The following is a 72,089-nucleotide window of genomic DNA, read 5'->3' on the forward strand; positions in this document are numbered from 1 at the left end:
TCCTTCTGCTATCTAAAGCCCAAACTAGAAATGTGTGTTTGCCCACATGACGGATGACCATCCAACCTCTACTTACAAAAACCTTCCATGAAGTATAGTCCACCACCTTTCATGGGAATATGTTCCATTGTCAAACAGTTATTACTGTCAGAAAGTACTCCTGATGTTGAGTCAGAATTTCCTTTCTTGTAACTTGTAGCCATTAGTCTGGGTCCTACCCTCCAGAGCAGGAGGAAACAAATTTTATCAATCTTCCACATGACAGACCTTTAGTTATTTGAAGATGGCTATCGTATCGTCTTTCAATCTCATCTTTTCCAGGCTAAACATACCCAGCTCCCTCAACCGTTCCTCATAAGGCTTTACTGTTTACTGTTATTTATCAGGGTTTTTTAATTAGAAGAAGAGAAGTGTTTCGGATTTGATATCCTGCTTTATCACTACCCGAAGGAGTCTCAAAGCGGCTAACATTCTCCTTTCCCTTCCTTCCCTGCAACAAACACTCTGTGAGGTGAGTGGGACTGAGAGACTTCAGAGAAGTGTGACTAGCCCAAGGTCACCCAGCAGCTGCATGTGAAGGAGCAGAGACACGAACCCGGTTCCCCAGATTATGAGTCTACCACTCTTAACCACTACACCACACTGGCTCTCTTAATGTGCTTTTCTTTGTTTTTAAATACAGTGTGGATTTCATAATGATATGCTGCTGGAAGCCACCTTGGGAAGCTTTGACCCTAAAAGGCGACTTATAAACATTCTTAATAAAATTAAGAAATAAATAATCATGGAAGGTATATGGGCTCCCATCAGTGGTGCAATGGGCAAGAGCAGGTGCTAAGAAAAAACCCCATTACTGTCCCCACCAGAAGTGATCAGTAGCTCTGTGTTGGCTGTGGGGAAAGACTGGACATCAAAGCTGTGGAAAAGCTTTAGATGGGGTATGGAAGATGCAAACAAAAGAGCATTGCTTCACATGAACCCTGCTTCCATGTCCTATAACCTGCACACATTTCATAGAATCATAGAATCATAGAGTTGGAAGAGACCACAAGGGCCATCGAGTCCAACCCCCTGCCAAGCAGGAAACACCACCAGAGCACTCCTGACATATGGTTGTCAAGCCTCTGCTTAAAGACCTCCATAGAAGGAGGCTCCACCACACTCCTTGGCAGCAAATTCCACTGTCGAACAGCTCTTACTGTCAGGAAGTTCTTCCTAATGTTTAGGTGGAATCTTCTTTCTTGTAGTTTGGATCCATTGCTCCGTGTCCGCTTCTCTGGAGCAGCAGAAAACAACCTTTCTCCCTTCTCTATGTGACATCCTTTTATATATTGGAACATGGCTATCATATCACCCCTTAACCTCCTCTTCTCCAGGCTAAACATGCCCAGCTCCCTTAGCCGATCCTTATAAGGCATCGTTTCCAGGCCTTTGACCATTTTGGTTGCTCTTCTCTGGACATGTTCCACTTTGGCAGTGTCCTTCTTGAACTTGAAATTCAGTGTCCTCCTTGAATTTGCCATGGCAAATTGGCATAATAAACAGTCTTCAAGGGATCTGTATGCTGCCCATCTTGTTTTGAATAAGACCTTCACCGCTGATGCATAAATTTCTCTCTTTCAACTGCAGCGGTTAGAGTTTGGCAGTCACTATATGCACTTCGCCTCAAGCATGCATGCATATCCCCAACTACCCCACATAGGATCATGTACACAAAGGCATTATGTTCACAGATTCCTGCTTCCCCATTGTGAGTGGTCTTTTGTTAAAGTAGGCCTAGATGGTCAGAGTTAAGATGCAATCACTCAATGTGATGGAGATGCCCTGTTATGCCTAACTTTTTTTTTTTTTTTAACATTTAATATTTTTCCATTTCATGGGCTTAATGGTCTTAAGTTTATTTTTATTTTTTTGTAATCAAGGACAAAAACAAAACGGCACTTATTGTTTGAGACAAAATGTCAGATTTGATTTAATCCCATTTTGGAAGCCACATTTAATTAACTGCACAGATTATTTCAGCAAATGCTAAAGTCATGGTCTCAGCAAGCAATATAAGCTTCCAAGAAGGGCACGTAGTTTTGTGGTTGCCTGTGAACTACATAAATGTCAAATGTAGCATCACTTTAATGCTATATTTTCACACTTTTATTTTGGAAATTAAACATCTGTGCATTTCCAAAATTCTTTTCTGGCATTTGCTTATTCACCATACATTTTGGTACAGGTTGCTAAATGCCAGGTATCTTATGCTTCAGGCTATTCCAGAAAAATGGAAATGGACATAGACTTTTATTGATTTTGTACTGTCTAGAGGGCATGGTTTAGCATGGAAAAGTGGGCATAAACTGAGAGCTAATATCAACAACCTATAGCTCTGGAATAGAATCTAAATACAGTGGATTTTTCTGGTCATATTAAATTCATGTTAAATCGCTTTGTAATTGCCCCTCTGTTGCAAAATAAGGAAATGGTCTCTGCCAACCTGTGGCCAATATTTTATATGAAGGGATGAGGTTAAGCAGGTTGTATTCACATAGCCAAGCCACATTGCAGTAGGTACTGTGCTCTAAACCATTTTTAGCCTAGTGGTTCTGCCCTGACTTCTTGATAGCAGCAATGCATATTCATGAGTCACATGTCTGTGTTCTGATTTCATAAAACACAAAGTCATTTGAAGGCAAGATGTCTCAGTTTCAACGATATCAGTCACCTATCGGCATGTTGCTATTTGCAGTATTTTCTGTAGAGCCTTATTTATTTTTGTTTTCTTCCCATTTGTCAAATGGTTGCCTGGACTCCCCTATCTCTCCGCTCTTTGCAAGGACTCAAACATTTAATCAGCAAACACTACAAACAATATCTGCAAGATACTCATTTGATCAACTGCATCCTAAATAGTCCCTGCCCTTGAAAACACTGCAGAGGGCTTGGGCAGTGTTAGTGGTTCATGTTTGTCTTTTGATGCTGTCAAGGGCTTATCAGTACCCAATATATCAGCAGAAGAGCTGCTCTTTCCAAGTTCATAAACTCCTCTGATCACGAGAATAGGAAGTAAAGATCAGCGTGACTTTTTAAGTATAAAGTAGGACTTGAGTCAGTTCCACATGAAACTCTGGTTGGCTACTGTGGGACAAAGCGTGTTCTCCAATAAATGAGAGCACGTGTTGCGGTGTGGGCCACCGGGCCAGGCCTCTTGTTGCCAGGCTGGTTAATAGTTATTGCCTGGCATTTGTGATTGGAAACCCGGGTTGCTGGGGCAAATTATATGTTGCAAATTGGGTGGGTGGGACCATAGTCTTTAAATATTGGTGCACTCTGGTTTCTCTTTCTCTTTGCAGAGTGCATCGGATCAGGAGCAATCTTCTCATTGTCTGGTTACATTTCTTTATTCTCCCCCTTCTTTTTAATCCTCTCTAGTCCCTTAATTAATTTAATTCCCCTCTCTAGTCCCTTAATTAATTTAATTCTCCTTTTTTCCTGTTTGATTTCTCACCCCACCCCTTTCCCTGCCCTTTGGGAAGATTCTCCCTGTACCTGTGAGCGCTGCCTGTGCATAATCCTCCTGGGCTTGCCTTTCCCAATAGGGAGAGAGCCCCCATTAGGGGCTTTCTTTTGCAAAGAGGTTTCCCCCATTTTTGCCTGTTTAATTGTGGGGCTAGTCAGGGCTGTTCCCAGCCTAGCTAGAATCACTTCGTTTATAGTATCCCCAAAGGTTGGCTTTATTTTGGTTGCATGCAGTGCTGTTGGCCAAGTTTTAATTTAGCCTTGGGCAGGAGCACTATATTGAGTTCCTTTAATATTGCAATGAGACAAAAAAGGCAGAGAGCAGAAGCTGGGAGGCCTTCACGGCCTTCTCGGCCTGCACATATCATTTAAGCCTAAGCCTGCTACAGTTAGCAGTACAGCAATTGTTAAGTCTCTGTGGCATGTGACTCACTTTCTCTATAAGAATTTATCTGTTTGCAGGCTCACTTTTTGCTAATGTATATCTTAGGCAGACAGAGTGGAACCAGAGGCTCTCTGTGCCTCCAGTGAGCACTCTGTGTATGCTCTTTAACTATCCTGTTTATTTTCTTCAAGTTTGTTTGCCCTGATAGTGGCAACTGCCATTTTAGAGATGAGCCATTGTGGCTTAGTGGCTAGAGCGCAGGACTAGGACCTGGGAGACAGGGTTCATATCCCCCACTTAGCCATTGTTATCACATAACAAAACAAGCTGCTCCTTTTGGACTATTCTGTTGCTTGGTAGTTCGGCCCACTTGTGATATTGCTCCTAAAAAGAACTTTGGGTTTCTTGAGGGCGTGCTTCCCTCTAAAGGGCAAACAGGTGTACCTGGACAGGTGGTGGGCTGCCTCGAGTTTGTTAAGTCATTGGAAACATTTATGTCTGGCCTAGCAGGTGATCTTAAGGCTTGGCCCGCTTGGCCCTAGAATTTGATGGCCTCTGGCAGCGTTTCCGGCCTGAATAGCTTCCCCATGTGGTGCACAAAGCATTGGTTTCACCAGTTCCTCTCATTTAGTTTTTTGCAGACTATGACAGAGCCTTTGCAGATGCCTCCAGAGATTGCTTCTCCTGCAGAGGTTGACTTGCTGATGGCCTAGGTGCCTTATTCCAGAAGGAAGCATCTTCAGAGATGGCGATCCAGGAGCAGGGAAAAGGGGAGCAGGGATGATGCTTACACCTCCTTGCAGGTACGTCAACATCAGATGTCTACTACCAGACTTTTAGAAGACGTCTAAGGCAGCCCTGTTTAGGGAAGCCTTTAATGTTTGCTGCATTACTGTATTTTAATCTGTTGTTGGAAGCTGCCCAGAGTGGCTGAGCAAGCCCAGCCAGATGGGCGGGGTACAAATACATCACCATCATCATCATTATTATTATTATTATTATTATTATTATTATTATTATTATTATTATTATATTGTGGGAGAGTGGACTAGATCATCCTCAGGGTCCCTTCCACCCCACTATTCTTTAAGTTGCAGTTCACTATGGGAATGTTAGATGCAGGGCTGCCATTATCCCCTCAGCTTGCTAGGATCACAGGGACGGGGACATGTGGACCACTTGTGCAGCTCCACATTTCAAATGGAAATTCCCTGAGCAATAGAATCTTAAGCTGTATGCAGGAAGCTGGCCCGGCAGCAGCTTTGTTGGGACTTTTTAGGGTTTCTGGCCGGCGTAGGCCCTGTAAATTTACACATCATGGTGGCAACTCAAGGCAGGGCATTCTGCCCAAGTGGGGGCTGGGGACTAGCAAGCAATAACTCAATACCTCTCACCCATATTTCCATAAAAATATCTTCCTTGAAAACCTGGCTAAAAGGTTATCTAGATGGGTCAGTGGTTTTGTGCTTGTGAGAAGGGTTTTTCCCAAGGTTTGGGATTCCTCTGGCTTTTCAGCCAGTGGCTCAGAACACAGCAACTCAAAGCCAGTCAGAGAGCTACCTGTGGTAGCAAGTAAGAAGGTTAGGAAGCAGCTTTCATTGGGACGTATGGAGGTATCCCCTTGATTCTCCTGCTATTCCTATTTTCATTTATCCCCTTTGGGGATCGTCCCTAAGAAAGCCACATATAATCCCCCTTATAATTTATCGCATCCCATAGGCACCTCAGTGAATGACTCTCTGGAATTGTTCCGTGAAATATGCATCTTTGGATCAGGCAGTTGAGCTTACCAACAAATTGGATGAGGGCCTGGTTGGCATTATGCGATATTGAATTGGCTGTTAGGCTGCTGCCGGTTCACCCTCTAGATTATATGCAGTTGGGCTTTAATTGGATGGTCCTTGCATTTATAAGGCGATGCCAATGGGTTGCACTATAGGCTGTGCAGCACTCGAGTCCTTTAGCATCTTTCTGGATTGAACATTGCGAGTCAAGACTCGTTTAACTGGGGGTACCATTATTTGGATTATCTTACTGGCTGGTTCATGTGACATCAGCCTCTGCTAAGGCTTACTGTACGCCCCTTTTATTCCCTGAGGAGCTGGGTGTTCCCAGTGGTTAGGACAGTGGCTCCACTGCCCCTTTAACGTATTTGGGGGCTAGCTGGATACCGTTGCTCATACCTCTGCTTGCCTGTGGAAAAACTGTTTGCCGTGAAGGACGTTATTCTTGTAATACTTCCTCTGATAGCAAATGTTGCTTTGTCAGATTCTATCATTGCTAGGTCAGTTTTAAAAAATAAAATAAAATACAAATGGCATGCAGGGTGGTTGTTCCAGGCTGCCCCTTCCATTCCTGCTTGGCCAGGTGGTCTCATGGCCCTGGGTCCCTTCATCATCCTGTATAGTGGCCTTGAGCCTGGCAGGGCAAGGCAATCACATGTGACCTAACTTTTCTTGAGTTTTCCCCATTGTAGTGTCAGCGCACATCTGGACTGAGGAGTGCAGGGACCGTCGGGTCTGTCTTGGTCTGATAACCAGTCAGTGTGAGGGTCCTGGCAAAATGGTCCTCATGCTTCGGCAGTCTCCGCCCCCCTTTTATGTGCTTTCCAGCTGCACTGCTTAAGGTTTAATATTGCGTTTCTGCTCGCTTTATTACGGGATCATCTATTGTTTTCGCTGTCACTATATCCCGTTTTCAGTTGGAGAGCTTCAGATCCTGGGCTCTGGACGCCCAGCTATAGCCGGATTTTCTGGAGCTCCTGTGGCGCTTTGGCAACAATTGATAATTAAGAGGAGGAGTAGCTTACATTTCCCCTTCTGCTTTCAGGTCTTATGAGAAGGCCTGGACTGATTTCTTAGCGTTTAGCTGGCAGTCCTCGGCCATTCAGAGGAACTTGCCTCCATTCTCTGAGCAGGACCTGCAGTAATTCGCCCACCTGCTGCAGATCGGATGCACTGTTAAAACTATCAGAATTCAGTCCGCTGCAATGTCTGCTGGAGTAAAGCTTTAATTTTTCAGAGACCCTTCTAAAAGTGTGTCGTGCGCAGGGTCTCGGAAAGTTGGTAAAGGCTCCAGCCTTCACAGGACTGCAGGCAGGAAGCCGGTCAATCTTGACCTATGCAGTATCCGCAACAAGTTAATACTTGTCTCCTAGTTCTAGTTCTAGACGAGACTTCTTTCAGTATTCCATTGTAATTTTGGTGTACTGAGGGTTGGGGAAATTGTGTTGGAGCCAGCACGGGGCTGAGAGTTTGGAGGCTTATTGCCTCTGGATGTTTCCTTATCTGCTTTGGAGCTTGTCATAAGTGTCTGGAGCTCTAAGTCAGACCTAGTGGGCAGGGTTGCCATCATCGGGCTTCCAGTCACAGGTAAGGTGGGCCCTTGCCCTGTTATTGTATTCTAGAAATATTTGGCTTTTCGTTCCCCTGGGGGCTGGCCCGATTCTAGAAGTTGCTGGTTCTCGTGAGTTGCTGCTTCGGGATATATGTGTTTCCCTTTTGGAGTTGAGACTTGTAGTGCACAACTCCAAAAACTGACCAGCTGGGTCGGGGGGAGGTTGTCCGCCTCCCAGTGACTGGGGAGGTGGGCCCGTTCCCGGTCAAGGATGTAAGGAAGTACTTGGCCTTGAGACCTCCTGGGGACAGCCCCCTACTCATGCAATAAAATGGTCACCCTTTGGCACGACACCAGTTCACATAAGTCATACGTAAGGCCATCTCTGCTTGGGGATCTCGGCCTCTGGTTTCGCTCCTCATTCCTTTCGCATAGGTGCAGCGACTATGGCAGCCCATTGGGGCTTCTCAGCCGCCAGGATATAGGATTTGGGGAGATGGAAATCGTATGCTTTCAAGGGTTATGTGCGAAACAAAATGCTGAGTTTGGTACTAATGCTTGTTGTTTCAACCCTTGTAGATCCCACGCTGGTCCGCGTCTGGATAGTGGGACACAGCATCGTTCATTGGGCTGGCAGCAGAGCGAGGCAGTCTGCAAGGGGAGCGTGTCTCAGCCTCCCACAGCACGTGCAAGTGTCATGTTTTTCCAGACGCGGAATGTCATGGGGAGAGTTTATGCCGCTGATTGGTCACCGGCTGCTTTCGTCCAATCCCTGTCATGGGACCAGGGCCGCCCAATCCCTGTCATGGGAATCCTTGTCATAGGACCGGGCAATCCTTGTCATAGGAAGGCCATAGTGGTGCAGCTGGGAAAAAATGATGTGGCAACTATTGATTGCCTTGCTTTGCGCACCTCAATCCAAGGGATTTGGAGGCATTGGCAGCCTTATTACCTTCAGTGAGAATAATTTGGTCTCACCGGTTGCAGAGGCAAACCTGGCGCGGTGTTCCCGCCCGGAGGCCGCTGTAAGGGCCAGGAAGCGCATTAACTCTGCTGTTTGAGTGAAGGTATTGGAGCTGGGTGGTTTGGTGATTTCGCACCCAGACATTAATTTTAAGGCTGAGGCCCTTTACCGGGCAGATGGAGTGCACCTCTCCAATTTGGGGAATGATGTTTGGCTGGATGTGGTGGCTAGTAAATTGGGTTCATGGTTGGGTTTGTGAGTGGTTGGCGGCGAGCGTTAGAGCTCGTGTGGCGGTTAGGCATTGGTTATAATCTGCTGGTGGTGGAGGGGTCTGAACAGGCGGTGCCTGCCCCTCCTACTGCGCTGAAGGGAATTCTGTTAAAGGAATCCTGGGGCTTGCCATGTTTTCGTCCAATCCCTGTCATGGGACCAGGGCCGCCCAATCCCTGTCATGGGAATCCTTGTCATAGGACCGGGCAATCCTTGTCATAGGATTATGGCAAGCTTTCGGGGAGCTGCTGGGGAGAGCGGCGTGGGTCCGACGCTTAGCTCAGGTGACCCCCCAGTTTGACTTTCTCTTCTACTGGCTACCGATCGGACCTCGGGATGCCAGTTCTGTCCCAGGCGGGGGGGACAGATAGTCATAACCAATGTCTAAACAACCACTCACTGATTTTGTATTTTAATAAAGTTGTGGCCAAAATAGTGCCCAAAAACCAAAACTAAATTACGTGTTATGTGTGAAGTTATTTGAGGGGTGGCCTGGGGACCTACACGCGCAAAGCGTGTTCTCCAATAAATGAGAGCACGTGTTGCGGTGTGGGCCACCGGGCCAGGCCTCTTGTTGCCAGGCTGGTTAATAGTTATTGCCTGGCATTTGTGATTGGAAACCCGGGTTGCTGGGGCAAATTATATGTTGCAAATTGGGTGGGTGGGACCATAGTCTTTAAATATTGGTGCACTCTGGTTTCTCTTTCTCTTTGCAGAGTGCATCGGATCACCCGCCCACCCGCCCTCTTTTCCGGTTGACCTTGCTTTGCCTGTCATGGGGGTCGTCTGCCTTGGCGCAGGGGCCTAGTAGGAATTTTGCCATTTGGTGATTGGCTGTGCCATTTGGTTTTTGCCTACTACTCTGCAATTCGTCACAACTTGTAAGGTTGCGGTTAGGCATTGGTTATAATCTGCTGGTGGTGGAGGGGTCTGAACAGGCGGTGCCTGCCCCTCCTACTGCGCTGAAGGGAATTCTGTTAAAGGAATCCTGGGGCTTGCCATGTTTTCGTCCAATCCCTGTCATGGGACCAGGGCCGCCCAATCCCTGTCATGGGAATCCTTGTCATAGGACCGGGCAATCCTTGTCATAGGATTATGGCAAGCTTTCGGGGAGCTGCTGGGGAGAGCGGCGTGGGTCCGACGCTTAGCTCAGGTGACCCCCCAGTTTGACTTTCTCTTCTACTGGCTACCGATCGGACCTCGGGATGCCAGTTCTGTCCCAGGCGGGGGGGACAGATAGTCATAACCAATGTCTAAACAACCACTCACTGATTTTGTATTTTAATAAAGTTGTGGCCAAAATAGTGCCCAAAAACCAAAACTAAATTACGTGTTATGTGTGAAGTTATTTGAGGGGTGGCCTGGGGACCTACACGCGCAAATCACCATCTCTCAGTCTCGGTTTCCCAACTGGTAAAAATCAGAATTTCACTGAGAATTTCCTTATTCAACTCTCAGGGCAGGGTTGGCCCTCCCATATTGAATACAGAATACAGTGGTGCCTCGGGTTAAGAACTTAATTCGTTCTGGAGGTCCGTTCTTAACCTGAAACTGTTCTTAACCTGAGGTACCACTTTAGCTAATGGGGCCTCCCGCTGCTGCTGCACCGCCGCCGTGTGATTTCTGTTCCCATCCTGAAGTAAAGTTCTTAACCTGAGGTACTATTTCTGGGTTAGCGGAGTCTGTAACCTGAAACATCTGTAACCTGAGGTACCACTGTAAATGCTTAACTCCTGTAGTAAATAACATTGAACACAATGAGGCTTACATCTGAGCAGTGAACATGCATAGGACTGCATTGTCTACCACTTATTTTGAATGCAGGCTGTATACACTTTTGCTAGGATGTTTATGGGCTTAGCTGAACTGTGCAGTTTCTTAGGTGTGTGTCTGTGAGTGTGTGCATGGAGGAGTTAAAGACAGCAAAAAACAACAACAACCTCCTATAATTTCTATATTTCTCTACTGCATTGCATTATGCAAGTTCCAGAACTAACAGCTTCCCTTTCCCAATCTGTCATAAGTACATGGCTGAAGATTAAAGATCCCTAATAATGGAGTGGTTTTTTTATTTTTTTACTGACCTCATTACACCTCCTGCCCCAGAGAAACACCATGATGTAAATAATTGGGAAGTTCTAAAAATAGCATGTTAGTTTCAGAAGTCATTAAGAAGATCTGTTGCTAAGTTAAAAGCACCAAGAAGTTGAAGAACTCTCTGTGCCATTAAAAAAAAGGAGGGGGATGACATATCTTGGCCAATGTATACTTGACTTTGCTTTTGAGTCAGACCAATAGTCCCAGTCACTAGACTGCTCATTTGAGAAATGGAGAGTGCACAGATCAACTGAGGAAAGGGCCTATGTATATCTTGTGCATATTTGCATGCCAGGGTATGAAATGGCCACACCTACTGTTGGCATGTAGCCCCCAAAGGACTGACCAAGGAGTCTTTCCCAGCAACACTGTCATGATCAGCAATCCAGATTCAGATTCCTGCAATGCCCTATCCCACACTCTTCAGATAATTCACCAAACTTTCTGGATAGACTTTTGGAGATCACATAGGGTAGAAAGTTCAGGTATCTCCCTTCCTCAGGCCCCAGGTAGTCCCCAAGCTTGGAGATGCAGGCACGTGTGTGTGTGACATCATGTGCACAACACGGATTGTGTGAAGTCACACACGTCTTCCAGTGCCATACAGGCTTGACTGTCACAGCCTAGCAGACAGCTGCCTTGACCTGCGCAGTTTCAGGAGATGCAGTGTAAGCTGGTGCCATCTTGCTCAGTGGTTGGGCCTCCTCTGCCCTCTCAATATTCAGGGGGCTGAGCCCCCTGCTAATGAATATTGAGGGGACTGACAACACCTCTGGCCACTACAGGTGGTGTGCCTGCTCCTTCCACTTCCTTTCCTCAAAATCAAAGTCAGAAAAAAGCTTTGTTCATTTGATGAGGAGAGACCAGGTCAAGGTGCCATTTCTGGCCCTGCCACCTCCATCACATCCTTATGCCTTGTTCAGCCACCCTTCATGTGCTGGAGGGTGAATATCTACAGTGGGGGGATTGCTGTAATTCCACAGGTTCTCTGAATGGCACAGGTTAGAACCCTGATCAGGGGTGGGGGTTCTAAATGGTACTACAGGACTCCCCACTGCAGACCTTCTTCTCCAGCGCATGGAGGACACCAGGGCCTGCTGCTGAGCAAACAACGGAGGGTTTCTGGGGAGTTAGCTCATTGTGTGATGGACCTGGTGACTGAATTGGGGCACTTGTTATGCCAGCACTTGCTCTTCATTTAGAAAGCTCCTAGTGGCGTTCATCAGCTCCCTGTGGCTTCTCGTTTCCAGGTGCTTTTCATGTCCAGAGATCTTAATTACCCTGTTAAACTGCTGAGTGGGAGGCAACGACAATCTGTGACCAGCAAGGGCAGGTCTTTGGGCAATTTTTGTAGTGGGTAAAAAAATTCTGATCCCACAGCAGATAACAGAAGAAGAAAGGAAAATGAAAAGAGGGTGCACATTTTCAATAACTGTGGCATCTTATGGACTCCACTCTGCCCTTCCTAATAAAAGTATGTATTGCTCAGTAGGCATCTCAATTAACCGCCAGTTTCATGATGCTCATTCCATCCTGCAGCCTTGCCTCCCTGGGGCCAAGCACTCTAACACGCCTCCTTGGCTTCTGCTCTTTCTTAGTCCTTTGCGAGCTCAAAAAGAAAAACATTTTTTTTAAAAAAGCAACGATTTCTCTACCTCCACCATCAATTAATTATCCTTGCCATATTTTAAAATCCCGACAGACTTTTCTGGCGATCTTTTGCTCTTTCTGTAATAGGAGAAAATCACACTACTTATGAAGCTTTCTGCAATTTTTGTTATTCTGGCTACGTATTCTTATGATCACCATGTCCTTGCTCAAATTCATTCTGTAATAAAATAGTCTAGGAGCCGGACCTTGCATACTCTGCATGTGGTACTCTGAGTTATTCTTAAGCCCTTGTCATTCTCCCCATAAGCGGTTAATCATTGCTTCATGACTGGTACTTCCACTCTCATGTTCTTCAAGAATATATCCTGCTAGAATCTAGGGGCGGGGGGAGTTTTTGCTGGCTGAAATCAAATATGATAAATTAAGGGAGAGGGTGGAGGAAGGTATGCCTTGTTTAAGTGAGATCAAAGTCAAATTTTATTTATTGCCTAATTCCCTCTGGTACACCTTGTGCAGGGAAGCGGTTGTGTGTTGTGTCAACAAATGTGCTGATTAATTGATTCCTTGGAATAAATATGTCCCTGCTTAGTTCAAGCAGACTGAAATCTTCTTTATCAAACTCTTCATGGGTTCAGAGACTGGATTTAACTACATTAATAATCCGAACACACCCAAATTCCTTGTATTTTTGTTGCTGTTGTTCTGCTGTGCCAGGGCTATGGGGCCATACATGGTATACTGTGCTCTATCAGGTGCTTCATTTAGCAGCATTACATAGGGTTGCCATATTTCAAAAATGAAAAATCCAGACAGAAAAGTGGTTGAGCTTTTTTGGACAAAATTGCAAAAACCAACCCACCATTTTTTGAGCTTTTTTTAAGGAGGGGGGCAAAAATGGCAGTTCTAACAAGGGTTGCCATACGTCTGGATTTTCCCAGACAATTCCACCAATTTCCACACGGTCAATACTTGTGAGTGCAGTATTCCAAATATGTCTGGGAAATTCCAGATACATGGCAACCCTAGCATTAGGTAAAGGTAAAGGGACCCCTGACCATTAGGTCCAGTCATGGCCGACTCTGGGGTTGCAGCACTCATCTCGCTTTATTGGCCGAGGGAGCCAGCGTACAGCTTCCAGGTCATGCTTCTGGCAAACCAGAGCAGCGCACAAAAACGCCATTTACCTTCCCACCAGAGCGGTACCTATTTATCTACTTTCACTTTGACGTGCTTTCAAACTGCTTGGTTGGCAGGAGCAGGGACCGAGCAACGGGAGCTCACCCCTTCACGGGGATTCAAACCACTGACCTTCTGATCAGCAAGTCCTAGCCCACAGCGTCACCCGCGTCCCAACCCTAGCATTACAGGCTTCTAAAATATATCTGGTAGGTTGCAATGCATGGCTATCAGACCGTGAGGTGACAAATTCAATGGGCCTCCCTTAGAAAAGGCAAACTGTCATTTTATTGGTATATTGGGTAGCACATATGAATATTGACTCTCATTTTTCTGTTACTATCTTCGGAGAGCACAGATTATGGCCAGAAAGCACATGAGGCCACCCCCTTGCTAATGCTAAGAAGTTGTGGGTCTCCTCCTCGGGAAGGAAGGCTTCCAAGAAATCAAATAATAGTAATTTATTTTGGTACTCTGCCCATCTGACTGGGTTGCCCCACACACTCCAAGCAGCTTCCAACAGAATGTATAAAAACACAACAGAATGTGCCACCTTAGGTTTCATGATGGAAGAAAGGTGAGGTATACATGTAAGAAAACCAAATTGAGGACCAGAAGCAACATGAATTGAATATGATTCACTGGGAAACCACAGCAGGATGGTGAAATTGCTTTGGGCTTACCATAGGTTGGGCACTATAGAAAACTGGGTGCTGGAGTAGATCATTTGATCCAGCAGACCTTTCCTGATGCTGATGTTACTGTGCAGGATTAATTTAGCAATAGCTCTATAACCATATCAATAGTACTGTACTGCCAAGTTCTAAAACATGAATGGTTGATCAGAAGACAACAGAAGTATAGGGATATCGCGGAGCAGGGAGTGGGGTCTGGAGGCAGCACACTCCCCACCAGCAGGCAGCCACAGTCTGCCTGCACGCGTAACCCTGGGGTGCAGGAAAAACTCCCCCTCAGACAAGTCATGGCTGCCTGGAACATCGTCCCCTGTGTCTGACCTTTTGCGGTCTCAGCAGTCAGCAGTGTCCTGTCTGTGAACTTTTTCCCTGAGACCTTTTGTCTCCATTCGTCATACACTGTGCAAGGGGAAAATGGCGCTGTGGAACAGGTGCCAAAATAGCTTTGTACCACCCCACGATATCGGGACGGAAGATGTGTAAAGGTCACAGCCCAAAATGTACCTGCCTAGCTTGCATATTGTCTCAATAAAAGGAGGCTCCACAGGAATGGCAGTAGCTCGCTTCAGACCACCTGTGCGCAGCTCACATGATGATCAACACCTGTCTTGGGCCTTCACTTCACAGAAGAGTACACCTACAGGGATTAAGTCAAACCATTGAAGAGTTACAGCACCTGCTATGAGAAGGTTGTAGAAGGAGTGTCAACTTGAACAAAATATTGGGGGGGGTAAGCCCTACCCCATACAATTCATCACATGATACAGTGTATGCACACCAGCTGAATGGAAATGACCATCAACCTTGGGGGGGGGGGCTGGCCCCCTCAAATATTCTATTGGGGGCAAAGGCCCCCTTGGCCCTTAGGAGTTGGCTCCTATTGGCTGTAGAGGCTGATACAGGAGAGACATATTTTGTTGTAGCTGGGAAGATGAAAGAATGAACATCAGTCATTTTAAGCAGCCTGGAAGATCTTTCACACATGCACACACACACACACACACACACACACACACACACAGCCCCCCGGAATCCACGCTTTTGTTTAAATAAAGATGGACATTTCAAGTAAGACTATGATTTAGATCATAGCAGTCCATTGGACACCTATCCCTAAACACCAAGAATGGATGAATATGTCTCTCATTTAAAACCAAATTCAGGTAAAATGATAGTAATGGCAAAAGCAAGGAAGGAAAAAAAATGGGTATACACATTAAAGGAAAAATATTTGCTAAACGTTGCTAAACCTTACATTCAAAATTTGGACGAAGACAGGTTTTCTCCTTTTTCTGCCTTCGCTTTCAGAATAACCATTCATGATAAATGGCAGTGGGATAAAAGCTCTGTAGTGCCCATCTGACTGAATTATGTCAGTTCCCACCCATTGTGCTCCTGCAGAATGAAGCAAGCAAGCGCGGCTTTAATGGTGCAGTCAGTAAATTGTGAAACATGTTATAGCGGTCCAGCATGAATGCTTATCTGAGATCAAGGATTCTTTAACTGAAATGGCTCATTCTTCTCTATCAGAACCATACCTTGGTGATATATCAGATTACAAGGTACAGTATTCAAGCCAAATGTGTTTTTTAAAAAGCCCTCTGTGTTCCCTTGTCTGAGTGCACCCAATCTAAATGTATTATGGAAACTGAATGCAATTTACAATTGCCTGCTTCTTCTTCTTTGCACATGCTGGACTGGGATGGAGGGGGTAGAATTAAAAGGTTCAATAATGATATCTGAAGTTTCATCTGCAATGTATTTCTTTCACTATTGGTTACAGGAGCTGACAGTTTTATTGATCTTTCAGCATGATGATTTCTAGAAAGAACTGCTATTTTAAAATGCTTGGTGACCTATCTTCCACTTTCCTTAAAGCACATGAAATTGAGATACTGCCGCTTTATACATTTCTAGAATTTCCATTTAGTTGGTAGGCAGGACAAACAACAGATGTGTGGAAAAATTAAATGTCTGCAAGGCACAGTCCATAGAGATCCATTTGAAACAAACTTATCAACAAAGATCTACAACCTCTTACAGGCCTTGGACAATCCCCAAACCTAAAACAGCTTCTCACCAGCAACAACAGGGCACATCACAAAGACCAGTCCCAGTGACTGAACCAGATACCAACTCTGTCCCCTTTTAACAAAACTGTTATAGGACAAAATAATAACATCAATGACATTTGGGCTTCATTCACTTTCTCAGCTTTCACAATCATCTGCCAGCAATGCTCTTTTGCATTCCATGTAAGATAGACAGACCAGTATCTATGCAGAAGAGTAATTGTCTATAAATTCAGCATCAGAAATGGCAATATTTAAAGAACAGTGGATGAATGTTGAAACCTCCCAGAATACTCTGTAAGAATACCCTGGGTGAGTTAAGAGATTTCCACTGCGTGTGAAGACAGGCTCCAGGAGATTGAGTGGATGAGACCAATAGTGGGTCCAATAGTTGAGAATGCAGTTTCTGCACATGCTGTAGAGGGAACTGAGTGGTACATGGGCCTCGTTAACCTGGGAAGGTAGCCCATGTAGTAGCCCTTCTCGGTAGTGGCGCCCGCCCTGTGGAATGCCCTCCCATCAGATGTCTAAGAAATAAACAATTATCTGATGTTTAGAAGACACCTGAAGGCAGTCCTGTTTAGAGAAGTTTTAATGACTGATGTTTTAATGTATTTTTAATCTTTTGTTGGAAGCCGCCCAGAATGGCTGGGGAAACCCAGCCAGATGGGCAGGGTATAAATTATTATTATTATTATTGAAGGAAAACTGATCCTAAACCTCTGCGGCCTTGTGACTCTACTCATTGGTGAGAGAAAGGCTTCAGGAGAAAACCCTGAAGAAAGATCTGAACCTGCTGCCTTCTGGGACATCTTTAGAAGAGGAAAAGGCTAAGGAGTAAACCCTATAGAAATCAGAGTGTAGCCCCTAAGATGGTTGGGTGGTGTCTTGTAAGCCTCCTTTCAGCATCTCTTGCAGCCAAGCTGGTGCAAAACATATTGCTCTGCTTCGGCATGTAGGCAACTCTCCGCAAGCCGCGGGAGCCCGGCGCAGGCTTGCGGAGATCTGCGCGAAGCCTGGAGAGCGAGAGGGGTCGGTGCACACTGACCCCTCTCGCTCTCCACACTTCAGCGAATGCCTGCATTCGCCCCATAGGACGCACACACATTTCCCCTTCATTTTTGGAGGGGGAAAAGTGTGTCCTATGGGGCGAAAAATACAGTAATTTCTATTATTCAATTTAAAAAATGCTTGACTATGCTGCGTACCAGCAGTGGGGAAGCTTGGGCACTCCAGATGTTCCATTATTCCCAACCTGCATGGTCAGTGGTTAGGGATGATGCGAGTTGTAGTCCAGCAACATCTGGGGTGTTGGACTAGATGTCTGATGGGGTCCCTTCCAACTCTACAATTCTATGATTCTGTGATCAGGATGCCACAGGTTCCCCACCCTTCTGTATGCAGAGAAGCCACTTACAGCGGACTTTCTTATACTTGCAAGAATGTACAGCATGGGAAAAAACTGTAGCACATTCTATAAGTTCATGGAGAACTCTATTTTCCTTTTAATTCATGAAAGCAAGGAGTGCCATATGCTTCATTACATCATTGAAGAATGGCTTAACAAAAGAGTTTCTTCCCCAAGGAGTATGATTATTTTGAGACATCTGATACCTAGAAGCATCAACTCATCTATCATCCTAAAGCAACCAGTCGGTTGCATTTTTGCTTAAAATAACTCTCACTTTATTAGGCACCAGACTCTGTTCAGAAATATGGCTTTATGCCCTACAGATATTTAGTAGTTCAACCGCAACTGATTGGGCTTATAAATAGGAGTTTTAAATATGTTATGATTTTGTTTGAAGATCACAAGCAGTAGGGAATGGATTTAATTGGATTGTGAATTGATGGGGGCTTGCTGGTATCTGAGATGTAATAAAACTGTTTAAAAGCACCTAAAACTAGGAGAATTCATTTGTCTTTGGAAATAGCACTGCAGTTGCACAAGCCAAATCCCTGTGGTGGCAACAGTGGAAGCTTTATTTTTAATTGGAAGTGAGTCATGCTGAGAGTAGGGTAAAGTCAGCCACATCAGGACCCGAATGATATCGTGTAAGAGAGGTTAAATTGACTGCTCCTTTGTGTCCTAATGAGAACCAGCAGATCTCGGAATTTTCCATTCACCATTTGACTTCACAATATATCTCCAACACACAGGATAAATGCTTTTCAGTTCACAAATGGCCAATGCTCCTTTCTGGCTTGTTCAACCACGTGCCTTAATGTCTCAGCAGAAAATGTTTGTTTATTACATTTATATCCCTGTATATTTATATACTTCCAAATTGATCAGGGCAATATATATGCTGCCACCCTGACATTTCCCCTTTATATTAACCCTGTGAGGTAGGTCAGGCTGAGAGCTGGTGATTGACCCAAGGTCATCTAGTGAGCTTTATGACTGAGTAGGTGATTGAACCATGGGTCTCCCTAATCTAGACCAATACTCTAAACTGGATAAGAGAGGACATAAATGAATTAGTGCAAAACAACAAGCCATTATATCAGGAGCAGTCAACATGGCGTTGGTTGGGAGTTGTAAGTCACCAACATCTGGACCATGTTCGCTGAATTATACAGTGGCGATGCTGCAGAGGTATTTGGCCCATAGCACAGGTATGTATCTTGGCACACTTGCTGAGAACCAACATGCCCAGCTCATACAGGTGGCACACACACACACACACACACCACTAAGTGTGACCTATTTTTCATTCCATGCAAGCATAAATCATAAAACCTAGACTATAAAGCCTCATTAAATCTAATACTATTGTTGAACTTTAGTGAGTTTACAAGACTCTCGTGACATTCTGCACTAATGAATTGACATTTTGAGATGCTGTTTATCTCTGCCTCAGTTAGCTTGTGTGTTGTATTATCATACTGAAGACTAAATGTATATTTGCAATGAATATATTAAAGATCTGTTTGTTTTCTCATTTAAAGTGATTGACCATTTGGTGAATGTCTGATCTTTTTTTACAGTCTGCTACCTGAAGACCAGCATCCAAAAACTTCTTTAAAAATTCATTGTTTTCCACATGAAATAGCGCCCACAAATAATTCCTGTGCCTACATTTATGTGAAAAGATTAGACAGGAATCCTTATTCTGTTCTGGGCAAGTTTATGCAGGTGCTTGATAGGTTATGAATATGTCCTAGTCTCCTACATTAAATATTTTCTGTTGCTTGCTTTCATTGTGCTGCAATTTACTGTGTAGATTTCTGCTATAGAATTCTATACATAGACTGTATGGACTTACTGTATTTACTGTAAAGACTTCTGCTATATGTGGCAAAAAAGCAGGAAATTTATTTTAGATAGATGAGATAGATAGATAGATAGATAGATAGATATAGATAGATAGATAGATGATAGATAGATAGATATAGATAGATGATAGATAGACAGATAGATAGAGATAGATAGATAGATATAGATAGATAGATGATAGATAGATAGATAGATAGATAGATAGATGATGATAGATAGATAGATAGATAGATAGATAGATAGATGATAGATAGATATAGATAGATGATAGATAGCATTGGCTCTTATTAGATAGTTCTGTTGCCTGTTCTACCCTGCTTTGGGTATTCTCTTAATAAAAAGATTATTTTTACATATATATATATATATATATATATATATATATATATATATATGGTATCTATGGATATGTTTGCATCTACACACACACACACACACACACACACACACACACAGTGTGCACAAGCCACACACTTCCACCTGGAATCTAATTTAGTGCTTTATAACAGAGCAATATTTGGTCCGAAGTGTTTCAGAATCAGTCTAAATCGACACAGACTCCAATTATGCTTCAGGATTATTCCCAGGGGAACTAAAACAACAACAATAAAAATGACTATAACTTTGTTTTATCAGAAAGGATAAAATTTGCAAGTATACTAGCACCCCCAGAATGGATTCAGCTGGCCAAATCACACACACACGTGTTCAGGGTGTGTGTGTTTGTGTGCAGAATGCCTGCCAAAGTTCAGAAAGATATGGTTATTCCTACAGGAAATGCCTACACAGTTTTGAGGTGAATAAAAAAGGAATCCTTTAATCTCCCCCAATGTCTTGTAGGCGGTTGATCTGAAAATTGCAGACAAGAGGGAGATGATGGGTTATAAACCTGGGGCATATATGCAATGGGCATATATGCAAAAGCCATTTTCAAGTGTTTTGTTTTGTTTTGTTTTGCTTTGTTTGGGTGAGGAGACCTAAATGGGATCCATTTCCCTGTGGTAACTTTATGTTAGTATTTATTCAATGGTCCTGCAAGGCACTGAGCAAAATGGGTGCAATAAGATTTCCAAATATAAAGGGCTATAGATATATATGCACCAATATAATATTCACCAAGGCCACAGCAGGCAGGAAAGAGTTAAACTCCCCCTCCACACCCCCGAGGTGCTGCTTCTGCTCAGCCCCCACCTCCTTAAGGTGCCAAGGTGATTTAGTGGTTAAAGTGTCAGACTAGGACCAGGGAGGCCAGAGTTCAAATCCTCCCTCAGCCTCCATGAAGTTCTCTGGGTGCCCTTGGGATGGTGAACATATCACTCACAGGGTTGTCTTAAGGATAACATGGGGAAGGAAGAGAACCACGTTGGCCACCTTGAGCTCCTTGGGGAAAAGGTGGGATACAATAGTAGATATTTACATTCTAATGTAGAATCTAATGTCATGTCTAGTTTGTCTCTCAACATGTGTGTTTGTAAAAAGCTTAGGCCCAAACCTCATTTATCATCATTAATTAATCATCTGGGTTATTTTCTAAAAAGAGTTTGGGGTATAGAGCTGGTCCTGCATATATATAAAAAACTAAAATAGCAGACAATGATTGTCTACAATTGAACATTTCCAAAGAACCACAGGAAAACTTCATACAACAGGAAAACCTGTTCAACAACAAACTCATTATATTCTGCAATCTGAAATCTATTTTAACAAAGGTGAAATATCTCATCACTGGGTAATTAGAGCTACAGAAGAAATGCTAAACTCTAATGAAATCTATGAGGCTGTGTTGATTTATTTTATGGCATATATTCAATGCATGAATTACTGCTGCATTAGAAAACCTGAGAGTTTAACAAGGAGAATGCTGTTATCTTGCATTTAGAATTACACCTATTGGGAAAATAAAGTATTATTTCCAGGAAACTTTAAATACTACAACTGGCGGGGAAACTTACCCTATACATTCAGAAGCACATCTATATTTATTTTAATTTATATGACAAAACGTATTACTTAGCAGAAAGCCTCTAATTGGTTGACAAACTACAACCGATGCTTTAAAGGTACTGATAAAAACAATAAGAACTAATTGAAACAAAATTTGGTCCACATATAAATAAAACCAGCCATTTAAAAATAATTATGCAGAGTAAAATGATATGTTAGAAATGACATGCTAATATGACATGCCTGGGTAGGCTTGCGGAAAGAAAAAATTGTTTTAGCGGGTGCTGAAACAATTACAGGGAATGTACCGGCCTAATATCAATGGGCAGGAGTTCCAAGGTTTAGGCGCTGCTATGCGGAAGGAACGATTTCTTGCAAGTGTGGAATGACCATTATGTGGCATTTGCAAAAGTGCCAGTACCACAGTACAAAGTGGTCAAGGAGGCAGACATGGGGCAAAGTGATCCCTCAAGTAAATTGCCCCCAAACCGTTGAGGACTTTTGTAACAATAACAGCATGAACCTGGCCCAGTAACAAATTAGCAGGTGGTGCAGATCTTAAAGCAGAGGTGTAATACACTGACAAGGTGTCACTCCTGCCAGCAACCATGCTGCAAGATTCTGTGCTAACTGCTTATATTCTGTGCTAACCATATATATTACAAACTGCAAGGGGAGCCCCACACAGAGTTTGTAATCCAGTCTTGAAGTTATCAATCAAGGACTATTTGATCTTTCTTCCAGCATTCTCCTCTTTTGTGATCAAAATCATGTGAAGGGGAGAGTGGGGCTGCCATCACTGAGTCTACTCTCTCTATTGAACCCTCTAGCGCCATCTACATTAGGGGAAAACAGGGGAGGTAGGAAGTCTGCACTATATGCATAGGATGCTTATACGATTCAAAACTGTGTTTCCATGTGTAGATTGGGCTCCCCACTTCAAACATTGATTGGATGCATGGGCAACAGGTGGGTTGGGTCATAGATGATGTGAGAACAGTGGTGACCATGAGCCCACTCTCCCCTTGTGTGTGACTGTAAATTGAGAGGCGAATACCCGAAAATGAGTTTTTTTTATTTTGAAAAAAATGTACCTAACAGCCTGATTACTACCCTCCTTCTTCACCTGTAGACATGCAAATAGATGCCATGCTAAAGACCTCTAGAATGAACAGGTGGGAAACAGTAATAAAGCAAGGGTTAATAAAACAGGTTAATAAAACCAGGTTAATAAAACAGGGGGCATAGCTATTCCTTACCGAGACACCATGAATTGGGTAAATTTATAAGATCTGCACACAGCTTGCCTTAGATTTTGTCTAGGTTTTCCTCATCACTACACAATATAGCTAAATATTTTTTATTAATGTGAATACAGTTTCGCCTGTATTTTGATGGATGCATTCCAGACTACATCAGTAATATTGCTGCATGCACCTATGATATAATCTGACATAATCATCCTATATGAATAAGAACAAAGTGCAATTTTCTAGCGAAGAATATAAAAGCAGAAGGATTGTCATGTTGAGTAAAACTGTTGGCTACATCTGCAGCTTACATTTAAAGCACTATGTTGCCACTTTAACACTCATGGCTTCCCTCAAAGAATTATGGGAACTGTAGCTTGTCAAGAGTGCTGAGTGAGAATTGCTAGAAGACCTCAATTTCCCTCACAGAGATACATTTTGCAGTGATTTAACAACCAGTCCTTCTTTCCAGGAAACTGGAAATTGTAGCTCTGTGGAAGGGAATTGGGGTCTCCAAACAATTCTCACACCCTTATAAAACTAAAGTTCCCAGGATTTCCAGGACTGTTAAAGTGATATAATAGTGTTCTAAATTTATGGTGCAGATGCAGGAGTCAGTGTGGTGTGGTGGTTAAGAGCAGTGGACTCGTAATCTGGTGAACTGGGTTCGCATCCCTGCTCCTCCACATGCAGCTGCTGGGTGACCTTGGGCTAGTCACACTTCTTTGAAGTCTCTCAGCCTCACTCACCTCACAGAGTGTTTGTTGTGAGGGAGGAAGGGAAAGGAGAATGTTAGCCGCTTTGAGACTCCTTCGGGTAGTGATAAAACGGGATATCAAATCCAAACTCTTCTTCTTCTTGAAATGTTTTTTCAAAGATTGCTCATCTTCAGCATTGGATACTCAGTGGTGCAGTGTTCCCAAAAATGATCATTATGCTTTTGGCGATCATGGCAAGTAGCCACCAATAGAATTTATCTTCCACATATTCATTTAAGCATTAAAAAAAACCCCAACAAGAACCTATTCTGACATTGCAGTGGTGAATCAGAAGCTGTCCTCAACTCACTTCACCCCACAAAGTTTTGGTTCAAAGCTTTGTAACTTTGGGAGAATTATTGCTTTCCTCCCACCCCTGAGCTCAGAGTGGGGATATTAGGGATTGCTTTTCCAAATCATCACTGGGATGATTGAAAAGTCTTTTTAGTGACATCTTAAGTTTCATGACCCAAAAACACTGAAGCAGAGCAGTAAGATAATAATTGTCTCAAGAAAGATAATATGCAAATGGCAAGACATTTACTGAACCAATTGATTAGGAAATTGCAATCAGTATTCTCACAATCTACTAGAAATAATTAGCCCAGCATGCTTCTGCTCTGCTGTTGATTAAAGGTATTTGCTTAATATGCTTGACATCATAATGTAAGATTACAAGGCTCTATCAGGCTTTCTATTGTGGCAAATGTTCTTCATGGGAGTGTGCCACATCCAAGCTTTTAATCACTCTTCAAATTAGTATTAATATTTTCATTAGTGTGAAGTATGGCTCTCTCTTTCTGGACAAAGTTCAACTATCTTGTTATCGTGTATTAGGGCCAGCACTACAACGTGCAAAATGTGGCAGCATTGCTAAAGTTTATGTCTGGTTTTGGCTGGTGTTTCGATGAAAGACTGTCTAGGAGCCTTGCCCATGCTACCTTGACTACCAAGAAGAAAAGTGGTGGAAAATTTACTTAAATAAAAAAATTAGTATATGTATATGAATATGTCAGTCACCTTGCACCACAGCTACTAGGAACTGAACATTCAAAACAAGTATTAGTAAGTTAGAAGAAAACAAATGCCTAACATGCATATTTCAGTTGACTTTTCAAACAAACTGGGATGTCAGGGATTATGAAGAGATGAGCAAGGCACCAGTATTTATTTAGGAGTGGGGAACCTGTGGGCATTCAGGTATTGTTGGACTCCAACTCCCATCAGCCACAGCCAGTGTACCTAATTGTCAGGGCCAATGGGAATTGTATTCCCACAACATTTAAGGGCCATGGGTTCCCTGCCACTGGTTTAAACAATGCAACATTGGAAGGAATCCATCTGGTATCCTACCAATGGAAGGCATCCATCAGCAGAATGGTGAGGGAGGCAAATTTTGATGATTTCTCCACACATAGACACACAGCCCACAGACTCCTCTGCTCACCCAAAATCTTCTCCAGGGGACAGAAGCATACCTAGCCTCCCTTGCACATATGGCAAGGAAATGTACTTATGCCTCCCTGTCCCTGGTACCCTTGGCAAGGAGCTGTATCAGTGCCTCCCTCCTGGATCCCTTGTGTTCCTCTACTGAGGTGCCCAGAAGAGCCTGCATGCCTTCCCTGGTCACCCAGAGCAGTGGGTGAGCAGCCCAGGGAGTGCATGGATGGGTAGCAGACTCCTAGATGCTCTGAGTCAGAGTGGAAAGGTGTGATATCCCCCCCCCCAACAGTCTGCACCCTTGGCAGGGCCCAACCTGGCCAGTCCCTAGGTAGGTCCCTGCCAGAGGACCTTCCACCTCCCATGAATCATTTTGGAGACTACAGGGCAGCAGAGGGGAGAAATAATTGCCGGAAATCATACCACTCCCCATCCACAAGTGTCTGCCTTTTGTTGGCAGGATAACTTTGGGATACCACAAACTGGAAGAAAATTCTGAGTTTCAGAATGGCTCTGGACAAAATAAAGCAGCCCCATTTCTACAGGACAATTTATCCATAGAGCTGATTCACATGAATGGCGGCCCCTACAGGAATACCTCCAACCTGTGATTTGTGCAATCGTGGAGCTTTTTTCTATTTGCTGCATTGATGATGATGATGATGATGATGATTTATTATTTATACCCCGCCCATCTGGCTGGGCTTCCCCAGCCACTCTGGGTGGCTTCCAACAAAATATTAAAATACAGTAATGCATCAAACATTAAAAGCTTCCCGAAACACAAATCCTAGGAGACAAGAGTACTGCATAGGCCCTATGTAGAGGCAGTTGTTCTCGCAAACAGCACCTCTAACCTGCAAGTGCCCCCCCCACCATATGTTCCTCATGTGCTCCCAACAGCTTCTTCTGCATATGATGACATTTTAACTTAGCTTTGCATCCATTTGAATTCATGGGCTGAACATTTCAATCTCCCAAATAATTCTACTGCTGACTTCAAAATCGTTTCCACTACAGGGGTTACAATAACGTAGCAGAGCTAAAAAGATAATATTATTACCAGTGACTGCTACCATGAGTGGGTCACTCTCTTTTTATCTTGTAAACATTTGTTACAGACTTACTGCTATATTTTGCATTTCAGAGCCTTTTGACACCTCTGCTTAGAATCCTCCACTTTGTACCCTCTGTTTGTTTGTTTGTGTGGGTGTAACTACATATTTGAAAATAAGTTCAATTATTTCTACTGCATAATGATTGAATGCCCTGAGATTGTCACGCAACTCTACCGCAGTTATATGTGACCCACACATATGGGTTTGCCTGCAAAGCAAACTGATTTAATGAGGGGAGCAACACTAGTTTTTCAGCAATGTTTTGCTATTCTATATAATATGAACATTATAGTTGGAATGATGAAAATTATGTCTTCATTTGCACTAACTAGACAATTAGATTCAACTTTGCCTGCCTGAATTTTTCATTATAAAAAGTTTAAAAAGCACTCAACAACTATCATTGTGCTAATTCTGCAGATAACTTCACTCTCTTAAAAGTCGTAAGCCATCTAAGGACTAGCATAAAGATGTGATGCTAAGCACAAAACTCAGATTTCTTCCATTCAAGAACTGTATAGTAGCTAGAACAAAGCCAAAAGGTGACAGTGCCTTTTACAAACATTTAGCAGCACAGGGAAGTGACCTTTCAGCAATTGCATAAAAAGATGATGATTGCACTCATTCTGCGTATACTGCTCATGCAGAACAGGAGCAATGGGCAAAGCAATTGGCTGGGATGATTCAAGAGACCATTTTAGAAAGTACTGGCCTCACTTTCAATCTGCTTGGTTTACCCTTGTTGATGTTACCACCTAGCCAAATCTCATTGGCTACATTGGAGTAATCAATGTCAGTGCCCTCCAGACACTGTTGAACTGCCACTCCCATCAGCCACCAGCCAGTTGGCCAATGCTCGAGGCTGATGGAAACAGGAGTCTGGAGAACACTATGTTGGCTACCTTTGGTCTGCATAGTGCCATGGTGTACCTGGAAGCCACATGTATTCTTCCATGGGTTCCTTGATGGATAAAATGTAAGAAGGTGGGGTGGAAGTGTAAGATGTAAGTGTAAGAAAATTAATTCATAGGTAACCATGCTCCTTGATTGCCTAAAATCACTCTAGGAAGGAAAAAAGAAGTCCTAACTGGGAAAAGAAAAAGCCACAAGAGCAGGGAATAAAGAGAAATGGTCCTCACCCTTGCAACATAGTCTTTGGGTTGGAGAGCTACTTTCATAGGGTAGAAGAGATAGTGCAGCTAAGTTTGTTCCCGCATAGTTAGTAATGCCACTGAAACTCAGAATTAGGCAGTTTGTAAGTTGACTCTAAAATGCTCGGTTTTTTATTTTAAAAATCCAAATATTTTCATAATTCAAACAGAGTTTGATGTTTATTCAACTTGGCCACTGTAGTCCATGCATTGGTAACCTCAGTACTGGATTACTGCAATGTGGGACTGCCCTTAATCATGGTCCAGAAGCTCCAGCTTCTTCAAAGTGTGGCAGCCAGACTGCTGATGAGGACAAATGGGTGACAGCATGTGACAGCTCTGTTGAAACATCTGCACTGATTGCCTGTATGCTATCAGGCCATGTTCAAGGCTCTCGTGTTGATCTACAAAACCCTGAAGATCTTGAGTCCAAGATAATTTACAGACTGCCTGAGCCCTCGTATCCCAGCTTGATCTTGGAGACAATCCAGAGGAGTGCCCTCCTGTGTTACAGAGGCCCAACTGGCTTCCACCTGAAGTTAGGCATTTAATGTCACTGGTCCCATGCTGTGGAACACTCTTCCAGAAGAGAACCAGCAGCCGTCTCAGAAGACCTTTTTTAAGGGTTGTTCTGTACTACAGTGGTACCTTGGGTTAAGAACTTAATTCGTTCTGGAGGTCCATTCTTTACCTGAAACTGTTCTTAGCCTAAGGTACCACTTTAGCTAATGGGGCCTCCTGCTGCTGCCGCACCACCGTTGCACGATTTCTGTTCTCATCCTGAAGCAAAGTTCTTAACCCGAGGTACTACTTCCGGGTTAGCGGAGTTTGTAACCTGAAGCGTCTGTAACCTGAAGTGTCTGTAACCTGAGGTACCAGTGTAATTTAATTTTTTATGCTTCTATATTGCTGTACACTCCTCTGATGTTTTGTGAGAGGGTGGTATATAAATACGTCTACCAATAAAGAAAGAAAGAAAGAAAGAGAAAGAAAGAAAGAAACTCTCTACAGCTTAAATAGCTATGGAGAACACATGTATGTGTCTGTTCAGAGGTAAGTCCCATGGAGCTCAGTGGGCCTTATGTTCAGGTAAGTGGGTGTAGAAATATAGCCTTCCTGTGTACATTTCAGAACACTGACATATAAGCAAAATAGCTGGAAGGAAATCTTTGCCAGGCAACCTCTGCTTGCCCCTCAATAGATTTTCTATTTCAAATTCATTCTAGCTGCTAATGTCAAAATATTACATTATAAACATTATTTACTGGGGCATTCTGAACTGGAAGATACTGTACTTATTTTTGCTAAAGCATAATTCAATAAGTGAAGTTAGCAATGCAATTCTTCGTTGGGATTTCCAGTCTGTGTGGCTTTGCTGAAGAAGGAGAATAGTGAGTCAATGTGGTAATCTATAATGTTGGATCAGGAGGCTCAACCTGTTAAAAGACATTTATGGCTTTAAATGCATTCCCATAGCAATTTATGGGGTTTGCAAGTATGAATAACCAATAAATTTAAGTTCATACTGTTTACATTGATATAAGGTTATAGGGATGTTGAACGCATTTAGCAAAGAATGAAGCAAAAGGAAATCAATTCCATAAAATATTACAAGAAATCTGGTCTTGTGTGTATAATGAGCTTCACTAGGAAATTACCAGAGGAAATACATTGAACACAGGAGGTAGGTTTTTATATATGACACTTTCTTATTCAAGAATGGATTACAACTTTGCTTTCAATTATGTAGTATATTCATGAAATTCATATCTATGTATAGGCTTCTGTGCCTTTTGACTTGTTGTATAAGAAATCAAATCAAATCACTGCACATCTGATGCAATTCCTTTTTTGGCACAATGCTTATGCATCAGTGAAATATGCCCCATTGATTTCATGCTGAAGAAATATTAGTCAATTTAGAGGTAACATCCAACATTTTTAATGTGAATCTTGCCACACTGGTTTTTCAGATATGTGTTGTGACCCCCAAAATATTTTCAGATTGTGGTTATTATCCCATGTAGTTAGTATTCTACTGCTTCTAAATATACCTTAAAATGAGAATTTGTTCTAGGTAGGGAACATAGCTCCATGATAGCATTCATGCTTTTTGCATGTATAAAGCATAGAACCCGGTGGTAGCATGCACACTTCTCGTGTATAAAGTTAAAGGCTTAGTCTCCAGCTTTTCCAGTTAACGGGATCTGAGGTAGCAGGTAGGGAAAAGTCTAAATATATGGGAAGCTACTGCTGGCCCATGACACGCTTTCCAGCAGGAGTGAGCAACCTCCAACCCTCAGCATAATTTTATGTGTTATTTGGCTTAATTTCTAAACTCCTCTGTGATTGACTAGGTGTCAGGCAAATGCAGCTAGCTGTACAAGGAGAGAGACAGACAGACAGACAGACAGACAGACAGAGGGAGAAGCGAGTGTCAGAGAGAGAGAGATGTGACTCCACCCACTTTGACTCTAGCCCCACCCATTTCTTGGTTCAGTCCTGCCCACAGCTAGCACACTGTCCTGGGCATACTGCCCCCAGGGGAATGTGGCCCTCAATGGGGAGGGAAGCTTACTCAGATGTAACAGGAGTCCTCCAGATACTGTAGGACTCCGCCTTCCATCATGCCTATTGGCTATGCTGTGTAGAACTAATGAGAGTTTGAGTCCAAAAGCATTTGGAGAACCAAAGATTCCTCATCCCTGCACTAGGGCTCAGTCCTGAGAAATGTGTCAATAGCGGTACAATGCAACATGCAAAGTAATCAAGAGGGACACTTGAACACACAACCATTATCTGGATTTAGTAGTCTGTTCACTAAAATAGTTTCAGGCTCTGTATGTCTGTTTATAGGCAAGTCAAAAATCTCAATAGGATTTTTGCTTATGCTGCTTTGTAGATATCTCCCTAACTGACACAATTTCATTGCATCAGTAAAAACAGCAAATTTATAATTTAAGTATCCTTTTGTAAGTTACACTTCAGTAATCAGCACACTGGTCTTCTCTATCTATCTATCATCTATCTACTATCTATTTGTACCCTGCTTTTTTCCATGACAGGAACTCAAGGCAACTTACAAATTAAATAAGAACAGCTAATATTGCCTCTACTTTAAAAAAATGAGATTTTTGTTGCCTTGCATGTTATTTGCTCTGAACAGTGGTTTAATACTTGCCCTTTCAAAGAATTGTGCTGGATTGTTTTTGACTGTTTCTGCAATATTTAATCGCTGCTGCCCCTAGATTACACCTCAATGAGTAGGGTAAAGAAATGTTCTCCTTGCAGAAATCCTCTGTATGTGGCTGGAGCCAGCAACAACCACATCCTCCTACACAAGTCATTTCTTCCTTCTCTAAGCTAAATATATGTTCAGTTCCTTATGTGGTTTGTCTCCTGGACCTTTCATCCTCAGCCCTCCTCTGAATAGCACCAAGGTGTCTCTTATTGCACTGTTAAAACAGCAATAACTGAAAGCATGCAGTAGTCAGAGAGCATTTGCTTAAGAAAGGGAGTGTCTATAAGGTAGAAGCATAAAGCAAATGTAGGAAATGTCAAGGTGACAAGAGCTTTATGTATCACAATAACCACAGGGGGGGGGGGGACATATTGTCTTAGTGTATCTGTCTTTCCCCTTACAGCAGATATTTCTATAGAACATTGACCGTATACCAAGTAAAGGAACAGGGCTGTGTCACTTATTTGAAATTCTGGTTATATATGGAAATGACATAGGATCAGAAAGAGCGATGGGTGTGCTATCAAATCATCAAATAAAAGCTATCTGTTTCTTCTCATCAGTCAAAGCTGGCTGGAAAATAGCTTAACAGGAGACGACTCCAAAGCTGTCTTTTCCATCCCTCTGAGAAATCAATTACATCTGTTCATTATGCAAACTGTGCTATATTTTAAGATTCCCTCACCAGAACAGACGCCACTTTGCTACTTGTTTTCCATGACTTAAAATGTAAGAGAGGAAGCAAAATAGCGAAAGGCCACTTTGCTTATCAGTGCAACCAAACAGTTCTAAAAGGTCAGACACCTCTCTCTCTCCCCCTCTGCCTCTCTCACAATGTACCCTATATGGCACAAAGTAATTTCAGATTTAGAAGAAGGAAAAACACCGCTAAGCAGCGTGCTCAGTGCTTATATTTAATAACATCAAATTTAGCATTTACACCTGGGAGCCTTGTTATCTTGAAAAACTAGCCTCCCAGTAAGCCATTATCCATATCCATCATGGAGCGTCTGTGTATTTCGCAAGATATTTTGCTACATTTCTCCCCATCACTAATGCATTCAGTGTGATTACCTTCCAAATGTTAGTATGAGATACAGTTCATGGAAAGCAGCCAATAGGACAAAACAATAACAATGCCTATGCTTTTACAAGCAAATATCCTTCCATTAAACAGTGAACTACAGAGAGAGATAGGAAGACAGATGGGAAGATGGTTGTGTGGTCCTCACTGCCTGGGAGGTACACCATGCTCATTTTACAAATTTCATGCAAACTCCACCAAAACAACTGGCAATATATCAAGCCAGCTCCCTGCAGAGAAAAGCTGGCACAGTGCCCTCTCATATATCTCCTCTTCCACTTTAATTTATCATGGTGCCCTTTATTATGTATTGTTATGTTGGGGGGGGGGGGGTGTTGCAGGGAATTTGACAATTCACACCCACCACTGCCACTGCCAGGCAAACTCACAATAGAGGCCCAGGTTGTTGATGTGCTTTGCCAAGGCACTGGGACTTTGCCCTAGGGTGCCTGGTCTAATGTCACAGACTAGCTGTACGCAGAGGAATGGTGGGAGGAACTAACTGGGGAACCACCAAGGGAAGAAGGCTCAGAGCCCAAGGGATTGGTGGTGGGACAATCATGAATGGTCAGAAGTAAAAGAGGGAGAAGACTGGAAGGAGGTATCAGAAGCTGGAGAGGTAACAGGCCACAGTGAGCGAGGGGAGTCTGTGGCAGAGAACAGTCCAGAATCAGAGGTAGAAGCTGAAGCAGGAGAGGAGGGAGGCCAAGAGGCAAGAGATGAGTTCTGCTAGTGAAGAGGCATGGGTGTCTCCCCCTCCTGCTGTGGGCATGGACAGAGGCAAAAGCAGGCAGAGTAGTAGACCCTACCTGTCCCCAGACTGTCTCAGCAGAGTGGTGCATGCTCTAGTTATCTCTTGCTTGGACTACTGCAATGCTCTCTATGTGGGGCTACCTTTGAAGGTGACCTGGAAACTAACAACTAATCCGGAATGCGGCAGCTAGACTGGTAACTGGGAGTGGCCACCGAGACCACATAACACCAGTCTTGAAAGACCTACATTGGTTCCCAGTATGTTTCTGAGCACAATTCAAAGTGTTGGTGTTGACCTTTGAAGCCCTAAATGGCCTTGGCCCAGTATACCTGAAGGAGCGTCTCCACCCCCATCATTCTGCCCGGATGCTGAGGTCCACGCCAAGGGCCTTCTGGCGGTTCCCTCACTGCGAGAAGCAAAGCTACAGGGAACCAGGCAGAGGGCCTTCTTGGTAGTGGTGCCCGCCCAGTGGAATGCCCTCCCATCAGATGTCAAAGAGATAAACAACTACCTGACATTTAGAAGACATCTGAGGGCATCAGGGAAGTCTTTAATGTGTGACATTTTTATATATATACTCACATGCCCTGTTGTGTCCTTCATCCACCCAAGCAAGAGACATTATCAGAGTTAGAGTTCAAGGTCACATTACAGATAGGGTAAAACATTCAATGGGGGTGCAAAGCAGAGTTGGTGTGGGCTGCAGCTCAGGAGCAGGGGTGGTCTGGGGAGAGTCCCAAGGCCCCATAGAGAGACCTGGAGGGCTGCATTTGACCCCCGGGGCCTGATGTTCCCCACCCCTGAGGGTACACTTCCTTGCCTCACTACATAAACTAAATGTTCCCATATATACATTACATTGAAATGCCCACAAGTCTCAATCTCAGTTTCTTGAGAAAGTTCACAAAATTACTCGGGAGCAAGAAACTTCCCCGTATCAAATTCAGTGCTGATGTACACAGGCTTAACTCCATTGATTTTTAAGGGGTTTGAGTCTTCTTTATTTGCCCAAGAATTTGGCTCAGGAGCCTCATAGAGCCACTAAAAGTATAAAAGATAACGCTTAATGTCTTGGTGTTATCATTTAGTTTTAATTAAGAAGAGGGGTTTATAACTCTTCCCTGGTGTGGCACATTAAACAGCTATTTCGTAGATGGCCGCATCTTAGTTCAATTTTTTTATGACCCTTTATTCTACTCTTTCATTTTAAAAAGTACTAAAGTAATGGAATGGGTGCAAGATGGATCATCAGTCACCCAGAGCATCTATTTATATTACTCTAATTTATGAAGCAGGACATGTTTAATATTAGCTCCACAGTTCTTCTATCACACACATTTTTACAACTACCACTGTCTTCATTTTTCTCCCTGTGCTCTCACCACCAAGAAAAAATAAATATATTCTTATCTAGACATTGTTATCTTAATGCAGGGGTGGCAAATGAGATGCCCTCCAGATGTTGTTGGACTACAACTCCCACTGTCCATTGTGGCCAGGGTTCTTCATGCATATGGCGCGTAGGGAATTTTGAGCAGAACTGTGGATTTAACACAATATGTTGTCATATTTCTGAAGCAAGCAAAGAGCTTGACTGCTATTCCTGGATAATTTTGTGGCTTCCCTGCCCTCGCCCCCAGGAATATTTAGAAAAGTGCTACTTCCCCTAATTTTCTAACCACAAATGGGATGGATAATATTTCACCCACCAGTCTGCCTTCAAATGAGAAGAATGTCACTACTATTTAATGCCAAGTTATTATTTTAGGTGTTGAAACATTTTGTGGTCTGAAACTGGAATAATTCTACCTTTCTCTGCTGAGAATTGTTGTTGTTGTTGTTTAGTCATTTAGTCATGTCCGACTCTCCGTGACCCCATGGACCAGAGCACGCCAGGCACTCCTGTCTTCACCTGGAGCAGGAACCGGCAAGCCACTCCAGTATCCCTGCCAAGAAAACTCCATGGACAAAGGCAACAGGCTGAGAATTAGAATCCACCAAAATCTGCACTCCGATTCAGTGCATTTACTATGCCACTCTAACTACAACTCCTAATGGCAATCGGCCACAAAAGTGGTTCTCATTTTACTCTGGGACACTTGCTCATTGCACATGTAAAAAAGATGGATTTGGGTGAATCCCAGATGGGACTAATTCATGTCTTTCGTTTCCCTGCATTCACTGGCAACTGAACGATGAATAAAATATGGAGCAAGCACATTCAGTGAACTGCTCAGTTGCTTGTCTAGTTTGGAGTGGAAGGAGACTGGGATATGAAAGCATCATTTGTTTTATTCATTTATTTGTGGTCCTAAATATATGAAGCATGGGTCAGTTAAGATAATGACTTTCTTATCACATCCTCTTTTTCTGTGTATTTACTTTGTTGCATGAAGGGTTTTTTGTTTTTGGTCATGAATTTGGCAGCAGCAAAAGGATAAATTACCACTTTAAAGTTCACATTTAAATAATTAACTTCCTACGGCATTTGGGCAAGTGATGATTAAATTAATACAAACAATAATCTTCTCTCTGGAATCAATGCATTATTATTTCCTATTATGGCTCCATCTTCTTCTCCCCCTTTCATAGCAAGAGCATTTGCATCACAATTGCTCCAAGTCTCTTTGGCTATGCAGCTGAGAACCGAATCCTGTTAGCTGGATGATATCAATGGCAACCCTCTCAGGTTGAAAGTGCTTTTGTGTCTTCATAGCTAATGGTTCTGTAATGTGCCATGATCAGGCAAGCTGAAAAGATGGGTATGGAAATATTGTCTTTTGTAGTTTGCCCCCATTTGGGCCTGCCTAATAACTCACGCTTCAAAATATCAGCTGAAACAAGAGAGAGTCAGCAGACTGAAGACTCACTGCTCTGGATATTATGAACATGTCTGCGTGAAGATATGCATAGCAAAGCTTTCTCTTGGTAGCACATTATTGAAATGCCACAAGATGAAACAGGCAGCTAAGATAAACCCATTGCTGCATATAATAATGTTCCATCTGCCAACACTGACAGCCTTTATCTGCGCTTTCCCTGGCACAAGGACTCTTCGGCAACATTAATAGCATTATTATTCTACCCAGGATGCAGCTTTCGTACACAATTATTAATAGCCATATTTTTAACAAGAAAGGCACGAGCATCACAGCTTCATTTATTGTACTGTTGTGGGATTCGTTTGCATTAGATGGGTCTTAATAAGGAAGCCATCCATATTAGCTTCTAAGAAACAGGACAGGGACCTAAGCGAACTCTCCAGACAATCACACCATCACCAAAATGCCTAGGGACTCATTAACAATTATTGTGCTTTCTATGTATTTTATTTTAGGAATAAGAATATGTGTAACTAGCAAATAGTGGCTTGTTTATTCCAGCACTATAAAGGATTTTGTGAGTATTATTTGCACACATCAGGGTGTGCGGATAGCTGAGGAAGCAGCCGTGGTTCCATGGAACAGCATACACTTTGTAAATGAGGGAGACAGTGTAGCCTAGTGGTCAGAGGGGCAGGCGGTTTACACACCAGAACTTTAAAGCACATTCAAAGCACCTTCTTTCCCGCAAATAATTCTGAGCACTGTAGTTGGATAAGGGCTGCTGAAAGTTATAACTCTGTAGGGATAAACTACAGTGCCCAAAATTCCTTGAACATGGGGGTTGTGGGATAGTGACCATGTGTGTCTACTGCTACCCATAGGATGGACACATCCACACTACATTCTGGCTGCATATTCAGCATCTGTGTGAAGTGGTCTTATGCAAGTACTGGCATTTACGTGTAGAGTCAGGATTCCTTGCTCATGTGTGTGCACTGCATTCTTCTACCAGCATCACTTGGCTGGTACAATAATTCCCTCTTGCCATTGCAAAATTCATAGTAGTATGGATCACAAAGAATTCTTGTGTTGATTTGGTTTGTGTATTATTTTGAAAAGGGCAAATTAGGTACATTTGCCTCAAAATGTGAACTGAATCAAACTTCTCCCCCTCAATATCCACATACCCACGGCTTCCTGAAACATAAAATAATATTATCTTTAAAATGAATTTCTTTCTATTAATAGTTAAATAGATTCAAGTCAATCACATGATACAAATACCTTCTGCAAGTTTTTTTTTAAAAAAAATAAAATAAATGTAAACATTGATTCTCCCCATGCTGCCCTCCAAAATGGTTTCCAAATTATGCATGGATATGCATTTGATGGTTATTTATAATTCTAAAACATAACTCATTCGACTTTATACCGGTAGTTAGAGGGAGAATATTTTGCAGGCCCAGGCACAGCGAACCCAAAGCCACTGGGGGCTGGGAGCAGCAAAGAAAGTCATGATTACATTTTCTGAGCAGAATGGCCACAACTTTACTGATTACAGGTGTCAGTAGGCTTTGACATAGCCATTGAGTATGTATCCTAAATCAACCAACCCAATTGCTGGGTGGTTATTTTCAGGATCAAACCTGGGTTAAGAATCACCCTATGATGCACATCAAATATGGGCAATCCATTCAGGATGCCAATTGAGGAATGCGGGTGGCGCTGTGGGATAAACCACAGAGCCAAGAACTTGCTGATCAGAATGTCAGCGGTTCAAATCCCCGCGACAGGGTGAGCTCCTGTTGCTCGGTCCCAGCTCCTGCCAACCTAGCAGCTCAAAAGCACGTCAAAGTGCAAGTAGATAAATAGGTACCGCTCTGGCGGGAAGGTAAACAGTGTTTCCATGCACTGCTCTGGTTCGCCAGAAGCGGCTTAGTCATGCTGGCCACATGACCCGGAAGCTGTACGCCAGCTCCCTCGGCCAATAAAGCAAGATGAGCGCCGCAACCCCAGAGTCGGTCATGACTGGACCTAATGGTCAGGGGCCCCTTTACCCTTTACCTATAGCTCATTAACCCCCCATCTGAGCATTTGGATAGAATTCTTCCCCCTGGACCCCTTTACCGGAGGACGGGGTTATTTAGGCTAAGGATCCAACCCAGTGCCTTTTCCCAAGTTGTGGCAGTTGCTGTGGGGCAGGCAAAACCTCCAGAGAAGCCCAATTTGTCTGCAGGCAAATTTCTCCCGGCCCCAAATTCAGCGACCAAGTATCTGCAGGATGAGATGTCTGATGCCGACCACACTGCTAAGTGCAAGCGTAGCCAGATTAAATAAGTTGTAGGTGGGCCTGAGTGAAGCCAGGCAAAGGTAGGTTTCACTAAGATCAGTCTCTGAAGCCCCTGCCCCTTAGCTCACCACAATGGGCTCATTCAAAATTTAAAATTGCAGGCAGTCCCAACATCCTGAGGTAGATGATGGCATTCCCGGCTGCTTGGGAAACAAATTTTCACCCCTCCACCCTGGTTTGCCCATGCTTGCGCAACTGCCACTGCCATCGATTACACTGCCTGCCACAAAACAAAAGTACTTGAGATTTCCTAATCATCTTAATTTATGATTTAGCAAAAGAGCTGAATGCCTCTCAAATGAAAGCTGCAGCTTTCTTGAGAAAGCTAATTGGTCCCCAGGTCTGCACATTGTTGTCAGCTCGTCAACAAGAAATTGCATGCAGACTGCAAAAATAGTTGCATGCATATTTTAGTACTCACCATGTGCCGTCCAACATTGGGTGTAATCAGCAGAAATAGTTTTCTTCACCCAGGTGCTGAAATTATGGGGGGGGGGGAGTATAATGGGTAAAGACTATAAGACCCGGCTGGGGGAAAAAACAGCAGCAGCAGCTGGCATCACCAAAATCTCTGGAAAGCCCACAGTCACCATTTCAGTTATAAATTGTTCTTATTGATCTTACATAAGCTATTCTTGGAGGATTGCTGGCTAAAAGGTGGAGTACAAATCTTAAACAATGCACAAATGGATTCATAGGACAGGGAATCCCACAATGAGTCTATAAGTCGCAGCACCTGATCACACATTAATTTTAGCCAGGCAATACTCTACTGCCTGAATAGCTGAAGTGGGCATTACAAAACTTGGTCCCTTCTTTGCCTTCCCCTCTAATCAGAGCGTTGTATATGCTCATATTCCAAGATCCAGCAAATTCCAGAGGTTGTGAGTCAGAGAAATGGTAGCAGCTTCCTCCCTATTCCACAGAAAAGGCTAATTATTAAAAATGCATAAACTCATATGAGCACTTCAGTCTGAGCTTTCCAGAACATTTTGAGAATGTCCAGTGGTGCCTGATTGCTGTCTCAGTAGCACACAATGTGGTGTCATTCAGATGTTGACGGACTAAACTCTAAGCGCCCCCAGTCAGTACAACCAATGGTCAGAAATTATGGAAGTGTTGGTTCAACAGCAACTGAAGGACACCACACAGGGACGGAGGAAGGGGGTGCGGTGGGAGCAGGCCGTCCCGGGTGTTACCACTGAGGGGGGGGTGACAAAATGCTGGGCGGCACTCATTGTGGGGCCTGCAGTGCGCCTGAGCCACGCATCTCTCCTGGGAGTGACGCGGTGGCTTGGGCGCCTGAAAGCTCCACACTGCTCAAACAGTCCGCCCTCTGTCTCCCCCCACCCCAGCTATAGGGCGGCTGAGTGGGAGGAGGCAGGCAAGCTCCTCGGAGGACCCGCCAAGTGTCCTGCCCCGGCTGGTCCTGTCCCTGGGTGCAGGGCACCCCCTCCACCCCAAACGCCTGATCGGATTGCTCCGCTGCTGACACCACATTGGGGAACCCTGTGCCAGTGTTTCTACTGTATCTTGGGTATTGTAGTATATCCACTTTGCATATAGTTGGGTATAGACCCATGGAAGTCAGTGATGAGGCACCAGAAACACTTCATGAATTAATGGTGACTGTTACACAGAGAATAGTAAGAAGGGAAAATAAACACCCAAACCAATGGATATGTGGTTCTGTTATCTTTGAGATGCAAGAAACCTATCTTTTAATTTTAAAAAATGGGGGGAAATGGTTCCCCCCCCCTTCTGCAAAGATATAATATATACAAATCAAATCAAATTGGTTTCTGATAAGTTTGTTATTTCTTGTTTGTAGATAAATTAAATTTATAACACAGTAGTAATCCACAGTACAAAATATATGTCTTGGTTCTCCTCCTCAGAACTCAAATCACTACCACTATTGGAAGATTTGAATTTTTTATTTAGGATGTCAGTACAGCAGCCGAACATGGGTTGAAGAAGCATGGCAGGCTACTACAACATTAGGATTAGCTAAGGCATTGCTCCAACACTTTACATGCCTCCTGTACTCTCCTTTTAAAGAACAGAGTTGAGACCCTGAACCTTGGGACTGGGCAAGCAAACAGGAACTTCTCCGTAAAGGTTGGGTGCTCATACTTTGCTTGTTCCACTGCTGCTGCCTCCATGTCCTTGCAGATGGAGGCAAAGTCCATGAAGTCAGTTTGCTGTCAGACTTATTCCTGAGCCCCTCCCCAGAAGAGGAAGGCTCTTCACTGATAGGCAATGTGCCAGGGTCAGCTCAATGGCCTGTGACATAGTGCATGGGGTTTCTGATGTCACAGGACCATCCTGCTCTCCTGTCAGCCCACTCAGAACTTCCCCTGAATCCAGATCTCCACCTCCCAAGCTGCTGGGACCCTCTCCTGGGTCAAAGTTCCCCTTGAGTCCCAGATTCACATCCTTCAGCCCTCTCCAAGACATCTCCATAGGACTCATGGCAATATGTAATGAATATTACATTTGTGGTATGTTAAGCACAGGTGGCGGCGCTGTGGGTTAAACCACAGAGCCTAGGGCTTGCCGATCAGAAGGTCAGCGGTTCGAATCCCTGTGACGGGGTGAGCTCTTGTTGCTCAGTCTCTGCTCCTGCCAACCTAGCAGTTTGAAAGCACAAAGTGCAAATAGATAAATAGGTACCGCTCAGGCGGGAAGGTAAACGGCGTTTCCATGTGCTGTTCTGGTTCGCCAGAAGTAGCTTAGTCATGCTGGCCACATGACCCGGAAGATGTACGCTGGCTCCCTTGGCCAGTAATGCGAGATGAGCACCGCAACCCCAGAGTCCTCTGCGACTGGACTTAATAGTTAGGAGTCCCTTTACCTTTACCTTTATGTGCAGAAAAACAAATGTCTTGATTTCAACATTCTCAAGCTAAGTATTCCTTCAGTTTCTTCTTCTTGTTGTTGTTGTTTAGTCGTTTAGTCGTGTCCAACTCTTCATGGCCCCATGGACCAGTTTCTTAGATATGATAAATAATAGTATACTCAATGTTTGGTTCATAATTGACCTATATGAATCCATTATTTAAAATGAGTCAGATCCTGAAGTGTTTTTTTATATTTGCACCAAAGAATTTTCAGTGGCATACTCAAAATTTACATACACACACACACACACACACACACACACACATCCTTTATGTATTATGAAGAACTGGATACAGAAATTAACTATTGTTTTGTTTGTGTAACAGAGGACAGGTTTCAGGGACAAAGTTAAGCTGATAAAATCTTTTATTTTCAGTATCAGCTGAGGTTTTCCACCTACCCTACTTTTTAAATACAATTTCTTTCTTCTACAAAAATTGATAGCAATCACACAGCTGAAAGTGGGAGACCTTTAAATGCTCTAAGAGTACAAGAAAAAGAAGAAAAAGCTTAACTAAACTACAGATTTATGGATCAACCTAGAAATGAAATCAAGTGTCCTTCAAGAATACATGGCCATGTGAGTAATATATTTGTGATGAAAACAATTGACCTCTCAGACTTGGTGCTTAAGAAGTTAATCCATTTTTGTTATATACCCTGGTGCTTTGCTAGTTGCCAGACCCAATTCCAACTGCTGGTTTTGATTCATAAAACCTCTCTGGCTGAGAAAAATGATAGGACCACCTGTCACAATATGTGCCCACCTGTATGTTTAGACCTTCAGTAGAGGACCTTCTGTGGGCGCCACTACTAATGCAGAGGTGGAGAAACTTTTCCAGCCAATGGTTGTATTCATTCATAGAAACCAAGTGTGGGCAGTGCTAGAGCAATAGTGAGTGGGGCAACACATAACGACTCCTACAACTGTACAGTAGACTACATTCATTTCTAAGGTAAGGCAGGTGGGTCCTATGAAGAAAACTTTCTCAGTCACAAGTGTGGAGAGCCAGTGTGGTGTAGTGGTTAAGAGCAGTAGTCTCATAATCTGGGGAACCGGGTTTGCATCTCCACTCCTCCACATGCAGCTGCTGGGTGACCTTGGGCCAGTCAAACTTCTTTGAAGTCTCTCAGCCCCACTCACCTCACAGAGTGTTTGTTGTGGGGGAGGAAGGGAAAGGAGAATGTTAGCCGCTTTGAGACTCCTTAAAAGGGAGTGAAAGGCGGGATATCAAATCCAAACTCTTCTACTCTTCTTCTACAAGACCCCACTCACTTTGGAAATACTCTCCCAAGGGAAGTCCACCCAGCTGTGTGTGGTCTAATTCAAGTCCAATTAGAATTAAGGAGGACTGGAATGCAGAGCAGAGCAAATCAGAGAAACAATACAGTAGCTATGGAGAATCTAGGCACTGCAGGGGGTTGGACTAGATGACCCGGGAGGTCGCTTCCAACTTAACAATTCTATGATTCTTCGAACCTTTGGCCCTCCAGATGTTGCTGAACTACAACTCTTACCAGTCCCAGCATCTCAGCAACATCTGGAGGAGCGAAGGTTCCCCACGGCTGCTATGAAAGAATGGAACAGGATAAATTCTTTCATCTCTAATTTTGATGTGATTTCATGAATATATATATATATATATATATATAAAATGTTTTCCCATATTGGCTAAATTTTCTAGTTGACCACCACCATCCCAACCCCCAAAAAGTCTGGAAGCATATTATGTAGTTATGCTACCTCACCTAAAGAGGTTTAGCTCTGAGCGCTGCCTGAATGGGAGGCTGCCTGTGAATCATAGGTAAGGTGCTCTGAGCTCTTTCAAAGAGAATTGCCTATAGAGGTTATAATAATAAAGTCTGGCCTTTTAGTAGTCATACAATTGTCTGTATATTTCTTCTGGCTGTTCCTAAAATTATTGAAAGCTAGATTGTTTCAATGTCTGCCTTCTGATAGTAAGTTATACATACTGAGAGGATCTTTGCTTATAGTTCTATACACAAGCAGAGCATTTATTTCCTCTCTTCCACTGCATACCCCATTCTATATCTTTCAAATTACTGCAAACAGATCAGAGGCTAAATACATAAGCTCCAGCATTACAGGAGGTACAGAAGGATTATTCTTGCAGACAGTAAATCCAAACCTGGAGGTCTTGATAAAGGGAAGAGAAGAATGCTTTCTATGAATAGCTCCAAACAAATGTCAAATGATACTGTAGATATTTTTTTAGAGTGTCCTTATGTGGGATTAAATTGATTGGTGGCTGTGTGGTGCTCATGTGCAATCCTTCTCCTTTTTATATAATGACTATTCATCAAAGATCTATGGATTAGTGCGGGCCAAATTGAACTGTCAGAATAAATCAGAATAAATATGCATAATGAGTAATAATAGATATAATGGATGAGGTAGGTTTTTGCTACTGTGTACCTGTGAATTGTATTTGATTCTATTATAGTCATTTATTTAAAGGATTATTTAGTTGAGCCAATGAAAGGAATGGAAACATAGAAAGATTCTTCTATCCTCGGCTTTTTGAAGTAGCTGCAGACACGGAACTAACTCATTAGGGGAGAACTTAGGGTGTCCTTTAAATGGACCAATAAGAGGATCTCTGGATTTGGCCCTGCCTAAGTGTCATAACTGTGAAAAAAGGGGCAACAGGGGTGCTACAGGGCACTGAAGTGGAGGAGACACTGCCGTCATACCACCAAGCCCACTGGGACCTGACTGGATTGAACTTAGAGTGCTGGCAACAGTGATCTTGGAAGAAAATCCCAACCTGGAAAAAGGCATGGATGGTAGAAACACTTCTTCTCATTCTGATATCTGGTGTGGATTTCAGGGCTGCATTATCTGGAGAAGGCCCTACGAAGTCCAGAGTTACTGCACTCATGTTTATCTAGTTAGCAACTGGGGCTCATGTTTGGCCATATTGTCCACAGAACCCATGGATCATGGGCCATTCAGTGTGGGTCTACAGGGGACACCCTTGGGGGGGGGGAAGCATTAGAACATGAATGGGGAGAGGTGGTTTGATGGGGGGGATGCAGTTTGACTTTTCCAAACATCTACTAGAGTTACAGTAATGCAAATGAGTTCAGAATGTGACCTGTCATATTGGTGTTCTTTAATAAAATGTATTATCTTCAGTAGTTCACAGCTCACTAGCCACACACTAAAATCAATTCAGATCCCTTCATGTGATAAATATTTGGAATTACAATAATACCCCCCAAAAGTCAAAGAATAGAGTTTCCTGCAAGTTATTGCCTTTTATTTTCAAATTGGATTCAGTTTGACACTGCAGGAAGTGAGAATAGCTAGTGTGAGCCATTACCTAACTGATACAGCTGTTGGTTTCTATATATATCTATAATGTTTGACGTTTTACTGTGTTTGACATTTTAATTTGTTGGAAGCCACCCAGAGTGGCTGGGGCTGCAAGGTATTATTATTATTATTATTATTATTATTATTATTATTATTATTATTATTATTATTTCCTGACTGGCAATTTTTTTATTTAACTTGTTTGAAGTTTCACATAAGAACTACAGATGCTATCAAAGTTGCAACTGTGTTGAGTATGATAAGTATTTCAGACTATGCAGAAACCATTTTGGAGACAAAAATTCCACTTTGACAGCTAGCAATAAAGACTTTCACTTTGTAATGAATGTGCTTTGCCATGCTTATTGTCTTCTCCTTATGTGGCCTACTCAGTTTCATAGCTATGTCACTACTGGACACTCTGAAATCCATGGAGTCTTGTGTAGAGCACAGGTAACCTCTTTCCCTTCCTTGCTGAACCATTATTTTTCATATTAAAACACCTTGACAACCATGAAAGGTATGGTCTTACTTTGATAGCACTCTTACACATGGGTCTCTAATTGGTCTCAAGTGAAGGTTCTTCTTGGCACCACAAGCTGCTTTTATGTCAATGTTAATCCCAATGTATACCTAACATGTCCTGATCTGAGATAACTGATATGTCACTCATTCTCAGCTTAACCTACCTCTCAGGAATGGTATGAGGATAAAATGTGGTGCAGTATTTATGCTGTCTCCGGGTTTTTGGAGGAAAAGTGGGGCATAAATCACAAACAATAAATCACAAACAAACAATCAAGAAAGCAAACCTCCATTTCCATCTGCTTTTAGTATTGTTGCCAATCCCCTATTCCTTTTCCCCGCCATTTCCTGCTATTTTAAGACTGCAATGCAATCTGCAGATAATTGATGTTTTCGCTGCTCTTTGTTTTATTCCAGAACTGGAAGCCATCTTGAGAAGTCCAAATGGAACTTGACAGGGAGGTTATTAAATTTCATAACTAAAATAAAATTTAACAGAAACATATCCTTTGAGTGTGTTTGATCTATTTGCCTATTGCTGCTATATTGTTCAAAGGTACCTTTGACTTTGATCTAAAAAAAATCTGAGGAAGAAAAGTAAAATGAAGGGAAGGTTAATTCCCACCTGCAGCAATACCCTTCTCGCTGGAATCAGGAAGACTTTGCAGAATAAAAGATATGTTCAGACACATTAAAATTGAGTTAATTATGGGCGATGCAAAAATGTGCTGCTCATTAACATCTACATGGAATAAACCATCCTTTTCGTTTCATCCAGATGTCCTCATGTTCAATAATATGAATGCTAATCTCCACTGTACAGTTTTTAGTGTGCTTACCTATATTGATAATTTGTGACTGGATTAATAATAGGGTTCCTTGATCCCCTCACTACCACCCTCCAAACATGTGATCATGTATTTGTATTTTAATTCTACTGTTTTATCTTACTCCTTGCGCGCCACCCAAATCTCTGTGATGGTCTAATGGGGCAATTCTGGTGGTTCCCTACACCCTTGTCCTCTATTAAATACCATTATGAACTTAGTGAGGGTTTGGTCATGGTGGAGATGAAGGTTTTGTTTTTAAAAAACATTTCATTGTTTCAAATATACTATTATTTCACAGGCTATAGCTTTTAAGCAAGAGCAATTGATTAATTGTAAAACCACCCTGCTTCCATTAAAAACAAAGTATCATACTTAAATCCCTTCTACAGAATTATGTATTTAAAAAATATCAAATCAAAAGCAAGAGTCTCTTTTTATGGGGAAAATTAATGCTAGTGATATATTACTGCAGCTAAGTGTCCTATTCCTTGTTATTTTCTGATCGTATTTCATTGCACATTCCTTCTGTTTAATATGTATGAAGATGTTTGGTGGAAGAAAAATGGTTCCACATTAGATACTAATCATAGTTCTGGACTTATTAATTATGCATTTTAGATTATTCTAAATTATGAAAATGGTTAATATAGGGCTAAGAGGATGATCACATAGAAGTATATTTAGGACGCACATGGAATAATCCCCATTCACACAACATTTTGAATTATACCCATGTTACAGTGGGCAGGACATTTATTTAACTCAGCCCATTTATTTAAGAGAGCAGCATTATAGTAGATAAATACATTGACCTCCTGATCTGTGGACCTTTATGCTATGCTAAGGCACCCACCAACATAAACATTGCCGTACCGACAGCAAATACTTGACACATCTGGATTTGGTAAACTGTGTGCTCCAGAACAACAGCTCTCAGCCAGGAAACACCAGCCTGCAGACCCAACCAAAGAACGGTTTATGAAATAGTATGATACTGTTCCTAGGAGTGACCATTTAATATCCAAGGTTACCTTCCTGTTCCAGAAGTTGGCCAGGCCATCCAAACAGTCATAGACATGAATGACTACATCTCTGGCAATGCTGAGATAATTGATTCATTCATTAATTTTCCAGGGAGATGTTATCCTCACTGACAAATTACCCCAATCGTGAGACAACTCACAACAATGATGAGACTTAATCTCCAGAACACCTGTTCTGAGTCACCATCTCTGTGGCTGTTGGTTCTCTGAACATCACTGACTTTTGCTTTAATCTTTGACGCTGCGCTGAGTTCCCAAACCGACAACTCACACGATCAGAGGGAACTGACATGAAGCAAATGCCTCCCCAACCACAACTACCAAATAAAACACCCTCTACATGAAAACTGATGGAAACCAACGCTTGTACACATGTCACACAGATATTGAGGAACCATTCTGGATCTTTCAGATCCAGCTGACAAAAGTCAGCTTTTTGTGGTAGAAGAAGAACTGGGGCAGTGGGATGGGTTGGTAGATTCTTCCATAATACTAACTGAATAATGACCATGTTATGTGGCAGCATGCCAAAATATTTGTGGGGAAACCAACTATACCAGTCCAAATGGTAAGTACAGAAACAGAGCCATCTTTACCATTGGTCTTAGTGGTTTGTTGCGCCAGGGCGCCGGCCTCTCAGGGGCACCCTAGCGAGTGGGGGAGCTGTGCGGCTTTGCTGGCAGCCTCCCCTTTCCCTGCCCGCCCGCCAGCTGTGCCCCACCAACTATATGGCAGGCGGGCGTGCAGCTTTCCTCCCAAGCATTTGCATCTGCTAAAGATGGCATCGTTGTCCTCCTGCTGCTTCCTGCTGCTTTCTGTACGTCCCTGTACAGAAAGCCCCATAGGAAGATTGACAGCAAAACACTATTTCTCGCTGATTTTGGCAGCTTTTACTGTTGCCATGTTTGCTCTGGACCTTTGCATAGCAGCATCTGCTAAAATAAATGAGCATAATCCATGGATTGTATCCTTTGCTATTCCTTTAGAGATCATCTGAAGCTGTTGCTGAAGAAGGAAACTGCGAACCTATAAGGAAATTGGAATCTTCATTTGCAGCCTGCAGTGTTAATAGGACTCATGCAATCTTGAAATAGAGTGGTTGCAGCTAGAGTCTGCTCTGCAATCATAATTCCATAATTCCAAGTTACAAAAACAGATTTATGTTCTTGAATTGTACTCTATGGAGTTCATTCTGTCAGTCTGGCTGACAAGGTACGGTTTATGCATGCCTTCTGAGAGCTGGGGTAATAATTGTGTTTTTTTTTTTATGTGTCATCTTCAAACACCCACTATTAAAATAACTGTTTTTGAGAAAACAGTTTAGCGTGTTGGCAATTACAGGCATCCCTTATTGGATGCTGAAAGTAAAGTGCTACAATATAATAAAAAGCTTTTTCCTCTGTCAATATCAGTTCAGAATAGATTTTAGTGTGATTTCTTGGAAGGATTTCACCGGAAAGGATAGATCATCAAAACAAGTTATGCTGCTTCAGTTCCAAACTTATTTGCTGAAATCTAAAATAAAGCTGTAATGTATTGGAGAGGTAAAGGTTTTCTGTTTTCTGCTGCTCCAGAGAAGCGGACACGGAGCAATGGATCCAAACTACAAGAAAGAAGATTCCACCTAAACATTAGGAAGAACTTCCTGACAGTAAGAGCTGTTTGACAGTGGAATTTGCTACCAAGGAGTGTGGTGGAGTCTCCTTCTTTGGAGGTCTTTAAGCAGAGGCTTGACAACCATATGTCAGGTGTGGTCTGATGGTGGTTCCTGCTTGGCAGGGGGTTGGACTCGATGGCCCTTGTGGTCTCTTCCAACTCTATGATTCTATGATTCTATTCTAGGTTTTTGGGGGGAAGGGCAAATACCCTTCACATTGCAGAGCTTCCAAAAAAATTCAGCTCCACAACAGAACTGAACAGAAATTTGCATTGCTTCCTCCTGCATTAGCAGATGCTTCGACTGAATCAGAAGCCCCTCTGCGAAGGGAAGGGCATGAATAGGATTTCACCCTGAAAGCTTAGTTTTTTCAAGGCAACTGGCTTCGACTAGGTTATTATTTTCTCAGCACTGCTGAAAAGGCGGAGTAGTAATTAGCTAAACTTGTTCGCTTCTTTCTTCCTGTCTCTGCTGTTTATCTGGACTGCCACTGTTCCACTTCCCACCTGTCTTATGTAACTGTTCTGTCCAGTTCAAATGATTATTTCAAGGACAAGCTGCAATGTAATCATTTTGGGACTGTAAATCTCTCCATACCATTCCATAATGTTTCAAAGGGTTTCTTCCTTAACAAGTGAGCAGTGGGATAAAGACTCCTGTAGAACTGAGTCTCAGAATTGTTGCATGCTACAGATGAAGATCTTCTCTCCTTGTATCAATCCATCCGCTGCGTTCAGGTGAGTGTGCATTCTGCAACAATTGCAGAAGTTCAACGCTCTGGACTCAGATTGTCTTCAGCAAAGCGGCAGGAATAATTGCACGCCATGTAAGATGTTCTAAAATGTGAGCAGGGCTGTTTGTAGCGTTTAAAGGAGCAGTAGCGAGCCTTACCAGCCCAAGGTTTCTCTTGTGAGAAACCTTCCAGGGACTGTATATCCTTGTGGCAGCAGCGAAACTATGCAACCCCTCGCCTGTTGATACCAGGCCTTCACTGCATTCATTTTGATGTGTGCTGAAGATATTCTTATTTAGACAACCCTATCCAGATGTTTAGAAAGTTTGCATGAGTTTTAATTTGTTTTAGCCTATTCTATTGTGGTTTTAACTTTCTGTGTGTTTTAACTTATGGTTGTAATTTTAAAAAATGATAATGTTGTTTTGTTTTCATTTTGTAAACCACTTGGAGTTTTCCCCCCTACAATAAAATGGTATATCAATTTTGCGAAATAAATAAAAAATAAATACCCATGGTGGGTGGAGCAAGAGGCAAAAGTGGTCAGAGGAATCCAGGTTTTCCACATTGTTAAAGGCCTAGATCTTTTTACACATCTCAGAAGTCATGTTAATTAAACATTAAAGCCTTGGTAATCAAATAGGCATCCTTAAAATTACATGCTGCAATCCATGTAGAAAGAAATGCCTTGGCTTTTCTGACTTCTTGAGCAATGACATTCAATGTCCCTTAAAAGGAAAGTTGTACAAGGGAACAATTTTCAGCAAGTTGGATGCCATAAAAATTCTTTCTTTTGAAGAGCCATTATGTCCTACTGTGCAGTGAAAAGAAAAGCGCTGGAACAAATTCCTGACTAGAGTATAGAATTGCCAAGCTCAAAAGAAGTATTCTCTCAGGTGCAGGGCTGACTAGGAAGCTGTTTAATCCTCATATAATCAGATACTTATTGAACAAGACTTTTAAAAAATTCTTCTTTCTCTTCCATGGAAATGATGGTGCACAGCATAATATTTAGGAAACCTAATCTCAGAGTGCCCGGTAATTCTGGTGACAGCATTCTGTCTGGTGCACATGAATTTTGTTTCTGTACTAGCAAAATTTTATACTTATATATTTACATCTGTAGACTGATTGGGGGAGGGGAGTGTGATGTAGTAGTGTCAGGCTGAGTGTCAGACTGCCTAGGAGGTCAGGACTGAAAACTCCACTCAGCCATGAAACTCACTGGCTGACCTTATGCCTGTATCTCAGTGTAACCTACCTCTCAGGAGTTGGATTTTTTTGGTGATGATAAAATGGGGAGGTGGAAGAACCATGGATACCACATTGAGTTCCTTGGGGGAAAGGTTGGCTATAAGTAAATAAACAAGGCCAGGTTTACCTAAAAGGCTCTAGGAATACCAGGTTTTATAATTACCATTGTAGTCATTATTAATATAAAATCAACATAGTAATTATTAATATTGTATTGATACAATTGCCAAGAATATATACAATGGACACATACAACTTACTAGGGCATTCTGTCCCCAATTTTGCCCTGGCAGACTGAGCACAGCTAATATGTCATTTTAGTGAGTTCATACACACACACACACACACACACACACACTCTCCAATTAAACTGTTTTCAGGCAGGCCCAGCCCTTCCATTGTGCAGAGTGAAGCAACTGCCTCAGGCGGCAGATGTTCTGGGGCAGCAGCAGCATACCTTGGCTACTAGAATGTCTAGACAACCCCTCCTGACTCCTGACCTGGCGTCCTCTCTCAGATGTCCTGGTGAGTGTTTTAACAGTGAGTGGTGGCACTGCACTCTTTAACAAACAGGCATCACTTTTCAGGATTTGAGTAAAGACTATTGGTGGCTATCTCATACCAGAATATAATTGTGCACCATTTGCTGCACCAGTTGGTTAATCATCATGCTATGATTCTCCAGCAATTCATGGTTCATGTCTATATTTATGTTTCACAAACCATAACATGGAATGTTTTTTGAAGGACTGTGCTTTTAATTTTGGGCTTCTGAAGAGGTTGATGCTTTAATACCACAATTCCCAACACAAAAGCATTTGGAATCATCTGTGGAACAAATTACTTGGTGTCCTCAAGTTGAGAGAGGTTTAGATGTTAGATCAGGACAGACATAAGTATTTTATAAGGTAAAGGTAAAGGTACCCCTGCCCGTACGGGCCAGTCTTGACAGACTCTAGGGTTGTGCGCCCATCTCACTCAAGAGGCCGGGGGCCAGCGCTGTCCGGAGACACTTCTGGGTCACGTGGCCAGCGTGACATCGCTGCTCTGGCGAGTCAGAGCCGCACACGGAAACGCTGTTTACCTTCCCGCTAGTAAGCGGTCCCTATTTATCTACTTGCACCCGGGAGTGCTTTCGAACTGCTAGGTTGGCAGGCGCTGGGACCGAACAACGGGAGCGCACCCCGCCGCGGGGATTCGAACCGCCGACCTTTCGATCGGCAAACCCTAGGCACTGAGGCCTTTACCCACAGCGCCACCCGCGTCCCTTAAGTATTTTATAGGAAAAGGTTATTATATCCATTTTCTGTGCAATCTTAAAAATCTATGACTTACTTCAAAGAATAGAAATCTATTAGGCACTGGCTAGCAATTTCATTTCAGTCACTAATGATATTATTCCATTAGATACACCATCTATAAAAATATTCCAAATGATCTCTTCATATTAACACTCTAACACATTTCAGCCTTATGATGAAGGGTGCTGAAAGCCATACTTAAGGTGACAAATTGGCTCACAGTTTAAAGGGCTAGGTCAAAAGCAGCATGTTGCAGATCCATCTGGTCCATAGTCTTGATTAAAGTGGACAAGGTCATCAGCTCGGAAGGAGTGCATTCTACCTGCCCATTTCTTTACCTTTTCCGGGCTCAGTGATATATATTTTAGAATGGGCAATCATGGCAACATAGAAAGCAGCCGTATCCTGAGTAAGACTATTAGTCCATCTAGCTCAATACTGCTACACTGATTGGCAGTGGCTGTCCAGAGTTCCAGACAGGTGGCATGCCCAGCTCAGTGTAGAGATACCAAGGATGAAATCTGGACTCTTCTGCTTGCAATGTGAGTGCCTTCCCAGTAAGCTATAGCCCCTCCATTTTAGATGGTGCATGAGTTGGAGAAGTTATAAACTTGTATTGGGGCTGCTGCATGTATCCAGTGGCTGTTTTGTGATGTTGCACACTTAGAGAAAACACTCGGTTTGATTGATTTGAAAGCAAGTATATGGGTCATAAACCATCAGACTTTTTCTAGGTTACATGGTTTAGTATGCAATAGAGATTGAAGATCTGTGCGGAAACTATTCCAAGGGGCCTAAGCTTAATCTTTTACAGCTAGACCAAGCTGCTGTGGGGAAAATGTATTGCCATGAATTATTCAGCAAAGGAGAAAATTTGGTGGAATATTTTAAAGACCAATTTACTTTATTTTACTGTCAAGCTTGCATTTAAAAATGTCAAACTGCATGCATTTCATACCCAGGAATATCTGGGACACACAATTTTTCAAAATCTAACAGAAGGTGAAACAGATGTTAGGTTGGGACCATAAATTTTAATTCCACATTGAATTAATTATTGGTGACAGAAAGTCTATAACTAAAGTGGACACATCCTTACTGGAATTTCTTGTTTAAGAAATAAATTCTCTACAAATTCCATACTAAGATCTCTGAGTACATGGTTTAATACATTTTGACAGCAATTCAATAACTATATTTGAAATGCCTGTTGTCTGAAATTATTTCCCAGTGTGTGACAAGGGATTAATTTAGAATTCATTTGAGAGGACAAAACTCAGACTTGGTCGAGATTCTGAATCACCACTCGCTCTGTACTTTTCCCCACAATGGTGGCTTAGTCAATCAGTATCTGAATCAACATTAGAAGCCAAGGTCAACCACACATGGCCTGGTTCTTTTTATTATTATTATTTTGAAGAATACTGTAGAGAACACAAATCCTTTAGGAACTCTCTTCCTGTCAAAGCCCCATCCTTTTCAAAGAGACGGTGGGTGCCGGAATAACTTACTGTCCCCATATGCTTGCTGAAAATATAATTCCATGTAGCCACAATACAAACAGCTTGAAATACTCCCCTGAAATAAATGGCGCAAGGAGTAGAGACTGTATCATTCTTACTCATTGCACCCTCAAAATCAGATGAAAGTAAGGCCCTGTCAAAACTGTGAGTGGAGATCCATGCATTCAATGAATGGATATAAGATGGGGAAGATGCTATGGCTGCAGTCTCTGCCTTCACTCTGTGTATTCCAGCATACATCTGTAACAAGAATATCTAGTTACCGTACTTCTCTACCTGTGATTGAGGCCCTTTCATTTTAGAGTGCCTGATCATGGGGGGAGGCCTATGGATGCACACAGTGTATGCACAGAGCCACAATGTATACATTAATGTGTACGGCACAGGGTGGAATCTGCAATGGCTCCCTTGAACTATGTTCATGTAGAGCAGCAGCCACACTTCTGAAAAGGTCGAGATATATATATATACAGTGGTGCCTCAAAAGACGAAAAGAATCCGTTCCGCGAGTCTCTTCGTCTTGCGGTTTTTTTTCGTCTTGCGAAGCAAGCCCATTAGTGGATTAGCGCTATTAGCGGTTTAGCGGCTATTAGCGGCTATTAAAGGCTTAAGGGATTAGCGGATTAGCTGCTAAAAGGCTATTAGCGGCTATTAAAGGCTTAAGGGATTAGCGGATTAGCTGCTAAAAGGCTATTAGCGGCTTAGATCAGCTGATAAGTGGCTTAGATCAGCTGTTAAGCGGCTTAGCGAACAGCTGTTAAGCGGCTTAGGGGCTTGGGGAAAAGGGGGGGAGGGGGGGAAAACCCGCAGGAACTCACAAGACATTTTCGTCTTGCGAAGCAAGCCCATAGCAAATTCGTTTTGTGAACCACCTCCAAAACGGAAAACCCTTTCATCTAGCGGGTTTTCCGTCTTGCGAGGCATTCGTCTTGTGGGGCACCACTATATATATATATATATATATATATATATATAGTGTATATATATATATATATATATATATATATATATACTGGACAATATATATTGTCCAGTAGCACCTTAGAGACCAACTAAGTTTGTTCTTGGTATAAGCTTTCATGTGCATGCACACTTCTTCAGGTTTTTCCCAGGAGGGTAGTAGGAGATGGGCGATTGACTCAATGGGTATGGTAAACCTGTTAACGACTGCAATTAGTCCTACAGGAAAAAGCAAGGGATAGTATGCAGTTGATTAGCATATGCAATGAGACAGGAAAGGGGTTTAACATAAGGCTGATTACCTGGTTGAGTGTGGACCTCAATTTAGGCCATGGGAGAAATTGCAAGAAGGTAAATATGACTGATGGCATCGTCCTAATGATAAGTGAATAACCCAAGGAAAGATCAGTCACACTAGGCTATTCAGTTCAACCCCCAAGCCTGTTTAGTCCCTGTATGCTCCAGAATGTATGCAGATTATCAGATCCATAGCTAGAATATAAACTCTATGTAAGAAATATCAGCCCAGCTGATAATTCTCAAAGAAATAGTGTGTTGATTCTGTGTGAAGCACCACCTAGACATGCCATGAAGGAAAGCAAAAAGGAGCCCTTTTCACCTTACGTCTGAACAGTTAATTAACAAATTACAGATAACAGTATGTGGAAAATGGATAGTGCTCCAATCCTATACACATTTAAGTCCCATTGAACTCAGTAGGAAAGATTTCTGTGTGGGCATGGACAGGATTGTGCTCTAAAAGAGTTAGATAATATACCATTAAATTAGTTGATTGCTCTTACATCATTTGCAGAAGACAATTTCAATAGAATTAATTCCTTAAAAACAAACCCCACAAAAGTCTCTCTGAAATTTGATTTAATGTGCTTGCGGTAAATTCTTGCAACTTCCATTTACAGCATGAATATATAAGGACATGGATGTTTCTACATTTTAATAAAATTTAAACTGTCGCCCAATTCTCAGCTCAGTCTAACAAAGAACAGTGTTAAAAACTATAATTAAATGCTTAAAAGATTTATCCTTTGGGTACGTAGAAGAGAAGAAGAAGAAGAGTTTGGATTTGATATCCCGCCTTTCACTCCCTTTAAGGAGTCTCAAAGCGGCTAACATTCTCCTTTCCCTTCCTCCCCCACAACAAACACTCTGTGAGGTGAGTGGGGCTGAGAGACTTCAAAGAAGTGTGACTGGCCCAAGGTCACCCAGCAGCTGCATGTGGAGGAGCGGAGACACGAACCCAGTTCACCCGATTACGAGACTACCGCTCTTAACCACTACACCACCTTCGCTCTCTACGTAGCAAACAGTTGTTCTATAACTAAAAAGCTTTGGAGAGTCAACGTACAATTATGGACAGAGCAGGTTCAAATTTCAGGGGCACATTTGAATTCAGCATTGCTTCTGGGTGTCAAAGTGGCTAAGACTAGGAGAACTCCGAAACTATCATTACTCAGTACACTTCCAAATAAACAAAGCTATGTACATTGTATGCAGATTGTGCATGCATTTCATGAGCACAGCTAGGCTTTTAAAAGGAATTTGCTGAATACAAAAATTATGTGGATTGGTGGTTACTAGGGACAATAGCAAAAAAGGCCGTTTCTGTTTTCAAACACAACATACTTCTGATTACTTTTGATTACAGAACACTGTGGTTTAATAACAGTGGGTAGAAATTGCCATCAAATGCTGGTTATGGATCTTGTTTGTGTCAATACTAGGGATGGAGAAGAAATTCAATTCAGTTTGCATTTAAAGATGAACCTTCCTACTTTGCACTTTCTGATACAATATGGGAACAAAACCACAGCCATCCTCCAACATTTACACTTCTCTGAGTTTTGCAAAGGAGTCATCCAGCCAGCTGTGTAAAAAATAATAATAAAACAAATTCATATAATAATAAAAGTAAGTTAAGGGCTTTGTGAAATCATATGTGCAGTGGTACCTCGGGTTAAGTACTTAATTCGTTCCAGAGGTCCGTTCTTAACCTGAAACTGTTCTTAACCTGAAGACCACTTTAGCTAATGGGGCCTCCTGCTGCTGCTGCACCGCCAAAGCACGGTTTCTGTTCTCATCCTGAAGCAAAGTTCTTAACCCGAGGTACTATTTCTGGGTTAGCGGAGTCTGTAACCTGAAGCGTATGTAACCGAAGGTACCACTGTATTAGGAATATTTGCATAGAACAATGTGTGTAGGAGAAATACTGGTGAATTTTCACGAGGACTTTATGAGAGACTCAGAAACCAAAACTGTCAGTTCCACACATCCCTAGTCAAGATACACACCTTCACACTGCCAGCAGATAGTATAGTGAGCTCAGTGGACTTTTAGGCTAGTAATCTCTCAGTGTAACCTACCTCACAGGATAAATTGAGGAGGGGGAGAGACATGTAACCACCTTAAGCTCCTTAGAGGAAAGGCGGGATAGAAATATAAAAATAAATGTTTTATAAAATTAATCCTAAGGCAACCCATAACCTATTATGTAGAATTCCCGACAGCTCAGTTGATATCTTTTGATTGGTCTGCCTCTGTTGGTATTTGCTTGGGGAGTGGGGGGAAATCAATCAGCTCTGAGCGGAGCCTTCCTTCCACCCAGCTTCTGCAAATTAGTGAGTTAATCCTTTTATTTGCTGGAGCTCCCATAAATTACTGCCTGAGTAAACCTGGTGTTTGCCAAAGGTTCAACATGTTTCTGATTGAGTTAACATTATGTTTGCTGCAAAGGAGAAGTCCAGAGAAGGCTGGAAGGCAAGGGAAAGTGAAAACTGCACTCTAATTGCTGTCAGATATTGTCTAAGGTGAATCTTACTTCCACAATGGCAATGGAACAGTAACCTCCATCACATCTTCTTCTTCTTTGGCGATCACTCGTAGCCAAGTAAGATTGTCTTCCGTAAACAATGTTTTAACAGTGGGTCCGTAAGTGACTGTGGAGGCCAATTCTGGATCCACACATTCTTCCGCAGTGGGGACATAGGTTTCTGGGCGGGAGTTGATCATGGTGAGAGTTTGCTAAGCATGCCTTCCTCTTAGCATGTTTCTCCCTTTCATCCTGAGTTTGAGCGTCTTCAAAGTCCATGACATCTTTGGTAAAGGCTGTTCTCCAACTGGAGCGTTCGCAGGCCAGTGTTTCCCAGTTGTTGGTGTTTATGCTACATTTTTAAAGATTTGTCTTGAGAGAGTCTTTAAACTTATTTTGTTGACCACCAGCATTACGCTTTCCACCAAAGGGTAGCAGGCTAGCTTCAGTGATGCAAACTAGGCTGTGTGAGGACCCAACTTGCCCATGACATCCAAGGAGCTGTCACCCTTTGGAATGGGACACAGCTGTCATGTCCCCAAAACCCTCATCCACCAACCCTTGCATCCATGCTAGGATTCTGACCTGGATCAGGACCCTTGGACTGGGTTTTAATATTGTGGTGCTGTGAGAGGTAGGATAAGGATTTTGTTTTATAATCAAGGAAAAATGGCTGCAATATTTTATTCTTAAGCATTTGCGGGATATGCAAATTCACAATATCCATTTTCTTTTAACAAATAAATAAATAAATCACAGTTAAAATGTGTTGGAGGGCGGGATTTTGCAGATAAAGGATCAATATTAATATCAGATGCCTTTTTATGACTTTTACCAAGAGAGGATTTACTGTCTGTGAGTACTTATTCATAGAATATTCCATTGTCTTTTATATATGGTTATCATTTGAGCACATTATCTATATGATTTTATGGCCATTATGTCAATGTGTTAATATCACAGGGCAGAATAATGTCACTTTTTATTAAAATGTTATTAATACCCTTTTGTATAATGCCTTTGTAGGAAGAATATTAATAGCACTCTATTTCTCTGCATGCTGTGTACTGTACAATGAATACTGTAACCTATGTGATTCATAGACAAAAACAAACAAACATTTTCCAAGTAAGAAATATCCTAAGACTCAAAATACAATGGAGAGATGATTTACAAACAGCTTTTAGATTCTGTGTTAAATTACACAATAATAATTATGATTGCTGAAGTAGATATGTTTACTATGTTTGTTTTTTGGATAGTTAATTTTTAAAATATAAGTAGCCACTTGAAGCATCCGTGTTGAGCTATTTCAATTGCTTTTGTTTAATAAATCTGATTTGCAATGGGGATTGAATAATTTTGATTGCAACTGTAAGTGCTAGCTAGATGGGAATCATGATTCAGCTCCTCCATGATAATATGACAGCAACAATCGCAGATAACAATGCCTCTCAAAGCGAACCATTCACAGTAGGATCAGGTGTTAAATAAGGTTGTGTTATTGCCCCAACTCTATTCATGATTTTCATTGCCATGATCCTACACTTTGTCGAAAGGAAACTCCCCACCAGAGTAGAAATCATATATCGAACAATATATAACAAACCAATGTCCCCACTCTGGAAGGACGTGTGGATCCAGAATTGGCCTCCACAGTCACTTACAGACTCCTTGTTAAAACCGTGTTTATGGAAGACAATCTTACTCGGCTACGAGTGATCGCCATAGAAGAAGAAGAAATATATATTTAAATCAGTGCTTTTTTTCTAAACGAAATGTTTAGGAGTACTCTCATTTTCCTACTCATATTGGAATACTGCCCCTCAATGAAACCAAATTTAGATTCACAAAATGTTTAGGGGTATGCATACCCCTGCCTCCCCCCAGAAAAAAAGCACTGGTTTAAATATAGCAGTTTGCATTTTCTCTCTGTGAAAATATCCAATGCAAGTAACAAACAAAAACATGCCAAGCTAATTAGAATATTTCATTTTAAAATAGACTCATGAGTGTATTAAGCAGCCAGACATATAATGTACAATTATGTAAAACTTATTTGCATCATTAGAAAAGTTCAAAACATAAGAATGTCATAACACAATTTATTTGGCTGCTACGTGTCACTGACAGGGGCCTCACAGTATTAAGTTTTTGTAATTACACCATTGCCTGTACGACTTTACAACATGAATTACCGATACCTCTGGAATACTTAGTCAAGTAAGTTTTCTTTAATCCTGCTGGAAATTGTATCACCAACCAAAGAGAAGAGTGCCAAAACATCATCATAATCCTATACATGTTTATTAAGCAGTAAGTCCCATTACATTCAGTGGGATTTATATCTGAGTAGAATGGATTGGATTGCTGCCCTAATTTATTCAATATACATGCATAAAATAATCATTTCCTTACAATGTCTGCCATTGCTTTCAAGCACGCCACTTTTATCAGAAGATGACATATTAATGCTAAACATATATTTATAAAGTCTAATTTTCCACAAACATTATTGGGAACTTTCAAAGAAAGCCCATTATTATCTGGTGAAGAATGGTAATTCATATTCTTTCTTTCTTCATAATGGAATAAAAATTAATGCAGGTCCTCAGAACTGGAAGAAAATATTGAAAATAAGTAGGGTTTCTTTTTTTAAAAGTTTCACTGCCTTGTTCTCTTTATTGTCATTTGTCTTGAAGGTGTCAGTAATATACATTTATAATATTCCCAATCAGTACTGTTTGACAGATAATTTTCAGATAGAATGCAATGAATTATAAGTAGCCCACCACTATTATGTATGTGACTGACAGTGTAACAGCAAAAATTAATAGTTTTCTTGCAGTTATATGAAAATACCAGGAAACACACCCTGTCAATAGCTTTCTTGTTTAGCTTTCCTTGACTGGTAATAAAGAGTACAACATCTCAGAAGTTCACTGTACAGCTGATTTATTATACACTTATAGTGCTGTTTCAGGAAACTTGCTGATTAGTATATTATATAGTAAGTCTTCTGAAAGAGATATATAAACTTCCAGCTTGGTTCTTTTATTTCTGGATGACTCCATCTTGCCAAATCTTTAAATATATACAGCAAAAAGATGGGAAAAGCAGGTTATTTGGGGGAGAGGTCGTCAATTCCCCAGTCTACCCAATTTGCATGGTTAGACTTTCTGTATGAACAATCTTGAAAGACAAATGATAAAGGGTATGTGCAGGTGGGAAGAAGGTTATACATGAATGTATCCCCATGTTTAAAATCTCCCCGCATGTGCAGTGCAGCAAATCTTTCTGCTGGCAAATTAAAGAGAAAGCTTCCACTTTCCTCATATAATGCTATACGCAAGATTATTATTTTTTGGGTCCTCCTTTTTATATGCAATCATGTATGTGTGCAATTTCCTCATATGCATTTTGAGGTGGTAAAGCCTGACAGTGGCTAAACAGATTGATTCAGAGTAATTCAGTGGTTAAGTTATGTGGTCTCTGCATTCAAAGTTGTTCCACGTGTTCTTAAATCAGCTGGATTGCACACCTGATTAGAAAGAAGAACCAGCTTACAGAATCAATGGATGCCCCCATCATAAATCCATCAGGTCAAGAGAGTATTATCACTTGTCCACCAGTGTTTGAGGAGTGTGTTCTTCTTTCCTGTAGAAAACTCTCTGAAATCTGATTTTCCTTCTGCATTCTGATGTTCTGGAAGAATGTGCCATATGATTTTTGTGAATGGCTCAATTGACACCCAAAGGCAGGAACATTGTCCACCACCACAAACACGTACAAAATGCTGGTTTCAGGAAAACCTAAGGATCAAATTTTCACACCCTGTTCTCCGTACACGTTACTTGGAACCAGATGCCTGTTCCGTGAGAGCCAGAACACGGTCAACAGGTCCTGGGTTCTAGTATTATGAAACAGAAAAAGAAACTTCTTTTCAACCACTTCTACCACAGCATGTCCCCCCTTGCTCACCTTTTTTATAAACTACCCCACATGTCGTAACCTTTCCTCATAGAGGTATTGCCACAGCCCCTTTCTCATTATGAAAAGGCCTTCTCGGTGATGGCTCCCAAACTCTGGAACTCCCTCCCTAGAGAAGCTACACAGGCTCCCTCCTTGTTCTCCTTCCACTGGCAGGTAAATACCTTGTTTCAATGGCCTTTGATAATTGACCGCTTTAAATGAAAGGGATGGTGCTGTGCTGCTTTTGTTGTAATCATTTCTTATGTTTCAAATAGATTTTATATATTATATACTTTTAATTCTATGAATGTTGAATTGTTTTTTAATTATTGTTTTTAGCCATTCTTGTTTTTATCTGTAAGCCAGCTTGAGTCCCATCAGGAGAAATAGTGGGTAGAAATGAATGAATAATAACAATAAGTTTCTTATATTCAATTTTCAAATGTTAGGTTTCCTACTCTTATCAAAATAATTCTCATAAGGGAAAACAACAGCAAACTTATGATAGGCCACAATTGTTATCTACACTGTACACATTTTACTATATGGCTGGGATTGACCGTTGTTTGCTAGGCTAAGGTCTCAAAGTGCATTGAAAGACTGGGTGCAAGGGGGGGGGGGCATAGCTGCAGCAGTCAGTAGGTGAGTTGCACTTGCCTATGGATTCAGCCATTCCTGATGGAGTCAGAGAAGAATACAGATAAATTTAAATGTTTATATAGAAGCATATAAAGTTTCTAATTAACAAAGGTTTCCGTATTCTGCCTGTGGCATATATACAGTTTCTACCCCCCCCCCCAAAAAAAAAAAATACTCTGAGCTAAAGGAGATCAAATTCTGTGCCAAGAAAAGTCAAATTCTGTGACCCACATGAATTGTGTGAAGCAGGCAACCTGGCATACATTTTGCATAGTTTATTTTTCCTTAAGCTGATCCTGGCACAGAACATGCAGCAACTTCGAAGGAGCAGGAAGCCCTGTCCCCTTGCTTCTGCTGCTACACTATCTACTGAGCATCCATCTAGCTTCAGGGATAGAAAGGACTGATAATATCCCATAAAACTGGCAACTGTGAGAACAGAATACTGTCCCTTTAGGTTTGATCCAACAAAGTTCTTTTTATATTCTAGTGATCTTTCATTTCTACACATTGCCCCGCCTTCACCTGCATGGTGTAGTGGTTAGAGTGTCGGACTAAGACCTGGGAGTTCAGGGTTCAAATCCCCACTTGGCTGTTAAGCTAACTGGAGTGATTTTGGGTCAGCCGCTGCCTCTCAGTGGGGATTAGTTGAGGAGAGGGAGAATTGTGTGCTCTGCATTGAACTGCTTGGACAAAAAGATGGGATATACCGTATTTTTTGGGCCCGGTCTTATTCAATATCTTTATCAACGACTTGGATGATGGACTCAAGGGCATCCTGATCAAATTTGCAGATGACACCAAACTGGGAGGGGTGGCTAACACCCCAGAGGACAGGATCACACTTCAAAAAGACCTTGACAGATTAGAGAACTGGGCCAAAACAAACAAGATGAATTTTAACAGGGAGAAATGTAAAGTATTGCACTTGGGCAAAAAAAATGAGAGGCACAAATACAAGATGGGTGACACCTGGCTTGAGAGCAGTACATGTGAAAAGGATCTAGGAGTCTTGGTTGACCACAAACTTAACATGAGCCAACAGTGTGACGCGGCAGCTAAAAAAGCCAATGCAATTCTGGGCTGCATCAATAGGAGTATAGCATCTAGATCAAGGGAAGTTATAGTGCCACTGTATTCTGCTCTGGTCAGACCTCACCTGGAGTACTGTGTCCAGTTCTGGGCACCACAGTTCAAGAAGGACACTGACAAACTGGAACGTGTCCAGAGGAGGGCAACCAAAATGGTCAAAGGCCTGGAAACGATGCCTTATGAGGAACGGCTAAGGGAGCTGGGCATGTTTAGCCTGGAGAAGAGGAGGTTAAGGGGCGATATGATAGCCATGTTCAAATATATAAAAGGATGTCACATAGAGGAGGGAGAAAGGTTGTTTTCTGCTGCTCCAGAGAACCGGACACGGAGCAATGGATCCAAACTAGAAGAAAGAAGATTCCACCTAAACATTAGGAAGAACTTCCTGACAGTAAGAGCTGTTCGACAGTGGAATTTGCTGCCAAGGAGTGTGATGGAGTCTCCTTCTTTGGAGGTCTTTAAGCAGAGGCTTGACAGCCATATGTCAGGAGTGCTCTGATGGTGTTTCCTGCTTGGCAGGGGGTTGGACTCGATGACCCTTGTGGTCTCTTCCAACTCTATGATTCTATGATTCTATGATTCATGTGAGCAACCTGGAAGGGCCTTTAAGATGTTGTTAAGTGTTTGCTTAGATGCCTAAAGTGTTTTCCTTTTCTGCAACCAAGCCTGTTTCCTTTTTAATTTTAAGACAAACTTTTCCTAGAGTCCCCTGGGATTCCTCGCCAGTGCAGATTTCTGCTTGGCAGACTTGGGATGAAATCATTCTCATATATTATTTGCTTTCTCCCAAGAGCTCTGCATTGAATTAGTGGCTTAAGCAAGGCACTGAATGTAAGCCTTCAGTTAATTCTCCCTTTATGCCTTCTTGGCAGTCACTCTAGAATACTGTAAGTTCAACACAATGGGAATCATCGCTGCATCAAATTCCATTCTTGCCTAATTGAATACAGCCCAAAGCCCCTTTGTCTCAATAAAGAAAAGAAATGCAACAGTTTTAACAATGAACACACAATGCTAAAAGTACAATGAGGTTCCGTCTTGGTAGCTCTTTTGTATAAGCGATCAGGTGAGCTTTGATAGTAGTACAAGCCCAAAGATTCATTCAGCTCAGCCTCCAATCATCTACTACTGCAATCTGCATATCAAACAGGAGCTGCAGTATCTTCACCATGGTAAAAAAAATGTTGGGAGGGTAGTGATGAAATTACTATATCGTCTCCACCTGGGAAGTGACTTCCAGAATTCCACATTTTATCCTGTCAACAATATTCTGATATCTATCTATCTATCATCTATCTATCTATTTATCTATCTATCTATCTATCTCTATCTATCTATCTAAGGGACGCGAGTGGCGCTGTGGGTTAAACCACAGAGCCTAGGACTTGCCGATCACATGGTCGGCGGTTCGAATCCCCGCGGTGGGGTGCGCTCCCGTTGCTTGGTCCCAGCGCCTGCCAACCTAGCTTTGAAAGCACTCCCCGGTTACAAGTAGATAAATGGGGACCGCTTACTAGCGGGAAGGTAAACGGCGTTTCCGTGTGTGGCTCTGGCTCGCCAGAGCAGCTTCGTCACACTGGCCATGTGACCCAGAAGTGTCCGTGGACAGCGCTGGCTCCCGGCGTCTAGAGTGAGATGAGCACACAACCCTAGAGTCTGTCAAGACTGGCCCGTATGGGCAGGGGTACCTTTACCTTTACCTTTACCTTTTATCTATCTATCTATCTATCTATCTATATCTATCTATCTATCATCTGTCTATCTATCTATCATCTATAATCTCTGAAGCAGAAATAGTTCAAAGATCTAGAATACAGTTTCATCAATGACAACTAGCTTTATTCCCCCGCCCCTCCATTTGAGATCCAGTGTTTTGACCATGAAACAGTGGGTTTTTTGTTGCTGTGGTTAAATTAAGATATTCTGGATTTTGTTCTACTCAGAGATAGTAGGGAAGATGCTAAGAATGGATTTCTCTTTTCAATTTTGGTCTACTGATATGTACCAAACTGGGAATTTGAATTTTGTTAAGGGTGCTGAGAGTTATTAGGGATGGAAAATCAATCATATATGCATGTACCATAGCAGGCTTTACCTTAGAAAAGTCTGGGCTATGTATGTCACATTTGTGCATCATTTCAAAGCGTATATGGAAATATAATTGATTAATCAACAAAATCCAGTGCAATCAATCAACCAAGCTTTCTTAAATTGGGTGACAAAGTCCTAAGGAGCAATTGATGGACAAGCAAAGTCATTCTGAATGAAATGGGAAACAGGTCTGTTAGAAATGTCTGTGCAAAAATGCCCTAAGGAAGCCAAAGGCACATTCTTGCTCATATCGGGAAAAATGGCAAAGCATCCCACCCCTCGATTCTCTCTCCACATTGACTTCTGTGCTGCTTAAACATTAGAATCCTTCAGCCATTCTGGAGCCAATACTGATCATCACTAGACTCCTGTCCGAGACAAACAATCCTTGCTAAGTTTTTCGAAATCACATCAGCTTGCTTGTTATCTTCAGAGCAATGAATAAATGAGGCTGGAGTCTGACAAATGAGCATGGAAAACTGAACTAAGGGATACCAGTGAAAAGCCGACTTTACAAAAGCCTCCCAAACTGACATCTTCCCAGCTGCCCTAATTAGCTTTGTCATGCGGGATGCTAACCTGGCCTTATAGTTAAAGCCTTGCAGTTCTGCTTATCTGCCAGACAGGATAGGAAACCTAGTATTGACTCTGAGCCGTACATGGTTTTGTAGTGCTTGATTTTGGCCTGCGGAGCTGGCTCCTCAGGTGACTCCCATAAATTATTTTATCAAAGAAGATTAGTCAAAATGACATTTATAAGATGGCTGGGAGCCGCAATGCAACAGGAGGATGCTTCATTTTGTCAATGAAGTGTGTAATTCTGCTCAAGGTCATAGTTCCTGCTGATATGTTAGCTATTTAATGTACTCCTCTATTAAGAAATAAATCACCGTTATATACTTTTAAGGCTGAGGGGTTTGCTGACAGTATAAAGGAGTTGCTTGTTCGTTGCTGGATTAAATCCTTTATTCAATCCTCTGCTCCGCTTTGATGGCCAGAATTACTGAGCTATCAATGATTTCTAAATAAGCTTGAGCAGAACAAGTTAAACTATGTAAAGGACAACAAGCCAGCAAATTGTCACTTGTGCTGTTGATTGGCTAAAAATGAAGGAAACTTTTGGATTGGATCAAAAAGTTTCCTTCATTAGATTTAAGTCTTCTCCTCCAAACTTTCAGAGAATTTCTTTGCCTTCCTACTAGCCAAAATGCACCCTCTCAATTTTCAACACAAAGCGATGGTTTTCTCAGTTGTGATGTATGGAAGTGAAAGCTGGACCATAAAGAAGGCTGATTGCCGAAGAATTGATGCTTTTGAATTATGGTGCTGGAGGAAACTCTTGAGAGTCCCATGGACCGCAAGAAGATCAAACCTATCCATTCTTAAGGAAATCAGCCCTGAGTGCTCACTTGAAGGACAGATCCTGAAGCTGAGGCTCCAATACTTTGCACACCTCATGAGAAGAGAAGACTCCCTGGAAAAAACCCTGATGTTGGGAAAGATGGAGGGCACAAGGAGAAAGGGGACAGAGGACGAGATGGTTGGACAGTGTACTCGAAGCTACTAGCATGAGTTTGACCAAACTGCGGGAGGCAGTGGAAGACAGGGTGCCTGGCGTGCTCTGGTCCATGGGGTCACGAAGAGTTGGACACGACTAAACGACTAAACAACAACAACATAAATGGGTTAGTGAATTGAAGGGCAAGATTTCATCTCCCCATGTAGCAAGTTCAGGAGCAGGTCTCAGGCTTGACCACTTCCTTTTCCCAGCACCCATCAAGTGTAGAATATAATGTCTGAAGTGGGCATTACATTACCTTCATCTGGACATTGTGATTTCAAATTCTGTCAGCCACTTCAAGCATTATATTCTGCATGTAGCATTTGGGCTGGAGTATGGCAAGGTGGGATGTATCCAAGGCAAGACCTGCTCATCATGCTCAAAATGCTCAAGGGATGAGTAAAGAATCATAGTGAGAAGTAGGAACCTATACATGCCAAGTCTACACCTTGACCTCTTGTGTCCCAGGGAAATTTACCTCCCTTCCTTAATCTTCAATAATTTTTATGCCCTGAGTTGGATACAAGGACTAACCCCAGGTGGAAGAATGAGGTGTTACTTAAACAAATAAGGATACTCAAGTCAAAGCTACTAGAGATGCCATAGATTTCAAACCTGCAATTTTGTGGCCATAGTCTGACACACTACCCACTTGTTCAGAGACGAAAACTCCGGAACAGACATTCCCTCTGAGAATCCATTGTATTTTTGCAGACTTCGCCATTTTGCAAGTGCCCATAAATGTCCATAAAAGTCACAGTAAATTCTCAATGGATGGAAAGTATGTTCCACTTACCAATGTTAAATGGGACAAGATAATATATTAAAAAAAAAAAAGTCCCAGTTTGGTACGCAGGGAGATTGAGCAGGGTGACTCCTGTTAAAAATGCAGATTGCTAAGCCACTAAATTCATTCTGTACTTTCCCACAACCCATCATGTAAATTCATATTTATGGACTTCCATGCTGCAGTATGTAAGTCTTCTACTCCCTATCGTAAGCAGATTTTGGACACAGTCAAGAATAATAGCCAGTTAAGGTGTATTTATAACCTTCTTAGGTCACTTATCATTGATACAGCCTATCATTATGGCTCTCAAATGTGTCTGCAGTTGGGACTACTGGCCTGTTAACAGTTTATTACATATAACGGTCAACATTTTCTAAGTTTCCTTCCCTTCAGGTATGCGCAGTGAAAAATTACCATGCAAACACTGAAGAGGACCATTCTTTTGAAATTAAGCGGCCATGTGCTCAGTGCAGAAACCATCACATTAAAAAGGATTTAGAACTAATTAAGCAAATCTGTGGTTAACACATCTGTTCTTCACAAACTTAAATGTACCTTTGCTCCTGTTCATGATAATGTCTCACTTATCATCCTTCTAAAGATTTGCAAACTTTGGCAAGCAGCCTTATACTGAGTTAGACCATGGATCCGTCTAGACCAGGCTTCCTCAAACTCAGCCCTCCAGATGTTTTGAGACTACAATTCCCATCATCCCTGACCACTGGTCCTGCTAGCTAGGGATTATGGGAGTTGTAGGCCAAAAACGCAAGGGACAAGGGTGGCGCTGTGGGTTAAACCACAGAGCCTAGGACTTGCCGATCAGAAGATCGGCGGTTCGAATCCCCACAATGGGGGGGGGGGCTCCCATTGCTCGGTCCCTGCTCCTGCCAACCTAGCAGTTCGAAAGCACGTCAAAGTGCAAGTAGATAAATAGGTACCACTCCAGCGGGAAGGTAAACGGCGTTTCCGTGCGCTGCTCTGATTCACCAGAAGCGGCTTAGTCATGTTGGCCACATGACCCGGAAGCTGTCTGCGGACAAACGCCGGCTCCCTCGGCCAGTAAAGCGAGATGAGCGCCACAACCCCAGAGTCGGTCACGACTGGACCTAATGGTCAGGGGTCCCTTTACCTTTAGGCCAAAAACATCTGGAGGTTCAAGTTTAAGGAAGCCTAGTCTAGATCAGTATTGTCTGCACTGACTGGCAAGACTCTCTAGGGTATGCATGGCCAAACTTGGCCCTCCAGATGTTTTGGGACTACAGTTCCCATCATCCCTGACCACTGGTCCTATTAGCTAAGGATGATGGGAGTTGTAGTCCTAAAAGAGCTGGAGGGCCAAGTTTGGCCATGCCTGCTCTAGGGTGTCAGGCAGGAACCTCTTCCAGCCCTACCTAAAGATACTGGTGATTGAACTTGGGACCTCTGGGTGGAAAGCTGATGCTCTTTCATTTCTCCATAGAAGGATGTTCCACAGTGTTCCACAGGTAACCACTGAGAGCACCTTTCCACCCTTCTGAACATGGAAGGGAGGCACCATCTTGTCCTTTGCTTCAGGCAGCAAAATGTCTTGGGTCAGCTGTGGGCCAAGGTGTGGGGAGGAGAGTGCTGTTGTGTTGGTGTGCTGTTTGTGAGCCACAAACATCTGGTTTGCCACTAGGAGAACAAGATCCTGAACTAGATAAGCTCTTCTCATGTTCTGATGTTGCAGATTTTTTTATTTTATGAAATTACTGCCGCAGGTGCTAGAGGAAGTTTGAAAAGTAAATCTCTAGGGAGGTATGCCCAAACATAAACATAGCATGCCCACTCATGACATGGCACTCCCCTCTTCTCTCCTTCCCCAGCAGCTCCCTTGCCCATCCATGTTTCCTCTGGGACAGCCCAAGTCCTCTGGAAGCGATTCTGTGGAGTCATGGGGAACAATGAGAAGATAGAAGCTCTCTTCTACAGTGTCTGTTCTGTTGGTGGGCAGGCACCATTGGATTTCTCCCATGATTTCCTGTATTAAACCATGCTTCAGTTTTATTAACAAGAGAGAGTGCATAGCTGTTCATCACTGAAAGTATTCTAAGCTGATTCAATTATGGGAATCAAGGCAATCTGTAGGAAGTACTGTCTTCCATATTTATGGACGACATCAAGACTCAGAAAACCTCTCCAATGATCAATAAAACTCATCTGAATTTACGGCAACGGTATTGTGCTTTCCCATCAAACAGATCCAAATTTAAGAGCAGTCCGGGTTCCTGCATCTTATCTGACTAATTTAATCTGTTCAAGGATTTCAACCCTAAGAGTTAATGACAAATATCAAGGTAATTGCATCATGCCCACATGAGATTAAGGCCTAAGCCATTGTTAATGGCCATTCCATTTTATGGACAGGATCGAAATAGGTCAACGCCTTGCCAGCAAAGAACTTCTATGCATACACATTGGAAGAGGGGGTGCATACACAGCAAGTACTCCCAAGGTGAGGAAGAAAGGCATCTCATGACAAGCTTCAACTGATCAACTTGCTCTAACGAAGGCTGGAGGGCAACTGAAGTCCTTCATTCAGTCTACCATTCCTAAATTCCATTTTCGCACGCCTCATCCCCACCTCAAGAGTGTGAAAGACCAAATCCTTGGCCTGAAGGTGAGCACCTCTCCTTTCTGTGTCCTCCTACCTGGCATGTGCCCTGTGCCATTGCACAGGAATGATGGGACAGCAGATCCTTGGCTCTTCAGGTGAAACAGGCTCTGGGGAAAGCACCTGAGAAGGATCCAAATGGGGTAACTGTACATGGAATTTGAAGGTATGAAAAGATGTAGTTAGCAATCATTGGGGGGAAAGATAGCAAAGCTCCCCTATTGTTTGGGGAAGAACTGGAATACTGTGCCACAATTGTATACTGTACATAAATATTAGCATTGGACAGTTTATTGTGAACTCTGTGTTGGTTATGCTCAGAAGGGTTTGTTTGTTTGTTTGCTTGCTTGCTTGCTTGTTTTTTGCAGCATCCGCTCTACATAATCCTCATCAGAATGCCAGCCCATCCTTTTCTCTTTGTTTAACCTGGATTTCACCTTACCACGGAAAATTCAGTAATTAAAAATAAATCATTATGCTGCTGTCACTGCTGGTGTGGAAACTTGTAAGGATTTTTTTTGGGGGGGGGGGAGTTATGAATAGTGTGCCATATACATAGTGACATTTCAGCGTGTCACCTCTATTGCTGCACCCCCACTTCTGATTGCTTCTGGCATGAGTAGGCTTGCTCGAGATCTATAATAACAAAAATAAATGTTTGGGGCTGATTGGAGAAGGGTATTGTGCCAAACTTACTGTAAATTAATTCCTCTCTCCCAGCCTCACCCAACTGATTTCAGCTTCAGATTGCAGTGCCTCAGAATCCGATCATGTTCCTGAGAGGGAAGAAGGGAATCAAATCAGTCCCGCTTGGAGCTATTAGAGACATTGTGGTGGGGGTGGGAGCAGTAGGAAGAGGCAAGCTTCTCTTTTCAGCAGGGAGACCTCTTGCCATCTCTTGCTGTGTATATTCCACACACACAAAACACACTCCAGTGCTGCAGGAGACTCTTGGACAGGTTTGGAAAAGAAGAGGATCAGAATTGTTTTGATTGCCCTCTCACTAGGGATGGGTAGAAAAAAAATGTTTCAGTTCATATTTAAAAGCAGCTTCATCTCATTGGCATGTTCTGAAACACTATGTGAACCGAAACACAGCCTCCCTTCCAAAGTAAGGCGTAGAAAAATGCATCTAGTAGGGTAAGATGCATATATTAGCTGAAATAGCATACAGAAATGCATTCTGTTATAGGAAAATGCTCTGCATAAATCTATCTCAGGCATACAAAACTACATACAAAAAGGGTATATTAAGAGAAAATCACAGTAAAATGCTGGTGCTTTTTAATGGACTTTTTAAAAAAAACACAAAATGATGTGGAGAACTGAAGAGTGGAAAAAGGAGAAACTAAATGAGAGTAACCAAAATTGACAGTTTTGTCTGCCCTTACCTTCCACCTCTGAGCAACAATGGTTGGATCTGGGGGTGCATTTACCTGAAGTTGAATAACAGTTGGAGAAGGTTGGAAAAAATGAATTTTTATAAAGCTCAGCAAACACAACCCACTTAAAAAATTTAAGCATCCTCAATTTATTTTTATTACTACAGGTCTTGTGCAATTATGTTAAATCAGAAAATCATCATTATCAGGCAAACTGCTGCTTAATCTTGTGAGATAACTGGAAAGCAGGACTGGTTAAGGGGAGGGATATTATCTGCCAAGTTCTGCCCAATGGTGTGTATGACAAGCAGCGGAACACCAATGAAAGTGGTGATTGACAAAAAATGGAACTGTGTGGATGCTCATTTGCCAATTCTACATGGAAAAAAAATGGATTTGAAGAAACAAATCTGAACAAAAATAAGGCTACCGTTTGGATACAACCATTGCATCCGTTTACCACTCATTCATCTTGGAGAAGTCCATGGAGCTCTTTCAAATACATCACCCCCCCCCCAATCTAGATCAGGGGTGGGGAACTGCAGCCCATGGGTCAAACTGAGCCCATGGGTCAAATTGAGCCCAACAGGCCTCACTATTTTGTGACACACCCACCCTGCACCTGACCTCATTGTGACATCAGGCAGTTGACATGTGGATGGTTCCATTCACCTGCCAAACTTTGCCTGCAAATGGCGGAGAGATAACAATCTGGCCTACGGGACTAGAAAAGTTCCCTTCCTTGATCTAAATAAGACCTTAGTGTATTTTTTTTAATAATTTTGAACACTGGTACATTAGAATGTTATTTACTATCGTTCCATTAGATGTTACAATTCCAACATCTTCTCAGAAATATGTTTTAGCAGTGTTGCGAACTGCTACTATTCAATAGTGCTGTATAAATTTATGTGGTGCTGTATAAATTTATTTTGGAAATTTATAAATTTCAAAAATTATGAAATGAGTGTTCAGTTCTTTTTGCATAATTGAGAGTTGTTGTTTAGTCATTTAGTCATTTCCGACTCTTCGTGACCCCCAAACCAGAACACGTCAGGCACTCCTGTCTTCTACTGTCTCCCACAGTTTGGTCAAACTCATGTTAGTAGCTGCGAGAACACTGTCCAACCATCTCGTCCTCTGTCGTCCCCTTCTCCTTGTGCCCTCCAGCATCTTTCCTAACTATGTAAGTGAAGTAACCACAAAAAAATAAAATGTGATATTAGGAAAGCTAATTAAAGAATGCTGTGTATAATCAATGTTGAAGAAGCCACGCAGTTCTACCAGACATGCAGATGATGCTGGTACTGAGCCCCAGAACTGGTTGATTCCCAAATTGAATTGGGCAAATTTGGCCCATTTTTTTCTCTTGCCCACATTGGGTTGAAGCAACTACAAATCACTAAAGATGTATCAGGTTGTCCTGAATGGATTTATATATATTTGTGCCAATCTGTATCTCTAAACAGTCTTCCAGAAAGACAGAGTGTCTCCAAGACACTACAACTATTAATTACACCACCATATAAGGAGAGGGCAAGATTGGGGGAAGGGGAGCTGGAGATAGGCTAGAATGAACTCATCTTACCACTGCTTGCGAAGGTGTAAAGTCTTAAAATGCAGAACTCTCTTGTAAGCTCTGTGTGTCAGAAAGTGTGCCTCTCTCAGAAATCTTGTTTGATGATTGATACTATCATTCTACTTCTATAGCTAGAAGGAGAAAAA

General features: G+C 42.3%; 1 long non-coding RNA gene across 1 annotated transcript; it reads left to right on the forward strand.

Moving 5' to 3' along the window:
* The first annotated feature begins 4,640 nt into the window (after positions 1–4,640).
* On the forward strand, positions 4,641–54,554 carry LOC310682580. The gene is made up of 3 exons (XR_014514018.1): positions 4,641–4,695; positions 7,808–7,892; positions 54,442–54,554. It is a non-coding gene; the product is annotated as an uncharacterized lncRNA (long non-coding RNA).
* Positions 54,555–72,089: the final 17,535 nt, after the last annotated feature.

The sequence above is a fragment of the Podarcis tiliguerta genome (genome assembly GCF_965153285.1).
Source record: "Podarcis tiliguerta genome assembly, chromosome: 7".
NCBI lineage: Eukaryota > Metazoa > Chordata > Lepidosauria > Squamata > Lacertidae > Podarcis > Podarcis tiliguerta.